The 72,089-nt window shown below is 34.0% G+C and overlaps 3 protein-coding genes across 3 annotated transcripts; 1 reads left to right on the top strand and 2 right to left on the bottom strand.

Moving 5' to 3' along the window:
• Positions 1–3,083: 3,083 nt before the first annotated feature.
• On the top strand, positions 3,084–3,617 carry LOC143589765 (agamous-like MADS-box protein AGL36). The gene has a single exon (XM_077070438.1). It carries the CDS (start codon positions 3,084–3,086, stop codon positions 3,615–3,617), a length of 534 nt encoding a protein of 177 aa, XP_076926553.1.
• Positions 3,618–44,231: 40,614 nt separating this feature from the next.
• Positions 44,232–44,996, bottom strand: LOC143589766 (agamous-like MADS-box protein AGL36). Its single transcript, XM_077070439.1, has one exon. It carries the CDS (start codon positions 44,994–44,996, stop codon positions 44,232–44,234), a length of 765 nt encoding a protein of 254 aa, XP_076926554.1.
• Positions 44,997–47,542: 2,546 nt separating this feature from the next.
• LOC143589770 (UPF0057 membrane protein At2g24040-like) lies at positions 47,543–47,906 on the bottom strand. The gene is made up of 2 exons (XM_077070442.1): positions 47,758–47,906; positions 47,543–47,686 (listed from the first exon to the last, which is right to left on the bottom strand). The coding sequence occupies exons 1-2, from the start codon at positions 47,845–47,847 to the stop codon at positions 47,561–47,563; spliced, it is 216 nt and encodes a 71-aa protein (XP_076926557.1). The 5' UTR covers positions 47,848–47,906; the 3' UTR covers positions 47,543–47,560.
• Positions 47,907–72,089: the final 24,183 nt, after the last annotated feature.

The raw sequence follows: 72,089 nt of genomic DNA on the forward strand, positions 1-72,089 counted from the left end.
GGCTCCTCGTTCAAATAAAAAATATTCGACTCCTCGTTCGACTCTTGAAATAGAGAGCCGCACCATGACATTTTTGTTCCTTTTACCGTGAAGTGGTACGTGAAAATGAGGGTTTTTTTTCCTAGTCGGGCCGTGTGTGTGTGAAAAGTGTGTGTGTGCATCGAGATTATATAAGGAGGGGGAGGGGAATGAGAGGGAGCCTTCCGGCTCAATAATTCAACTTTGGCTCAATATGCCACGGATAGCCCTATCCGTGGCGTATCGGGTACAACTTGACAATTGACTTGATACATGAAGGTTGTCGTATACTCTATCGGCCACAGATAGGGCTATACGTGACCTATGCGTGGCCTATAGGGTCAACGACAACCTGCGGGGGTCAAATCATTTGTCAACTCGTATCTTATACGCCACGGATAGGACTATCCATGACGTATTGAGTGGTGCCGGCTAATTTCAAGCCGGTGTCCCTAGAATGACCCATAAAAACATGCTCTTTAGTAAAAAATGACCTGTTTTTTAATAGTTTTAAATATAAGGTGCAGGCTATTTAAGTTTAATGACACATTGACACATGTGGACATCAGGACACCAGTATTACCATAAATCAAAGCAACACATGAGCACCTACTATTATAAATTAATTTGAACATAAGATGTTCCATTATTTATCTTTTCAACCACACAGCAACCCCTGTTACTCTTCTTTCATACCTATATTGTAGCTTGTTTGAACTACAAATTACAACAAATCAAAAGTTTTTCATATAAAACTGCAATCATCCTTATATGTATGCACTTAATCAAAGACCATGATGGTGAATTATAATGATTTCAACAAAACGAGATGGCCTTTTCTTCACATGGCTGCAACCCAAGAATTTCATAAAGAACCGAGCATTGAAGATGGAGGATCTAGAGTCATCAACAAAGTTTATACTTTTTTAAACCGGGCACTGACAATTATAGATAGTCATGTGTTTCATTTGGACTATATACTACTTTCATAATCGTATTTGTGTTTTGATAGACACAGATTGCTTTCTTACTCGCGTCTTGTGGCGGAGACATGGCACGAACTCAATTGGTATCGGTTCAATTCGTTAAGATATATACCATCGTTTAATATTTTGTGAACATAGATTAACCGAATTGTTAAATCAAAACTCAACCCAATCATAGATAGAAGTTACAAAAACAATCACATACAAACCCTACACATGAAGTGGTCACATGTGGTTTAGCCTTGCCTCTGCATCTCGGTTCTCTTGATTCTTGGTTGGGAGGATGAACTGATGGATGATTTAGTGATTCATGGGTTCTGATTTCTGTCCAAAGATAGCAGAGTCTAGCAAAGCTTATGGGTAGGGACTTCAGTAAGGTTTTGACAACTATGAGAGGGATGAGAGGGTATTTAGCTCTGGAATGGTTATCGGGTTGACCGTGACTACCAAAGCAGATTTTTTTAGTTACGGCATGATGCCGTTTGAGTTAGTTAATGGCAAGAGAAATTCCCAGGAATGTAAAGGTCGGACTTATGCATTCTTCTCATGTTTAGCTGCAAACGACACATACATTTGGGTTGGTCGGGCACATTTCAAAGACTTTGTTACATGTAAACCTTGTCGACCCAACGAGGTTATCGAACAGGGGTTTGAACATCTTCGTTTGCCTTATTATTTCATGTAGTGGATCTACAAAACTACTAAAACACTAAACCATTATCAACATAAACGCACAACTTACCTAGTAAACAGAAACCAAACTTACCATATGCACCTGAAAAAAACACTAAATTACCAAGAATAGCAATTGTACCTACCATCAATTAAAAAGCTTTTCTAATTGGAATTTCAAACACCCAACTTGAAGCATTGTTTCATCATTGGAGCATTCTTTCGTAGCTAAGTTTTACATCAATTGACTTTTATCATCCTTTCGATCAAAAGAACTAAAACATAGGTTTGAATTCGGAAATACTTAACGTCGTTAAGTTTTCTTTAACAAATGTCCAATAAGAGTTGATTTTTTAGATTTGATTCTCAATAGAGATTATTATCGGCAAATAACATTAAGTTGAGATTATTAAAATCCAATTTTCCGTTATTTAATCTTTTGTATTTATTAACAAATATTAAATTTTGAAATGTAAACTATCTCTAAAATTATTTTTAGAAAACAATATCCAAATAAGTTAAAACATTTATAAAAAATAGAAAAAAAAAACATTATTTTAAATAAGAAAAAGAAACGTTCTTTAATAACAAAAAATGTTTTTTAATCGAAAAAAACATTTTTAATAACTAAAAAAACGTGTTTGTTTATTTAAAAAAAGATAAAAATATTTTATAATAAGTTTAAAAGAAAAATAGTAAAAATTCTTTAACAAAATAGGCAATAAAAACTTTTTTGAAAAATAATAACGATAATAAAATATAGTATAATAAAGTAGGAAAAAAAATAAAAATGTCCTAATCCTTTTAATGAAAAAGTTGAGAGAAGGGGTACGTTTAATAAAAATGAAGGGGGATGGGGTACATTTAGCGACACCCATAAGCTAATAACCATCATATATTACTCATTAATGCAAACGACAAGTTTATTCCATTAACTATGTAAAATATGTTATGATGAGATTTTATTCAATTTTTCTGTCGACGAAAAGCTAAACAAATATCAAGTTATCATTCGCTTTTGACTAAATCTTTAAAATTAATTACCACAATGCAAGATCATTAAAAAAATATTCCATATTAATGAACTTTTTTCTTATAAGAACCGGTATCAAAATCATATTGGAATTCACACACAAACTTTCACAATTGTATTGCTTCTTTGGCATAACTCTTATCATGCCAAGAACCAAAGTAAAGCTTGCTTTCATAGAGAACATCAAGGCAAGAAAAAATTCCTTCATGAAAAGAAAGGAATCTTTGAAGAAGAAGTTGCGTGAACTATGTATATTATGCGACGTCGAGGCATGTATGATCTTGTATAGCTCGTATGAACCCGAACTCGAGTTATGGCCTGAGGATAAAACTATTATCCAATAGGTGTTGAATCAGTTCCTGAGCAAGAAACCTATGGAAAGGAGCAAGAATATGTTGAATCAGGTTAGCTACCTCAAGGGAAGGATCGAAAAGGCCAAGGAGCAGCTCAAGAAGCAGAAGATGGCGAACGAGGAGATTATGAAGGCCAATATGATGTCAGACTGCTTGAGTGGTAAAGTCTTAGTATCTGACTTGAATCAAACAGATTTAATTGAACTTGTGTCTTTCGTTGGTCTTAAGATCTCAGAAATTGATGAAAGGATTGAGCTTCTCAAAGGTGATGCCCTTGCCACAGCACGTGCACCAGAGTCACAGCAGCCACAACCGCAGGAAGTTGTGGGTGGTAGCAACACTGCTAACAATATAGCGGTTAAAGGAATGGATGTAGATCCTTATGTACCGGTGATGGAGAATCCTGGAACTTTAGATGATGCTGAAAATGCTGAATGGTACCTGCCTGACTGGCTTAGTGATCAACATGATGATAACTTAGATGACATGATGAAGTCATTTCTTAAAGATCCTAATTCTTCATGGTCTGACGCATTTTTCCCGAAAAAAGGTTGACATCTCTCCTTGTCTGAGGATCTTCATGATAGAAACTGGTTTCTTGGTCATGAAAGATTCGAATTGCTTGCTATCGTTTTTCGTTTCATTTTTCTTTTTCTTATTCATGTTGGTTATATTGGCCTTTTAATCTTTGTTTGTCATTTTGTTTACTAGATTATGTTATGGAAAATCTATTGTTGTTAACAATTTGATCCATCAGTTAATGGCTTTATGCTATGTTTTGTAACCATGAAATTCAATTTAAGTATTGTTCACTTTTTATGCATTGATGAATACTTATCATTCTAGAACTTTTACTTTAAGATACCAAACACTATTTAATGAATCTGAATGTAGATATAAATGTTTTTTATTTCTAATAAAAAATTGTACTTATAACTTGTAAAAATCAAGGTTATGGACTTAGTTCTATTATAAAATAATAATCATATCTTAGAATTCCAGCCATAGCCAAATAAGTGTTAACTATATATGTAGCATAATTAAATTTAAAAGCATAGAGGAAAAAATATATCAAGTATCAATATGGACTTCAAATTTCAAGATGTTCTGTATTGAATATGTCATAACCAAAAGAGATATTAATAATCCGAGGAAGCAAATGTCAAATACATAGTTCCTAGAATGAACCTTGAGGTTAATTATAACTGTAAACACTCGAATTGAACCACCGTTTGTCGTTTGGGGTACCATTTCAAGGTACTTTCGTATCATCATTCTGATTAAAATAACTAAAACATCGGTCTGAAACTTTGAAAATACATAATGGAGTTAAGTTTTTTTAACGGAGGTTCAATCATAACAATCAGTGTGAAAGGTAGGACTAGTGGCAGTTATTTTCAAATATGAGATTATTATCAGTCAATTGTAAAAAGATAAGTTTATTAAATTCCAATTTGCCTAAGAATATATATATATATATACAGGGGAAGTATAGAATGAAAACTCATTTTAGTTATGAAAACCCTATGTAACATCGTTTTTTTTTTGCACATGTAATATATGTTGTTACATTTAATACAAAACATCAAAAAATAAAAAATAAAAAATTTTGTTTTGCTATTTTTTAATATTTTTTTACTAATTTTTATGAATGTTTTCAGAAGAGAGAAAAATTATATTTATGTTTACATTTTTTATTAACTTTAATTGTGGATCACAAGATTCAAAAGTTAATTAAAAACGTGTGGTTGAGAATGAATTTCTAGAGTTTTCACAACTCAAGTGAGTTTTTATTTTAACCTAACCCTGTAATATATATATATATATATATATATATATATATATATATATATATATATATAGGGAAAGTATAGAATGAAAACTCATTTGAGTTGTGAAAACCCTATGTAACATTGGGTTTTTTTTTTGCAAATATAATATATGTTGTTACATTTAATACAAAACATCAAAAAATAAAAAAAATATTTTTTTTTTTACATTTTTTAACTAATTTTTATATATATTTTCAGGTAGGAGTGTTCATGGTTTGGTTCGAAACCGTGAAACCGTCCAAACCGGTCATCGGTTTGGTTTCAAGGTTGGTTTTTTTCATTAATTATCGATCGGTCGATTTCAAAAAATTCAACCGTAGCGAACGGTTTGGTTTACGGTTTACAACGAAAACCAACCGTATAAACCCGAACCGAACCGTGGGGATTAACTATTTTAAATTTATAAATATTTATATTTTATATGTATATATATGTTTAAATTTATTACTATACATAATTAATTTAAAGTATATAAGATATGTGTTGCTAAATTGAACAATAATGGTTAAGAAAAAGATGGGCTGAGCCCAAATCCATAGGTTTTCTAATTGACAGTTTATGGCTTCAACTCATGTTTTGCTTATTTCTTAATGACTTGTTTATGTTTGTTAAATTATACAAACATATGACAACATTACTGAACATATATTAAGCATTAATTTGGACATCTTGTATAAAAATCCAACAAGCCTAAACCGTGAAACCAAACCGGAACCAAACCGTTACTAGCGGTTTGGTTCAATTTGGTTTAGAAGTTCTACGGTTCGGTTTTGGTTTATAAAAATTATAAAAATCAAAAATCGTTACCAGCGGTTTGGTTCACGGTTTGACCCAAAAACCGCGAAAACCGGACAGTGAACACCCATATTTTCAGGAGAGAGAAAATGTAAATTTACTTTTACATTTTTTATTAACTTTAATTGTGGACTACAAGATTTAATCTTTAATTAAATACATGTGCTTGAGAATGAGTTTCTAGAGTTTTCACAACTCAAGTGGGTTTTTATTCTAACCTAACCCTATCATCTATTATCTATATATAAGTAAAGTTGATGGTTGGTGCCGCAAGTGTCACACCCCGACTTAGGGCATGGGTGCGATGCCCGTTAGTTGGTATCTGTTTTGAAAATATATATCAGAGTAGCGAGTTATTAGCGGAAGTCTTTAAAATATATTATTCATATAAAATAATGAGTTCAATTACCCATTTCAATATTTGACAAAATATGAGCGGAAGCCTTTTAATAAAATATTCATTTATAAAATGTCAGGTCAGAATACCCGTTTTGTTATTTCAACACCAGTTATTTCAAAATACGATTCTTTACAATATTTAAATAAATATCTGACCCATCAGATCACCTCTAAAGACTATGTCTCCAATCTTCTATCAGTTCCTGTCTTTCAGTTTTAATCTTTACAGTTTCCCTGAAATGTAGGGAAAAATACGTCAGCACACAGCCGGTGAATGACGCTGACTCAATAATACCAGTGTGTAAACAATAACAATACCTTTGTGACAATACTCATTAGGCACCCAACTCAATTGGGTTACAACTACCCTAAGTACATGTACAATTAATCATATACACAATATCATTTCTCTGATCAGTCCCGTAGACTACCAGAGGCGTGTTTGATGATATGCATGGCCTCGGGGAAATCCGAGTCACCATGTATGTATGGATCCAGACACATGTATACTCTTAATTTGAGTATGCTCGTTTCTTATTATTGCAACATAAAGTTTTAAGGATTCGTAAATCCTATGTAAACAGTTCAGACTCTAACAGAGTTGTAAAAGTTTATGGCGTATTCACCTTATATGATTGTAAATCAGTTTCTGACACTAATTCCTGTTTCTGTTTTCAGCTTTCAGATTGATTGATTGGCTGTTATCTCGGACCTATAGTACGAGTATAACATTTGTATAAATATCTAGATCTACGATCTAGCTTCAGACCCTGTAGTCTGTTTTGTATAGCTGTAACCTTGATAATTTATTTGTTTGTATAAAACGTGTGGACATTTAGTTCTTTTGTTTGTTTATCAGGTTTCTTCTTCAGGAAGAAACATTTATACCAGGTTTCTTCTTCAAGAAGAAACATTACTTTAACTATAACCTGTGTGAATGAATAGTATCTTTCTTAATCATTAAGAAATACTATTTAACTATAACTTTTGCATGAAAATGATTACGTTTCTTAATCGTGAAGAAACAATAATTTAACTATAACCCTTGCTTATGAAAAGTTATATTATGCTTATCAGTAATCAAGGTTTGGGCTATACCCCCGACTATGGTCTAAGCTATTATAATAATATAATAATATTAAATAGAACCCCTACCTCACACGGGTATTTGGAGTTATATGCCTATGACTGATCGAGCGGCACTTCTACTCTATATCACGTAACAGAGCTTACACAGTCAGAGCTTCGGAGTTTGGCACGCTTTTCGAGGTCGGCACGCCTTTTGAGGTTGGCAAGCTTTTCGAGGTCGGCACGCAAAACGATGCAAAAAATGAAGTGGTTGGTGTGAGTTCGAATGTGCCGAACATCCTTCTATTTATAGCTAAAATCGTGCATCTTCGCGTATCGTGAAAGTGCACTAGCTTCGCTGAGTCATTAGTAGGGTTGCCACGTGTCACCAGGTGCTGCCACGTGTCACGCATGCAGAAATGCCACTTCGCGTATCGCGAAGATGCCTTGATCCGCAACTTCGCATATCGCGAAGATGCCTTGATCCGCAACTTCGCGTATCGCGAAGATGCCTTGATCCGCAACTTCGCGTATCACGAAGATGCTCCAAAGTCGGTCCACTTTCGCGTATCGCGAAGATGTTGAGGCTTGATCCTTCGCGTATCGCGAAGAACGAAATTTTCATATTTTCATTTCCACTCCTTGTACTTGTCCAAAAATACTAAAGCGTCCCTTATGCGGCGATGCGAGCGTGCGAAGTGCCAAGTGCGCCATCAAAGCGCCACATTACGCCCGAGTCCGTGTCCGAGTCCGAGTCCGAGTCCGTGCGCGTCGGGTGTTTCGCACTCTCCGCTAGGACTATGGAGAGTGGTTAGCCACATTAAAACATTTCTATGGAAACCTGCTTCCTTATAAAGAGCTTCCATTTCTTTGTTTGTTTCCATGTGGGATGAAAGTATCTTTTCCTTATTTATACTCATGTGGAATGCTTCCACTTTCTTCCATCTTTCCATGTGGGATGGATTTTTTTTTCTTATTTCCTTAAGATAAGATGCTTTCTTTTTCTTATCTTATTTTTCCCATTACTTGTCTTTGTAATTATTTTTAAATCCTTCAACTTTCAAAGTTGACATATTTGGTCCAAAATAAATATGGGTTTTTCCTATATGTTACAGCAAGGCCCTAATGGGCCAAGTTGCACCACCTCAACGGTCCAATTTTTATTTTTTTTTAAATATTGGTTAAATGTTATTTCTTTTTTTTTCTAGATTTGTAACGAACGTGTTGTATTTTGTATTACCGAATTTGTGACGACTTACAGCCGCAACGTCCGGTACCAACAATTGGGTTTTACCTAACTTAGTTTTAGGTATGGTACCGTAACAAATGTAAACGAAATCGACAAAATCACGTTGACCCTTCGCCGAAAAGCTCAGATTTTACCAGAGTCCCAGTTTTACAGATTCACCACCAGAACACCGAATACGAGTAGACTCACCGTTGCAATGATCAGGTTTTACCAACGCCTGGGTCACCCGACCGAATAAACATTGTTTTAAATATGTTAACAAAAAAAATTATAATATGTTATGTGAGTGTCGTAGAGTCATTGCCTCAGCGTTTGGGACCGACCGAAGTCACCCCATTTACTCACCACAATTTTTATTTTTTATTTATTTCCAATAACATAACGAACGTTGCAAATACTGACTAAATTCGCGTTGGCACGCTACCGTCATCCGGGACCAATCGACGCCACCCCATTGGCCTATCTCAATTTTTATTTTTTTGTTTCCATTTGTTTTACTTCCAATGCCGTAATGAACGTAGCTATTGACTGAATTCACGTTGATTCGCTACTACAACACCGGGTTTTACCGACCGATTTTACCACGCAACGCGCGGGTAAATTACTAGTTATATATGAAATAGAAGTTTGCTGCCACTAGGCATCCCACTGGGCCAAGTGGCGGACCGGTATTGGGCCACAGTGGTTTGTTTTTTTGTTTTTTGCTTTTTATTTTTTTGTTATTTAGTTTCCTTATCGTAACGAACGCAATTGAAACCGATTGAATTCATGTCAACACACCGCCATAACACCCGAGACTGACAACACTCAAGTTTTACCAACTCACCACCTTAACGCCTAGATTTCACCAACTTTTTTGTTTAATTCCATTACCGTAACGAATATAACCTCCGACTGAATTCGCGTCGACTTATCACCGCAACGCCCGGGACCGACAATGCTCGAGTTTATTAACCCTTTTGTTTTAGTTACGGTACCAATAAGAAAGTAACCGAGACCAACCAAATTTGCGTCACCTTATCGCTTCAATGACCGGGACCGACAATGCCCAGGTTTTACCGATTTAATGCCCGAGACCGGGAACGTTCGGATTTTACCGACGTTTTTGTTTAGTACCGGTACCATAACGAACATGACTGAACCAACCAAATTCACGTTAACTCATCGCCGCGACACCCAGGATCAACAACGCTCGGGTTTTACAAACGCTTGGGTTTACGATCACCCGGGATTTACCGACTCACTGTCGCCACGCTTACGAATGAAAACACCCCGGTTTTACCAACATCTGGTTTACCGATCGAAAGATGTTTTAAATTTGTTTTTTATATGTTAATTTTAGGAATTTATTTATAGAGTTTTAATTCTTGGATATTACCAATTTCGTTAATATCATACCGTAAAGAACACGTCCGAAACTGTCCAAATTTGTGTTGACTCATCGCAGCAACGCCCGAGACCTATAATGCTCGGTTTCTACCAACAAATCGATTTTAACCGATCGAATAAATTCCATTTTGATATTTTATTTGTTCATGTGTTAGTCTTTTTACGGGAGAAGTTGACAAATTTACTTTAGTTTTTAACACCCGAGTTTTAGCAACGTTGTTTATAACGTAACGAACTACTGACCGAATTCACGCTAACTAGTTTTCGTAACTCTCGGTTTTACCCTCCAGGGCTTTACCAAAGTCCAGATTTCAGTGCCAAGGTTCTCAAGACCGAATAAATGTTGTTTTAAATATTTTATTTTTTTATATGTTACTATTTTTATTTCGAAAAATTTAGTTTCTGGGTTTAATTATGGTACTAACCAAACCCACATTAGTGCACTTCTGCAACCCGACAGGTACATGAATAGATCCGACATGCCCGGGGCAACGCGCCAGATAGAACACTAGTATATACATACATATATATATATATATATGTGAGATTTCAAATGAGAACCACTTTGAGTTTTAAGAACTCTAAAGAACTCAATATAACAATTTTTTTTTTGAATTTTTTTTACATATGCGTAATATATATAGGTTACATACACGTAAAAAAATTACATAATTTTTTACGTACCGAGTTGATTTTTTACACAGTGTAACGGACGTAAAAGTTAGTGTAATCACTTAAATTTTTATTCTCTCTCCTACTTTGACTTTTTAGTCATATTTAATCTCAACCACATATTCCAATCCATTTAATTAAACGTGTGGCCAAGAATTGAGTTCCTAAGTTCTTAAAACTCAACATGATTATCAAAATATCCCTCCCATATATATATATATATATATATATATATATATATATATATAGGGTTAGGTTAAAATAAAAACCCACTTGAGTTGTGATAACTATAGAAACTCATTCTCAACCACATGTTTTTAATTAAAGTTTGAATCTTGTGATTCACAATTAAAGTTAATAAAAATGTAAACATAAATATAATTTGTTCTCTCTCCTGACAACATATATAAAAATAAGTAATAAATGTTAAAAAATAGCAAAACAATTTTTTTTTATTTTTCGATGTTTTGTATTAAATGTAACAACATATATTACATGTGCAAAAAAAAATCGATGTTACATAAGGTTTTCACTGGTTTTCACAACTCAAATGGGTTTTCATTTCATACTTTCCCTATATATATATAGCAAGGTTAGAATAAGAATACTAGTTTTTGTAAGAAGTGTAGAAAAAAATATGGACCATCAGATTAATTATAACACACAAGGGTACTATGGTCCTTTTCCTTTTGTTTTAATCTTGATAATTTACAGTATAGTTAATAACATTCCTTGTTTCATGGATCTAACCACCAATGCTACTATCTCTACCAATACTTACAACCATATATCTTCACCACGCTGCCGTCACTTCCAAGCGTCAACCATCGTGCGCAAGAAATTGCATCATTGAAACCGACAGACCTTCTATGTGTTTTGTGGAGGGGGGGACATATTATGGTGGTGATAGGTGATGGTGGTTACCGACGATGATGTGCGAACCACTGCACCATTGAAGCCGACGAACCTTCGATGTGTTCTGTGGAGGACCGACATATTATGGTGGTGATCGTCGATGGTGTGCAAACCACTGTACCATTGAAACCAACGGACCTTCGATGTGTTGTGTGGAGGACTGACATATTATGGAGGTGACCGGCGATGGTGGTTGCCGGTGATGTTGTGCAAACTACTGCACCATTGAAACCGATGGACCTGCAGATCTATAAGTTTCTAGATTTTTAATTATCAGTCTAATCTGCCAATAAGATTCGATGATTCGATGGACATGAAACATAACAAACATGCATTAAAATCGACAGTGATGTTTGCCACACAAACATCATCCAATAGCGAAATTGGAATGTTAAGAGGAACTAATCTCATGGATAAGGTGATTGATTTTGAAATTAACCATATGCAAATAGTCGTCATTCTGGATGTGACTATAAAATCATGATAAGTTCATATTATTAATTTTTTTTGTTATTTTTGTCATGAAAAATTAATCATCTGCAAAGTATTTTTTTTTTATTTCACCGTGTTTCAGAACTAAAACACAGTTCGAAAGAGGTTACCCATGCATAGTGTGTTTGCGAAATTGAAATTGCGAAGAGTGGCGTCGAAGTGGCATCTTGGGCATGATGAGATCGGATTGGTGAAGAAGTTAATTATGCCGGCGGCTATGACTGGAGTGTTGGGTTTTGCGATTTGATTAAAACACACCTATTTTTTGGATCTTGATTTTAGAAGATATAGTGTTTCTGTAATTTTTTTTTAGCTGTAATTTGTAATCATCGTTGTGCATTTTATATATATAATTTTGTAATTCTAGTGTTTGTTAATAGGTGTAGTGTGTTACTTCATAGATCAGATGTTAATAGGTGGTGGAGTCGGAATCTTGTGTTGAGTTTTAAGTTTGGATTAAAAATGATAATTATAGATTGATAATGTTTCCATATATAATATAACACACTGGATGATTATGCCCCTGTAGTGTTATAAAACAAGTATTAAAATAAAATATACAATCTAAAAAACACACTTTCAATCTACACCATCAGATCACCAAATCTAACGCACCAGATTACTTCTTACACTTTTTAGACACATTCCACTTCTTATTATAACTCCATCCTATACACACACACACACACTAGGTTTTATGCCCGTATTACGTAGTTGCTTTACATATTTTGTTTTTTAATATTTATTTTTTGGATTTTAATTATTTTTATTATAAGAAAGTTAATAATATATTTAGGGTTTGATGATAAAAGAGTTTCACAAATAAATGAAATATGTTATAACCCGTTTAAAAGTTATCTGGATTTGGTGACCCATTACCCGCCAATTTTTTACTATAAAATTGTTTCTTAATTATAAATAATATTTTTTTTTAAAAAGCGGTATTAATTTTTAGTATATTCCTATTTTATAAGATTTTCATATCAAGATTAATTTTTAATTAAATGAGATGTTATAACCCGTTTAAGAGCTATCTGGATTTGGTGAGACCCATACCCGTGAATTCGAATCAAATGCATAAGAAGCCTCAATTTACAAATAAAACTGTCTGGTGTCTTGAGATAATTTAGGGAGCAACCAGAGAGCTTTTAAAGGTTACATTTTATATATAAACTAGATTTTATCCCCGTATTATAGGGTTGTTTTACATTATTCGTTTTTAATATTTATATATGTATATTTGGATTTTAATTAACTTATCAATTATCTCTCGATTTTCTTTGATTTCTTTCTATTTCTTTTATATGCTCTTTTATATTTAAATATCTGCATAAACCATGTGATGCATATGGTAAATTAAATATTTGTATCTTTGTTACTATTTAACAATAAAGACACAAAATTGCATGATATATTAGATTCATATAAGTGTAAATCAGCAAAATTAAACATAGCTTTTAAAACATTTGATTTGTATCTTTGTTACTATTTAACAATAACTAGACAATAGACCCGGGTTCGAACCCAGGTCGATGCATCTCTTCTTTGTTTTTTTTTCAAAACCATTTTACTTATTATTTAAAAAAATCAAATAAATTATTTAAAAATCATAATAAATTAAATAAAATTATTTTTAAACTAATAAATTTTTTGTAAATTATAATTAAATTATTTTCAACCAAAACCCAACTTCCACACTCGTTAAACTATCAAAACTAATTTATGTTTCCATTACTTTAAATTATTAGCTCGTAAACTTTAATCTGTTTAAACCGTTAATATTAGTTCGTTAACTTTAAACCAGTTAATATTAGTTCCCGTTAACTTAAATTCGTTAGCTTTTAAATCGTTAAACTTTAATTCGTTAGCTTTTAAATCGTTAAAGTTTAATTCGTTAACTATGAATTCCATCTTGTTAATCTTTATAATACACTAACAATATTGTTTTCGGACAAATTTTAACCGTTACAACCGACGTTCTATAAACGTTAAAATTCTCATATTAGTTGAAAATAATATTTAAATAATATAAACGTCAATATTATAATTCTTCTTCGTTAGCATAGTTCAAGATAAATTTTCCCATTTAAAATCTGTGTCTTGTATTTATTGTAACTTTCATATTCGTATTAAGTTATAATATTAAATAATAAACATCATTCAAATTTCGTTAAACTTAAATATAATATTACAATATTAAAAATGTCATAAAATGTTTTATCATAATAAAATAACATTAAAATAATGCAATATCCCGTTAACCAACTTATTTAACTCTTACGATCCCATTAGTTAGATTTTGTTTTTTGTTTTAATTATAGTTCGTGAAGTTCGGTTGTTTCGGTTTTGTTATTAGGCTTTCGGCCTTTATTACAAGTTTATCTTCGATTTCAATGTGAGTTTTTCATAACCCCTTTTTAACGCTTTTAATATTTTTGGGGTGTAGCATGTCACAAGTTTTTATTTCGTTAGTTATGCGCTTGTTTATAAACCGATTCACTCTTATCGTACATGTAAATATTATTCGTGCATATTGTTTATGATTATACATGAACTTGCTTGCAACGTGTTTATTGTTTTTATGGTAGAAGTTACGCAAACGCATACACATAGTGGGAGGGTCTGACGAGACGTACCTGCGCCGTCTAACGTTACGACTTCTGTTGTTTACGTAAGGAGGTTCTCATTTCCCCAACTTCTAAAGCTCCGTCTAAATGAAGGGAAGGACGACACTATTTGATTTCATTTACATTATGTTTGAATATATATTACATGACGATCATTGAATCGCGCATTTTTATATATATTTATATTCACAAAAACTTATGAAAACTCACCAGCATGTGTTGTTGACAAAATATATTATTTTAAACGTGTTGCAGGTTGATACGATGAAGTGCTAGGACAAGAAAACAAGTTATGCCTTAGGACTATTTCAATGAATAATATTTGTTTCATTTAGATTTAATGTTATTTGTCTGATTATCAAACTATTTGTGTACTTGGGAAATTATGGAATATAATAAATATAATGTCACTATTAATAGTGTTACGAGCTTATGAGTAATCTGTACGTTGCACCCGGGCGTATTCCGCTTAAAGCCGGGGTTTACAGATTGGTATCAGAGCCGTAACTATAAGATAGATTGTTAGACGTATCGGCCTAGTATAGTTATAGTTTATTTTAGGGCCCAAACTGCATGTATACTCTATGTACTATGTGCCCGCACTTATATTAAAAGTTCATTCGTATGCTTTTATTTATATAATATTTTATAACATCGCCTATACACATATTCATACACAAACTCCAAGGCCTATGCCTAAAACGAATATTTTCAAATCATTTTCAATCGATTTTATTTCGGTTTCCGATGTTTCGTCTTCATAAAGACGATTATACGTGGCGGGTATGTAGTTAACTGTAAGGGGGACGTGCTTGTTTTTCGAACTCTTGACACCAAGGTTATTGAAACCTAAGAATAAGCAATGCGTACAAATCCATTTAGACGCGGACCCGGTTGCTTACCTAGAGAGTTCGGAAAGGGCATGAAACCTATTAAGCCAAAGCATACCACACCAAACGCCATATGAATCACAACTTTATGCTTTCAAACGTGATCATGTTCTCTTTGTGAAAAAAATATGGTTACACTAATAAGGATGTCACACAAGTCATGGTGGTTCATGCGACGTGTGACTCTGACCCTCAATGTTTTACAATGTGTTTAACTAAAAGTCTGACAAGTTGTGGTGATACACAAATAACCAGCATTTGGTTCGATTTGATTTTGCATTTTGATTCATGCGTTTAACTAAAAGTCTGACAAGTCGTGGTGATACACGAATAACCAGCTTTTGGTTCGATTTGAGTACGAATTTTTTATTGGAACATACAAGATATGATAATTCATACAACGTGGTTCCAAACACTCAATTGTTTATATTGCGGTTTTGAAAAGTTATTGGATTATGTGAATAATCGAGTTTTAATTCGTCTTCTGTGTTTATATATCTTCATAGGAATTTCTAAAATTTGTGCTATTACACGAATTGTCAAGTTTCAACCCGTTTTCTTTATTTATAAATTCTATTATTATAATTTGAAAATTCGAAAGGTTATGGTGATACATGAATCGTCGAGTTTCAATTCGCTTTCTTTATATATATATTCAATTACTGTTTTGGATTTTGAACTAAAAATACTAAAAGTCATGGTGATACATGAATAGTCTATTTTTAATTTGTTTTCTTTATATAATTCGTTTATTATCATGGTTTTAATTGAACATTCGAAAAGTTATGAATACTCGATTTTCCATTCGATTTCACTACTTATATTAAGTTTACGTTAAATTCATATTTTTTTCAAAATTTGATATATGTTTCATATGGATTTATTAGAATGCAAAAACCCATGAGCCTTTCAATTTCGATTTCAAATTTTGCTTCATGCGATTTCATTTCTTATAATTTAAAAGATGGATTCCGATATTTAGGAATCTTTCATGTAAAGTTTCTGTTGATTGTTAATACGAATTTCATATTTATGTTCTGTGTCACGTGAATTCTTCACGCTTCGTAGCATGTCTTCTCGCTTTCCTCGACGTTGGCCTAGAAACGCAACCCACAAAACGACAACCTAAACCATCAAGCAATTGACCATCGCAATTCCCACCATGACAAACCAAGATTCATTACTAACCGCAACAATACATTCAAACCTCAAAAAATATGCCTAAGTCAATCCAAACCCAACATAACTCTTGGATACTCAAACCTAACCCAACAAAGATATTTACATGAGAAATTATCCTTATGTGTAACACGTACAAATCCACCACTTCGCTACCGCGATGTCGAAATACTTCAAGCTGTGATAATTTCGGCCACCTCATCAACTCTTGCCAAGAATCTATACACTACACATTTATTCCCACGACCGATTACCCAACCATTCATACAAAACCTTCTGCCTTACCTTATGCTCGTTCTTCAAACCTACTATTATTGTAGAAACTCGAGCACACACACAAGACCCTGCAAAACCTAACTTGCTTCCGCTATGCGATAACTTACCCTGCGTTCCTTGTCGTCTTAAAAATTTATTTGTTTTCGGCATTAATGTTTAATCTTTTCAAATTCATCAACCACGCTTAAATTTTAAATAACTGAATTTCCCACGTTTATTTCTCTTATAAACACCTTATACGTAAAATTTCAAATCCCGATTATTTTAAATAGTCAATTAACAAATATATATATTCATATATTCACAAATTATTTCGTTATACGAAGTATAACTAAGTTATATTTATCCAAAGAAATTTCATTTTAAATGGATTATTATCAATATTACTATCATTATTATCATTAGTATTATTAACAATATTATTATTACTATTACTTATTATTATTAGTATTATTATTATTACTATAATTGTTATGATTATTACTACTAATATTAATATTATTGTCATTTATACTACTATTATTCTTTTTAATATCTATTGATATTCTTATTAATATTATTGTTATTCCAAAGAGATCTTTAAAATAAAATAAATCAAGATCTTTCTATTTAAACAAGTTATTATTTTATTTGACGATCCTCAATAAAGTTTTCATAGGGCGCCGCCCAAGAGAAAAGAAAATTTTCTATATTAAAAGTTTTACAAAGTTTTCTAAGCTTTAGCGTTAGCTAAGGATATTTTTTTCATATGCAAATTATTATTATTGTAACTTTTCTTTGAGTTATAAAAACGCCACGTCTTTACAATCGATTTTTCACAAACTTGAACGAATCCCAACAATCATGTATTTTCCATCTTTGTCAAACGTAAATGAGCTTTGATTAAGAAATCATGACACCATCTCTATAACAACTTTCATACCGCAACCCATCTCCGAGAAGACAAGCGTCACAAGCTACCTTTTGTTTTCATTTTCTTTCTACTTCATGTATATATATATATATATATATATTGTATATATTATTCTGTTTATACATCATCGAAATAATTTCACTTCGAAGGTTATTGATAATCAAACTTGGTTATTTGTTAATTATTTTCATGCATTCTTCATAGTGGCATTATTGAATTGGCTTACTTTTGTCATCTTAATCTCGCGGTCTATAACCGATTTCCCATAAGCATAATCGTTTAGTGGAAATTGGGACCATGTACATGTTGAATTTATTATTTTTACACGAATCGTTTTAATTATTTGATTGGTTCTATTTCCGCTCAATGTTTTATTCGAGTTATTTTGTTATTCTCGATTTTAATATTTCATCAATTTGATCAATGTTTTATTTTGAGCTTGAAGTTTCAATTATTTATTCTTAATTTCAATGTTTCACTTTGATTATTTATTTTGTGATTCTTAATCTCGATGTGACCTTTATTCACATTGATATTTTCTTTATTGAAAAATTTTTTAACGAGTCATTATTGACTCCAAGAATTTTACTCTATTCGGATAATTTGATAATAAAGTTTCGTTATTTATTCTGATCACGAACCCAATGCTTTATCGGCTTACACGCTTATATTTTGTTGGCTCAATACCACATTTATTTATTTTGTTATTCTCAACTTCAATGTTTCATTTAATTATGCTGATGTTCATGACTTTAATATTTCCTCTCATTATTATTATTCTAGATTACTCTAGAATCTCGCTTATTTCATTAGAATTTCCATAACATTGTTATTTCATTAAACTTCAATGATTTCATCCATCTGGACATAATGTTTTTGCTTATCCTTGGCTTCAAGGACTTGTTTATAGATTTTTGTTACTTTAAATCCTTATAGTTTATTATTCTTAATTTAAAAGCTTTCATATAAGAATTTATTTTATCTTAACCCACATAATGGGACGAATTATGTGGACCATCCAATGACAAAGGTAATTATGGGTCAACACATAATTATCTAAATCCTCGCATGGAAGACATAATAAGTGTGTTGTGTGCAATAACTCAAAACCTGGAATGATTTTGAAAGACGGGACAAATGCAATATGTTAATGGCATGGTGGATATGCCGTTGATACGTCCTATATATAAGTGTCCTTGTCATATTCCCATTTGTGGTGTCTTTCGGGTCAAAAACAAACACGGGATAATAACACTAAACCAACATAAGTGTCCAAATAAATAATTTTGATATCATTTTCTTTTTAAATTGGATATTAAATTTTAGTATATCCCTATTTTATAGGATTTTTCTATCAAATAATTGGTAAGATTAATTTTTAATTTAATGAGATGTTATAACCCGTTTAAAGGCAAATTGATATTTAAGATCTTGACATCTTATATGAATGGACACTGAGAACGTATTGAGATGATGCCATTAAAGAAAAAAAATAACTAACAAAAACGCGCCGTATAAGCAATCACCTCTACAATTTAAATCTTAGTTCTTTGCGTGCTAGGTCACTAACATATCATCAGATTGCTTTATTTGTAAATGAAGGCTTCTCACGCATTTGACTCGAATTCACGGGTAAAGGTCTCACAAAACTCATATAGCTCTTAAACGGGTTATAACATCTCATTATATTAAAAATTAATCTCATCAATATTTGATATGAAAATCCTATAAAACAGGGATATACTAAAAATTAATTTCCTATTTTATTTAAAAAAAGATATTATTTATAATTAAGAAAACAATTTTATAATAAAGAAAATAAATGGGTAAGGTAACACCAAACCCAGATATATAGCTTTTAAACCTGATTATAACATATCATTTATTTGTGAACCCATTTCATCATCAAACCTCAAGTATATTAAATATTAAATTTCTTACAACAATAAAATTAAAATCCAAATATACATATATAAATATTGAAAACGAATATTGTAAAACAACCCCCGTAATACGAGGGATAAAATTTTTCAATATTTATATATGCATATTTGGATTTTAATTTTATTTATTGTAAGAAATTTAATAATTAATATACTTGAGGTTTGATGATGAAATGGTTTCACAAATAAATTATATGTTATGATCTGGTTTAAAAGCTATCTGGGTTTGGTGATACCCATTTATTTTCTTTATTATAAAATTGTTTCTTAATTATAAATAATATCTTTTTTAAATAAAATAGGATTTTAATTTTTAGTATATCCCTATTTTATAGGATTTTCATATCAAATATTTGATGAGATTAATTTTTAATATAATGAAATGTTATAACCCGTTTAAGAGTTATATGGACTTGGTAAGACCTTTACCCATGAATTCGAGTCAAATGCATGAGAAGCCTTCATTTACAAATAAAGCAATCTGATGGTTTGAGAGATTGTTTTACATTTTTCGTTTTTTAATATTTACTTTTTGGATTTTAATTTTCTTTATTATAAGAAAGTTAATAATATACTTAGGGTTTGATGATGAAAAGGTTTCATAAAAAAATGATATGTTATAAATTTTAGTATATCCCTATTTTATAGGATTTTTCTATCAAATAATTTGTAAGATTAATTTTTAATTTAATGATATGTTATAACCCTTTTAAGAGCTATCTGGTTTTGGTAAGACCCATACCCATGAATTTGGGTTAAATCATTGAGAGGCCTCCATTTAAAAATCAAGCAATCTGGTGGCTTCCATAAAAAGGGGGGAGCGATCACATCGCGACACGTAAGATTTTAGGGGTTTCGTTTATATATATTATAGATATATGGGGTGTGATCCGGTGAAAACTCCTGTTAAAAAAAACTTAAAAACTCCTAAAAAACTATTTTTAACTTTTTTTTAAAAAAAATTTTTGAGATTATTCTTATATGTTGTTATTGGTTCCAAAAATAAAAAATCCATCGTCGGTGTAGTGCACATGTGTAATGGTGTGCATTGCATATATGCAAAAGTGTTTGTAATGCATAGAATACAACACTATTGCACATATTTGATACACACTATTGTATATATGCAATATAAGACTAATAGGCACATCGAATACACATTGGTACGTATGTGTAATACAACATTAACGCACATGTGCACCATCAACTTTTATTTTATTATTATTTTTTTTCATATAATACATCACTATTACACATATACAATACACAAATATTGAATATATGCAATTAAACACCATTAAACTTAAAAATACATAGTAATACTCATGTGTAATACAACGATATCGCACGGTAATACATATGTGCATAACAGCGGGTTTTTTTATTTATTTTTTATTGTTTTGAGCAAAGGGTAAGGAAATATAAGAATAATAGCGAAAACAGAAATTTGAAAATATTTTTTTTATTTTTAATTAAAAATAATTATTTAAGAGTTTTTACGTTTTCTTTATAAAGATTAGTTTTCTCTTGATCATCTCCCTATATAACCTTCCCCATATATATATATATATATATATATATATATATACATATATATATATATATATATGTGGGGAAGGTTAACGTACAAATTAAATTAGCGTGCTAATTTTGAGAATCAAGTAGAGTAAATATATATATATATATATATATATACAAGTACAGTAATTATATAATTTCATCGTAGAGTAATTATATAATTTAGGCGTCTAGTCAGTAAAACAACCGTGGTGGCGGCTGCCCGAAGTGGAGTAAAGTCATACTGATTGTATAGACTTTGCGGGAGGATACTAATACTAGCTCCAAGATCTAGGAATGCCTGTATCATCTTAAAATCACCCATCTTAATGGATATAATGGGCTCCCCCGTATCTTGTAGCTTAGGTAGAAGAGCACCCGAAAGAGTTGCACTCACATTATCGGTTAAGTCAATCTGTTTAGGAATCTTATGATTCCTCTTCAGTGTGCACAAGTCTTTTAGGTACTTAGCATAGGCGGGAACTTGTTTTATGGCATCTAATAGGGGAATATTAATTTTGACCTGTTTAACGTTTCCCATTTCCTCCTATGATTGGCCCCTTTAGATGCCATCTTCACCTTTGATGGTGCTAACAAAGCATGAGGATAGGGACGGTTTTACCATTCCCCTTGTCCTTAGAGTTGTTGGTGCCCTCCTTCAGAACCAGTTCGTTATTCACTTTTATTATTTCAATTAAAATAACTGGTTCTGGTTCGTCATCATTGATGACAGTATCATCAATTTCTTCCACCATCCCCTCAACCAATGGTGGTGGAAGCCCAACTTTGTTATTGTATTTCTTACCGCTTTTTAAAATACATACCTGGTTAACGTGCTTCTTCGAGCTCGAACTGAAGTGCTGCGGGTTTACTGTGGTGTCACTCGTTAACCCGCACTTTTCTGCAACTTTGCCATGTCTGCTGCGAGCTGGCCAATCTGCTTTGACAACGCCTCTGAAAGATTTATCCTGTAACTCAAACTGTTTCTGATTGTCTTTCTGATTATCTGTCACAATCTTCAACAAAGCATCCAACTTCATGTGTACTGACTCGTCTAAATTACTCGAGAACCCTTTCTGCTGGTCTTGATTCTGGCCACCCGATGAACTATTACCCCGGTAACAGTCTCTGTTATAGCCTTGACCGCTTTTATGATTATAGGAACCCTACTGATAACCACCATGGTGGTAACTACCATGTTGTCGGTTCTAGCTAGACCCCTGAAAGTTGGGATTTAACTGACCCGAGGCATTACCATATTTGAAGTTCGGGTGATTCCTCAGGCTCGGGTGACATGTGTTTGAGTTAAAAACTTGACCTTTGGAATCCCCGTAAGCATAAGTAACCTCTTCCATGGGATCTTCCTCATCTTTATACCCAGGGCAATTTTCTATTTTATGCTCAAATTCACCACAATCCTCACAAACCATGAATTTTACTCCAACCTTACCAACCTCTTTCTTCTTGTCTCTTCTGTACACTGCTAATTCTTGTTCCAATTCTGCTATTCTCTCATAATCACTAGAAGCTGATTTAACTGATCTGGTATTCACTTGTTTCCTTCTTCTCTCGGCTAATGCTTCTGACTTAGAATCTTCACACATGAATTCCAAAAAAATCCCAATCGTCCTCTTCAGGCTGGTTTAACAGTTGACCATTACACGATCCTGATCATATTTTTTAAACGAGTGAAAGATTCATGAAATAACACACCTTGTAACTGTGAAAAATGACAAATCTCGATTCGGGCCTCATTTGTCTTCGACTGTGAACAATAATCGTTTAAAAAAACCTACTGTATCTCACCCCAATTCTAAATACTGTGTATCAGTAGCAAGTTGTACCATTGCTTTGCTTTATATTTTTAACGAAAACTGGAACAACCGCAATCGAATCTCATCATGGTCAAGCGTACCATCACTAATCGACCCGCAAATAGCTAAAAAATCTGATAAATGAGAATACGTGTCCTTAGATGTCATCCCGTGAAAATGTGGAACACTGCTGATATAAGATAGCCGTGACTTAAAATTTTGTTGTCCCGATATATGAACCTGTTGGACAATCGGGGACGCACCATCTGTGATGTCCGGTTTGAACCGACTATTAACACCTGAACCAGGGCCGCAAAATTCCTCCTTCGGCCCCCCTTATTTACCAAATCGTCCATGTTAACTTGAATCCCTTGTCTTCTTTCAGCACGATACCTCCCAATTCCATTTCTACCCCTGTTCTGATTTCTCAACACACCACCTCTCCAATTCATTGGCTCATCTACCTCATCATCCCAAACAACATTTTCTTCATTTCTTGGCTCATACCCGCCATTATGTCTGACTCGCCAATCATCCCCATCACTATCATCTTGCCCCTTATATGTTTCATTCCACTCCCCATCTTATTCATCCTCTGTGTGAATACTGACATAATCCTCGTCTCGGTTTATCCGAACTCTGCGGTTAGGGGTGTTATGTGGCTGATGGTCCGGGTCTGTCTATATTTCGGTTTCTAGAGTGTCAGGTTGAGTTATTTGGTTGTTGGTTGGTGTTGATAGGTGGGAATTGGTCATTTTCGGCTTGATCATGATTATTTTTATGGTTCAGTTGAAATATGTTGTCTTCGGGTAGTTAGTTTTGGTTTTGATTCTAGTTAGGGTTTTGGTTTTGATGATGATCTTCCATGGCTGATTCTCAAGACTGAGCTCGGTTCTGCCGGGCTACTCTTTCAATCTCTGGCTCGAAGATAAGGGTGATTGTCTTCCTGAATTGCAGGTGTGCATAAACCTATTACCCACACAAACAACATACCCCACGTAAAATGGGAAAATAAAAATTAAATACTAAAATTAAAAACTATAAATAAACTTAACAAAATTAAACAAAGAAATAAAAAAAACACAAAAACACTAAGCACACTAACTTCCTGGAAGCGACGCCATTTTGATGACCATCGTTTCAGTCATGCAAAAACCTAATTAACCTAAGTAACTAGGACAAGTCAGGTATCGTATCCACCAAGAATATGCGGTTAATGTAGCGTGCAATCAATTCCTAAAATTTTGAAGTAGCTAACAAATTGCTGATCACACTAGCAAAGAGTTGGTTTTAATAATAAGCAAGCAGATAAAGTAAAGTTCAATCAATAAACAAGACAAATCACACCTGGGTTTCAAGTATGTAACAAAACAGTAATCTCATGTTCATTTAACAGATTAATTGTTAAAGATCAAATCAGATTGATTAACGAGTTAAAACTTAGGCATCAAAAGTCGCTAAAACACGACACTGATTATCAAACATTCCCTGGCAGTGTGACTAAACTAAGGCCAATTGTATGCTTCATCATATTTAAACTACTCATATTTAAACTAAGGGCAATTGTATGCGTCATCATATTTAAACTAATCGCTAAAACACGACACTGGTTATCAAACAGTCCCTGTGGGGTTTCAAGTATGCTTCATCATATTTAAAATGAATGCACAGTCATGCCAAACATCAACACCCATAGATTAATCATAAACAATTACAAATCAATCGTTATGAGCACATGAGAAAAACTGTAAAATACAATACTCTACATTCCGGGTATGATTCGAGGAGATTAGCGGTCATCAAATGATCTTCAATTCTTTATTCGGGATGATGAAACATGGATTTTGTAGTGATTGGAGGTGTCCTGGAGCTCCCAAAATGGCCAAATTTCATCATAAAAACGGTTGGAATGAAGTCCTTGACGATCTAGGTTTTTTTGGCTTATATAGCAGTTGGTCCCATGCTTTAAAACCGAATTTCGCGACCCAGCGTAAGCTACTCTTACCCCTAGCGTAGCTTACTCTGGGTGGGAATCCCACCCTCACATTTGATTGCCTTCCTTTGAATCTGATTGTCTTACTCTAAGTTAACTTGGCATTCGGAGTAGGCTACTCTGATCTCACAGTAGCTTACTCTAGGAGCTGAATTTCAACCAATTTATTTTATTTTTGTTTCCAACACTTGTGTAATGGCTCCCATCTTCCCGAGACTTCAAGTCATGCTCATAAATGCCTCCAAATAGTATCTTTAACTCTCACCAACCTACAAATCAAAGGCATGCTTGAAGTACCGAAATTCTAAATAAAAATCAAGTAAAACTACAAAAATAAAACCTAAAAATACATGATTTACGCACAACCATCATCCCCAAAAGACATTTTTTTTCCTTTTATTTTATTTTCTTTGTTTTCTTTTGGTTTTTTATTTTATTTTTTATATTATTTATTTGTTTTATAAAAAAAAAATTTCTTATTGATTTTCTTTATCAACAATAACCCGATTCAAAATTTTAACGAAACAATATAAATAGGACGATATATATAAAAACACACACACAACCATTACAACGAGTTCGTACAAATAATAACAAAATGTAAAACTCTATCTAAAGGGCAGGGTCACTAGCGTCGTCGTCGTCAAGCCTACGCCCAACGCCCAATCCATCACCAACGTCTTCGTCATCCTCGCAGTTGCGCCTGATGCCCGATGTGCTCGCCTTATGGTCAAAATGTCGTGGCACTTTGTACACCTCACCATGCTGGTCGACGGCCAAAATATCAACAACCCAGGTCATCTACGTTGGAGCTGTGACATCCCCTCCTCTAATCTCCACAATCGGACGTTAGTGGCGGGATCTAAACGCACGGAAAAATAAGTACGCGGAAGGTGCTGTGGCACTGGTGGCTAATATTAACATGATAATTAAACGTTAATATTTAGATGAAACAAATAAATTTAAACGATAATAAAATGTACCTCAACTGGCTGGTCTGAATGATGTTCCTCTACATCCTCCCCTGTATATGAGTTGACGTGTGCTCATCGATATACCCCTCCGGTGCAGTCAATGGCGGAGGCTCGATGAGTGCCATCAGGATGTACGCGTCAGCCCCCAACCATGTCACGAGACGGTCGTATGACCCTTGGGGCGATTACAGTGCAGCGTGCGCATGGAAACTGAAGGGATTACTAGATTAGGTAGCCTCACACCCTGGCCCAAACTGGTCGCAATTTGTTTAACGAATGGCCCACTGAGCAACGATCCTCGTGCTTGCTTGTGTGTGTGAGTGGAAAAGTAGTCGGCGAAGGCGCGAGCAAGGTTGCAGTGCCTACTCGTCAGTAGGCATCACAAATAAAAAACAAGTCTCGGATGATGCAGTGGTCAGCACCCTGCCAACGACGCAGTTTTGACGAGGCTATCATCCTGTGCAGGTACATGTACAACACAATACAATACAATGCAATGCAATGCAATGCAATGCAATACAATACAATACAACACAATATAACAACAATGAACGAAAAGATAACGTAACAAAGGAGACTGGTGGAATTGACATTACAAACATACTTCAGCTAGACCATGCCCAGCAGCATACTGCATACCAGATTAATAAAAAATAATACAAACTTGTGTTAAATGCCATTTTTTACCTTCTCGTATTTTTATAACTTACATATAACAACAATGAACGAAAAGATAACGTAACAAAGGAGACTGGTGGAATTGACATTACAAGCATACTTCAGCCAGACCATGCCCAGCAGCATACTGCATACAGCAATGAGCTTCATTCAAATTCTATGATTATATAGCTTAAGAATCCAAGTAAAAAAAGGATAGTGTCATGATGTTATTTACCTTATAAGTTATAATCATCCCTTGTAAACCGCAGTAACAAACAATTAACATGGAAACCATTTTACAGCAATCCATAAGATCTTACACATTAATGATGAATTAAGTTAATAAAAAATAAATAAAGCATAGAGATAGCTAACGGTTTTTAAGATATTACATAATTAGTGATGATCTAAACCTGTTCGTCTTCTACAAGTGATAACAAAACACTGGATGTTATTCATGCAAAACACGTCCGAACAAGATCTGGCATGGTCGCTTTCTACAAGAATCCGACCAGCATCACTTATATAGCATGTATATGTAGAATTAAGGCTGTGCATCGAGTTAAACCCAGACTGAACCAGCCGGAAAACAAAAAAAACGAAGACCTGGCTAGTTGACCGAACCTGCCAGATTGCCCTTATGCATATAACCCGTTTAATTTTGACTAAATTCCCTTTGCACGAATCTACAATAACTCGACCAAATTAGCAATGAGAACTGCCAAACTAATTAAACGATGGAAGCACATATCAAGATATATATCAGGGGATTTCTTTAAGTTGCTTTTTACATGAGCCTAGCCTGTGATTCTGTGAACAATAAATATCATAAGTAGCTAGCTGCTGAATATATATATGTGAGTAGATGTTTGATCCTGTTTGGCACACTTTATAGAATCCATCATCTAGCTGGAGAAAAAAAAAAGGAGCTTAGACATTTTGATGGGAAGGTAATATCATTATTCTGTTAGAAAAATTGAATATAGAGTTTGCCTTACTAAGTAATGATACTGGAATAATAAGTCTGGCTATATAATGAAGTATGTGATTAAGGTAGGGGTTTTTTTTATAAACTAAAAGATCGATCATAACACACACTTACTTAGGGCTAAAATTAAACAATATGCCTCGTCCATTCAATTGCAAATCAATATGATACTGATGGTATTACCAAACAAACCTAACACAATGGTTCAATTCAAACTAAAAAGAGAAAAAATAAATAAAAAATCACACATCATTGATTAGTTTAGTTCAGCATAATTATTTTGGTTGAAGAAACGACTCTTTTCGATCAGCGGTAGTTTGGCATTCCCTAATTCGGTCACTGGAAATTAGGTTGACATTGTGGTTTGAGGGTAATTGAGAGAGAAAACCAAAACTTAATCATAAGTGCCCGCTAATATCTTAAAATTAAGAACCGCCAAATTCATAAAGATTTTGACCATAACCGTTCAAAGTTCAAACTAAAAAAAAAAAAGATAGGCCTGGTTATAGAACTTATAATTAACTAAGTGGATAATTATATGGTTATTTAAAGTTTATATTTTATTACTTATAATAATAATAATTTTCAATTGAGTTGTATTTTAGTATTGTGACAATATTTAGGTTAGTTTGGTACAGGGATAGACAAATTCGGTACTGGTAACGATTGGTACAAGAATCGAAATCGGTACTGAAGTTTTGAGTTTCGGTATCGGTACCGGTACCGAACCGAAGATTTCTGTAGCGGTATCGGTACAAAAAAATTGCGATTTTCGGGACCGGGATTTGCCAATCTCATCCGTAGTTTGGTATAATGTAACGGAATGGACAAGAAAATGGTTGAGAGAATAGAAGAGCAAGGTAATGGAATGATCATTTCCATTCCATTGATATGTTTGGTTACCGTGTAAAAATGAAATGAATTTTTAAATTCAGTTGTTTTGTAGGTATGATAAGACGAAATACAATAAAAACAGCGGTGGTGGTGGTGGTGTGGTGCGACAGGTAGGGGTGCGATGGCCTGGAGGGCGATGGTTGTTGCGATGGTGGTTGGTGGATGGAGGCCTTTGTAGTGGGTGGTGATGGGCGATGGTGGTTGTGGGGCTAGTTGTGGTGGTGGTCCGCGGATGGCGGTGTTGGTGGTGGGTGGTGATGGGCGGTGGTGGTGGTGGGCAACGGTGGTGTGCGGCGGGAAGTAATGGTGGTTGGTGGTGGTGGAAATGACCGGGAGCGATGGTTGGTAGCAGTGGGTGGTAGTGGCAGTGGTGGGCGGTTGGTGGTGGTGAAGGTGGCTGGCGGTGAGAGGCTAGCGGCGAAGGGTAAAGGTGGCAGTCGGGTGAAGGTGGCGGGCAATGGCGGGGAGTGATGGCTGGTAGTGAAGGTGGCGGGCGATGAGAGGCTTGCGGCGGCGAGTGTTGGTGGTGGGAGCGTGATGGAGGTGATAGAGGAATGAATTTGGGGTGTCTAGAGGAAATGAAATAGACAAGGCAATAGGTGATTCCATTCCAGTGTTCAACCAAATATGCTCCTTCATTACTTGATACTAAACGGAAACTTATTATTTAAATAAATCAATATGTACCTATACTTCATAAATAGTTAACTTGAACATAACTCGTTTCGAATTAGTGGGCATCTATAAAGACATAAAATCTTATACATGTAAACTATAAAACACATTTCAAATTCGATAAATGGAAAAAACCATACAATTCAGAATAAACACGTACAAGTATACGATAACTCAAAATCAAACACATCCATCAGGGTGATTGACGGTTGTTTAGGTTAATATTAGCGTCAACGATTCAATGGACAAGTATAGTTAACTTGGCAAATTATAAGCAATAATGGTCATTAAGGAGCTATTTGGCAACCTCTATAGCAGTAAGTGCTGAATCAATAAGATGTGTCTAAATGGTTAAGAGACTCTGAGCTAGTAAGTGTCGAGTCGGTACTAATACGCCAATGTAGTGGTGATTGGTGGTTGGCCGAGGAGGTGGTGCGTGAGTAACAGACTATGGATTATTAACACATTTGAAGTGAAACACGAGTAAACTTTCTATTCAGGATCATCTTGAAGCTTAATGGGTAAGAAGTTTGCTGACCGATTATTCATCTGTCTTTTACACCTACAAACACACACACACACACACACTTAACCGTTCTTGCTAGTTCCAACTCACGATCCGAGATCCGAGTATTCAAGTTGTATTTTGCTCTCATTGAACACAGATTGATCCGAACAACATTGTCTAGATCTATTCCAGGAACCTACAATAGTTGTTTTAAGGTAACTGATGGGCAATCCAGGTTAGTGACTGTCCATTAGGGTTATTAAGAATCAATTAAGGTGATTGATGGTTGTTTAGGACTAGGACTAACAGGAGGTGTCAATAGATAATTAAAGTTAACTTTAGTTGATCAGAATCAGTAAGGGTCATTGGTTGTTGTTTAGGGGTAATGATAACCAATCAAAGTAAGTGACTATCCATTATGGTTATTAACAACCATTTAAGGTGATAGATGGTTGTGCAGGGTTAATATATAGTAGTGTGATGGACCAATAGGAATACCTGGAAGCAATGGGTATAGAGATACCTGACGAATTTTTGGGCGGGTATGGGACAAAGCTTTTAGTTAATGAGCCAATTTATAGCATGAAACTAGATATTAGTTTACGGGTCAAGTTCAAACATGTAAATAGATATTAGTTGACGGGTCCATTTCAACCAAAACTTAAATTACCAAAGTGCCCCTGGTAACATTAAAAACTCTAAAAATATTAACAGATTCAAGCCAATAAATATGAAAATTAAATTTAAAATAAATTAGTCGATATTAGCTAACGGGACAAAACTGTCGTTGCTAGTTTACGGTCCGATTTCTAACATGTAAGTGCATATTAGTTAACATGTCGAATTCAAACAAAACAAAAATTACAGAATTGCCCCGGGTAACATTAGAACTACAAATGATGAGCAGCCTTAAACCGATAAATAGGTAAATTAACATAAAAACAAATGGGTTGATATTAGTTAGCGGGCTAAAGCTGTCAGTTTTAGTGTACGAGTCAACTTCTATCATGTAGGTAGATATTAGTTAACGGGTCGATTTCAAACAATTCTGAAACTTCCGAAACGCCCTTGGTAACATTAAGACTATAAATAATTAACAGATTCAAATGGATAAATGGATAAATTAACATGAAATTGAATGGATAGATATTAGTTAACGTGCCAAAGCGGTCATTTAAGTTCAAACATGTAAGTGGATACCAGTTAACAGATCGATTTCAAACAAAACTAAAGTTACATAATTGTCCCTGGTAACATTAAAACTGCAAATGATTAACAGATGGATTGATACTAATTAGCGTGCCAAAATTTTCATTTTTTAGTTTAGGGGTCAACTTATATCATGTAAGTAGCTATTAGTTAACGAGTCGATTTCAAACAAAACTGAAATTTCTGAAATGTCCCTGATAACATTAAACCTACAAATAATAAACAGATTCAAACTAATAAATAGGTGCAATAACATGAAAATAAGTGGGTCGATATTAGTTAACGGGTCAAAGTAGTTGTTTCTAGTTTACGGGTCAAGCTCTTTCATGTAAGTGGATATTAGTTAACGGGTCAATTTCAAACAAAACTAAAATCACAGAATTACCCATGGGCCATTGTAAAATTAAAACTCCAATTAATTAATAAATTCAAACCTATAAATAGGTAAATAAGTGGTTCAATATTAGATAACGGGCCAAAGCTTTCGTTTCTAGTTTTCAGGTTCTAATATGTAAGTGGATACTAGTTAACAGGAATGAAAAATTACAGAATTGCACCTGGTATCATTAAAACTACAACTGATTAACATATTCAAACCGATAAATAGGTAAATTAACATGAAAATAAATGGGTCAATATTAGTTAACGGGCCAAAATTGTTGTTATTAGTTTTACGAGTCAATTTATAACATTTATTAGTTATCTGATCAATTTAAACAAAAGAAATTACTGATGTGTCCCTAGTGTCTTCGTTGTCTTATCCAATTCGATAGTCTTGTTAAGTGCCTTAAATGCGAACATTTGTTTTTACGTTTTTGTTCGTTGTCATTACATTCATTAGTCATATAAGCCCATTTCAAATCTTAATACCAAGAATAAGCAAATAAAGCTTTAAACAGATTCTCTCTTTTGGTCCAAAATGACCATACACGTCCTTCAGTTCCTCAAATCAAATTTGATCATCAAAAAGTCAAAGTTGCTCAATAAGTCATAATTAACCAGAATAGTTCCTTATTCAGATTTTAAATAATACCAAAATTACCCTTCATAATATAAACCCTCCATTAATTGTCCCAGTACCGCAAGAAGATCTAATTTCCCATCTCAAGTTCTTCTATGTATCCCCATCCCCTCATTAATAATCATCCGTAAAGGCTACACAACAGTTAATCCGCCTGTTGTTTAAAAACGGATCATGGGTTCAAGACATTGGTGATCCTTTAATAATAGATATTGGTACAAGCACAAAATACCCTTGGCAGTTGAGCCCACTGTTATTTCAGCCACTAAACAGCTGCAGTGAACCAATTCATCTCGAACCCGCCAATATTGTCACCTTTACTAGAAACTCATAGAAAGTATAACAACGCTTAAACCCATAAATAGCTAAATTAACATGAATAAAATTGCAAATGACTAATAGTTTCAAACCCATAAATAATTAACAACCATCTATAAAAACAAAACTGAAATTGCTGTAAATTGTCAATCATAATCATACGCTTGTTAAATGAATGCAATTATCAACGAATAAACTCACAGTTAGACGTTTCAATGCAATTATCAATAAAAAATATTTTCAAAATTCTGTTTTAGCCATTATTCTTATATTTTCTTATATTTCACTCGAAAAATATAAAAAAAATAAAAATAAATAAAAAAAAACCCGCTGTAATGCACATACGTATTACTGTGTGATACCGTTGTATTACACATGTGTATTACTATGTATTTTTGAGTTTAATAGTGTTTTATTGCATATATTCAATATTTGTGTATTGTATATGTGTAGTAGTGTTGTATTATATGGAAAAAAAATAATAATAAAATAAAAGTCGATGTGGTGCACATGTGCGTTAATGTTGTATTACACATACGTACTAATGTGTATTCGATGTGTGTATTAGTCTTATATTGCATATATACAATAGTGTGTATCAAATATGTGCAATAGTGTTGTATTCTATGCAATACAAACACTTTTGCATATATGCAATGCACACTATTACACATACGCACTATACCAACGAGGTTACCGACAAGTTTTTTTTTTTTTTAACCAATAACAACATATAAGAATAATGGGAAAAAAAGAAACTTCAAAAAAAAAATTAAAAAAAAGTTAAAAATAGTTTTTTAGAAGTTTTTAGGAGTTCTTAAGTTTTCTCTTTAAGAGAAGTTTTCACTAGAACTCACCCCTATATATATATATATATATATATATATATATATATATATATATATATATATATATATATATATATATATATATATATATATATATATATATATAAATGAAGCATTTAGAAACTCTCTGGTTGCTCCCTAAATTCTCTAAAGACATCAGATTGGTTTATTTGTAAATAGAGGCTTCTCATGCATTTGACCCGAATTCATGGGTATGGGTCTCACCAAATCCAGATAGCTCTTATACGGGTTATAGCATCTCATTAAATTAAAAATTAATCTTGATATGAAAATCCTATAAAATAGGAATATACTAAAATTAATATCTGATTTTTAAAAAATATATATATTATTTATAATTAAGAAACAATTTTATAGTAAAAAAATAAGCGGGTCATGGGTCACCAAATCCAGATAGCTTTTAAACGGGTTATAACATATTTCATTTATTTGTGAAACTCTGTCATCATCAAACCCTAAATACATTATTAACTTTCTTACAATAAAGAAAATTAAAATTCAAAAAATAAATATTAAAAGACACAATATGTAAAGCAACCACGTAATACGGGGCATAAAACCCACTGTGTGTGTGTGTGTGCGCATATGGTGGAGTTATAATAAGAAGTGGAATGTGTCTAAAAAGTGTAAGAAGTAATCTGGTGCGTTAGATTTGGTGATCTGATAGTCTAGATTGAAAGTGTGTTTTGTAGGCTGTGTATTTTATTTTAATATTTGTTTTATAACACTCCATGGGCATAATCGTCCAGTGTGTTATATAATATATGGAAACATTATCAATCTATATTTTTAATTTTTTAATCCAAACTTAAAACTCAACACTAAGATTCCGACGCCACCACCTATTAACATCCGATCGTATGAAGTAACGCACTACACCTATTAACAAACACTAGAATTATAAAACTATATATAAAAACAGCATAACGATGATTACAAATTACAACTAAAGAAAAAAATTACAGAAACACTATATCTTCTAAAATCAAGATCCACAAAATAGGTGTGTTTTAATCAAATCGCAAATCCCAACACTCCAGTCATAGCCACCGGCATAATTAACTTCTTCACCAATCCGATCTCATCATGCCTTCAATGCCACTTCGACGCCACTCTTCGCAATTTCAATTTCGAAAACACACTATGCATGGATAACCTCTTTCGAACTGTGTTTTAGTTCTGAAACACAGTGAAATAAAAAAAAAATACTTTGCAGAACGATGACTTAATTTTTCATGACAAAAATAACAAAAAAAATTAATAATATGAACTTATCATGATTTTATAGTCACATCCAGAACGATGACTATTTGCATATGGTTAATTTCAAAATCAATCACCTTATCCATGAGATGAGTTCCTCTTAACATTCTGATTTCCCTATTGGATGATGTTTGTGTGGCAAACGTCACCGTCTATTTCAGTGGAGGTTTGTTATGTTTCACGTCCATCGAATCGTCGAAGCTTATTGACTTATTAGACTGATAATTAAAAATCTAGAAAACTTATAGATCTGCAGGTCCGTTGGTTTCAATGGTGCAGTTGTTTGCACAACATCGCCAGCAACCACCATCGCCGGTCACCTCCATAATATGTCAGTCCTCCACATAACACATCGAAGGTCCGTTGGTTTCAATGGTACAGTGGTTTGCACACCTTCGACGATCACCACCATAATATGTCGGTCCTCCACAGAACACATCGAAGGTTCGTCGGCTTCAATGGTGCAGTGGTTCGCACATCATCGTCGGTAACCACCATCACCTATCACCACCATAATATGTCCCCCCCTCCACAAAACACATAGAAGGTCTGTCGGTTTTAATGATGCAATTTCTTGCACACGATGTTTGACGCTTGGAAGTGACGGCAGCGAGGTGAAGATATATGGTTGTAAGTATTGGCAGAGATAGTAGCATTGGTGGTTATATCCATGAAACAAGGAAGGTTATTAACTATATTGTAAATTACCAAGATTAAAATAAAAGGAAAAGGACCATAGTACCCTTATGTGTTATAATTAATTCGATGGTCCAGATTTTTTCCTACACTTCTTACAAAAACTAGTCTTTTTATTCTAACCTTGCTACACACACACACTAGTGTTCTACCCGGTTCGTTACCCCGGGCATGTCGGATCTATTCATGTACATGTCGGGTTGCAATAGTGCACTAATGTGGGTTTGGTTAGTACCATAATTAAACCCATAAACTAAATTTGTCGAAATAAAAATAGTAACATATAAAAAAATAAAATATTTAAAACAACATTTATTCGGTTTTGAAAACCCTAGCATTGAAACCTGGACTTTGGTAAAGCCCTGGAGTGTAAAACAGAGAGTTACGACAGCGAGTCAGCATGAATTCGGCAGTAGTTCGTTACGTTATAAACAATGTTGCTAAAACTCGGGTGTTAAAAACTAAAGTAAATTTGTCAACTTCGCCCATAAAAAGACTAACACATGAACAAATAAAATATCAAAATGACATTAATTCGATCGGTTAAACTCGATTCGTTGTTAGAAACCGAGCATTATAGGTCTCGGGCGTTGCGGCGATGAGTCGACACGAATTTGGACAGTTTCAGACGTGTTCTTTATGGTATGATATTAACGACATTGGTTAAATCCAAGCATTAAAACTCAGAAAATAAATACCTAAAATTAACATATAAAAAACAAATTTAAAACGACATCTTTCGGTCGGTAAACCAGATGTTGGTAAAACCGGGGCATTTTCATTCGTAAGCATGGCGACAGTGAGTCGGTAAATCCTGGGCGTTCGTAAAACCTAAGCGTTCATAAAACCCAAGCGTTATTGGTCCCAGGTGTCGCAGCGATGAGTCAACATGAATTTGGTTGGTTCAGTCATGTTCGTTATGGTACTGGTACTAAACAAAAACGTCGGTAAAATCTGAACGTTCTCGGTCTCGGGCATTGAATCGGTAAAACCTGGGCGTTGCAGCGATGAGTTGACGCAAATTTGGTTGGTCTCGGTTACTTTCTTTATGGTATCGTAACTAAAACAAAAGGGTTAACAAACCCGAGCATTGTCGGTCTTGGGCGTTATGGTGGTAAGTTGACGCAAATTAAGTTGGAGGTTATATTCGTTACGGTAATGGAACTAAACAAAAAAGTTGGTAAAATCCAGGTGTTACGGCGGTGAGTTGGTAAAACCTGAGTGTTGTCCGTCTCGGGTGTTGTGGCGGTGTGTCGACTCGAATTCAATTAGTTTCAATTACGTTCGTTACGATAAGGAAACTAAATAACAAAAAAAAAGCAAAAAGCAAAACAAAAAAACACTGTGGCCCAATACGGATCCGCCACTTGCCCCCAATGGGATGCCTAGTGGCAGAAAACTTCTATTTTATATATAACTAGTAATTTACCTGCGCGTTGCGTGGCAAAATCAGTCGGTAAAATCCGGTGTTGCAGTGGCGAATCAACGCAAATTCAGTCAATAGCTACGTTCGTTACGATATTGGAAGTAAAACACAATGGAAACAAAAAAATAAAAATATAAATTGAGGTAGCCCAATGGGGTGGCGTCGATTGGTCCCGGATGACGGCAGCGTGTCAACGCGAATTTAGTTAGTATTAGCTACGTTCGTTATGATACTGGAACTAAAACAAAAAATAAAAATTAAGGTGAGTTAATGGGGTGACTTCGGTCGGTCCCAAACACTGAGGCAGTGACTCTACGACACTCACATAACATATTATAATTTTATTGTTAACATATTTAAAACAATGTTTATTCGGTCGGGTGACCCAGGCGTTGGTAAAACCCCGATCATTGCAACGGTAAGTTGACTCGTATCCGGTGTTCTGGTGGTGAAATCTGTAAAACTTGGGCGCTGGTAAAATCCGAGCTTTCCGGCGAAGGGTCAACTTGATTTTGTCGATTTCATTTACATTTGTTACGGTACTATAACTAAAATTAAGTTAGGTAAAACCCAATTGTCGGTACCGGACATTGCGTGGTGAGTCTGTAAATCTCGAGTATTGTCAGTCCCAAACGTTGTGGGAGTAAGTCGTCACAAATTCGGTAATACAAAAATACAACACGTTCGTTACAAATCTAGAAAAAAAAACAAAAAGAAATAACACTTAACCAATAACTTTTTTTAAAAAAAAAATTGAACCGTTGAGGTGGTGTCACTTGGCCCAATTAGGGCCTTGCGGCACCAACCATCAACTTTACTTATATATAGATAATAGGTGATATATATATATATAGGATCAGGATCATGTGAGAACTTTTTGGGAATTGAGAACTATGAGAACCATTTTTGACCACAAAAAACCCAAAAATAAAAAAATCATAAAACAAAAAAAAACACAAAAATAAAAAAAGTAAAAAAACCAAAGTGCTTATTTATCATCCCGGTTTCTAAAAAAATAAAAAAAAACGTAAAAAAAAATTCTCGGTTTAGCTAAATTATACAAATACATATATGTATAATATGTACATATATGTACACACATGTTTTTTTCCTATACACATATATATAATTTAAGGTAAATGATAATGTACATATGTGTACATTACATAACTAGAGATTAAATGAAGTATACATATGTGTATAGGTATAATACGAATTAAAAAGAAGAAAAAAATCGGCTTTTTTTATTATACATATATGTATAATATGTACACACATGTTTTTTCCTATACACATATGTATAATTTAAGGTAAATGATAATATACATATGTGTACATTACGTAACTAGAGATTAAATGAAAGTATACATATGTGTATAAGTATAATACGAGTTAAAAAAAATTTCGTTTTTTTTAATGAAACCGGAATGAAATATAAGAATTTTGGTTTTTTTACTTTTTTAAAATTTTCGGTTTTGTTTGTTTTATAATTTTTTTAATATTTTTTTAGAGAGTTTTTTTAGTGGTCCAAAATGGTTCTCAAAGTTCTCAATTTGCCAATGGTTCTTTTAGGATCCTTACCCTACATATATATATATATATATATATATGACAAGGTTCATTTCATAAGTTTTCTTATTGTTAAAAGTGCGAGAAGTCATTATAACCAATAATGTAATTTTCTTTTTATTTTATGTTTAATTAATTACTATGGCATATTAGTGAAATTTTCATGATTTGTTTTTGGTAACTAATAAATAAGTTAGGAGTTTCAAACATAATTTTCTTTTTATCATTTTTTATATTATATTGATTGTTAATTTTTTATTATTTCAAAATTCTTTTCACAAAATCAGTTTTTTATATTAAAACAACTCATTCATAATAATTATCCCTAAACATTAAAAATACACACTACACGTCAATGCTAATAGCATATCATATACACATAATACAACACATCCTAAACATTACACATCAATTTTAACAATATATCCTACACATCAAATAGCATATCCTACACATCATAAAGCATATCATATACATTAAGCAACACATCTTACACGTCATACAGCATGTCCTACACATAAACCTATTTACATCTTATTTACAGTTTATCAGCAAACAAATCTACATCTTTTTTATTTTATTTTTAATTTCAAGATTTGTATATGAATTATACATACACACTTCAAAATACCACATACACAATACATAAATGAACAAACACACAATAAAATAATTACACATACACAATTTAAAGTATCACCTGCACTGTATATATACGAACCTATACATTACTTAAATGAACCTACACGTGATAAAAGATACACATAAATACTTCAAAAATACAACATATAAAGTACATATATTAACTTACAAAGTAAATAAATGAGCCTACACACGATAAAAATTAGAACTACACTATTCGAAATACCACCTACACGGTACATATATGAACTTACATATTACATAAATGAACCTACAAGATAAAAATTATACTTAAACAATTCAAAATACCACAAATACAATATATGTATGAACCTATATAGACATAAATGAACCTATACACGAAAAAAAATATACATACACAATTTGAAATACCACATACACTAACAAAATAAATAATGCAACTTTTAACATAATCATTTTTAAATTATGAATTTAATTAGTAAATTAATTAATTGTGAACAAATTAATTCCTAAATAATATAACTTTAACATATTCTTGGTTAGCGTTTTTTTTATGAACATTGAAGAACGTGTTAGCTTGTATAAACTAGAAAACATATGGTGAAACTAACGAATTTATTTGATAATAAAAAGTTTTGGTAATATAGGTTATATGATTTTTTTTCTTTTTTTTGTAGGTTGTAATAACTTCTAGCGAGCTTAAATTATTATAATATTTTATTTGAGAGATGATGTAGTTAAAATTTAGGAATGTAATAATGAAATATAAGTTACAAATGTGGCTTCTAGAAAGCAAAATACCAACATACCCTTTTTGTTTGAAACTTCATTAATTTCCATTAAGATGTTGAAACTCATAATTACATTATTACCATTTTGATTGTAGACCATAGATCAATCATCATCAATGGTGATGATTAACTTCTCGCACTTCTCACTATAAAATCACTTCTCGCAAGATCCATCACCTATATATATACATATGATTGGGGGGTAGGGTGGAGTTATCATAAGAAGTGGAGTGTGTCTAAAAAGTGTAAGAAGTAATCTGGCGCGTTAGATTTGGTGATCTAGATGAAAAGTGTGTTATTTAGGCGGTGTGTTTTATTTTAATACTTGTTTTATAACACTCCAGGGGCATATTCGTCCAATGTGTTATATTATATATGGAAACACTATCAATCTATAATTATCATTTTTAATCCAAAATTAAAACACAACACCAAGAACATCACAAGACATATAACAGTGTGTTTTAAATCAAAATAATCAAAATTTAAAAAAACCCCAGATTTTAATCAAAATTTAAAACACAACATCAAGAACACCAAGAACTAAAACACACTAACTTTCACATCATAACCAATATTAATGAACAAGATATATTACATTGTGTTTTTAAATCAAATAATAATCAAAACTTAAAAACAACACCAAATTTTAATCCAAAATTAAAACACAACACCAAGAACACAAATAACTTAAAAACCACCGTCTTTTAGTTCTAGTACCAAAATTAAACTTTGAATGACTACGATAAACAAAAACACTATATATAGCTAAGAATTAAAAGCGAGCCATAACCAATATTCATTAACAAATACACTATATTCTTTATTATTTGAAAGAGTAACAAATAATCAGCATTCATGAACAAAAACACACTATATAGCAAAATATACACAACTAACATTCATGAACAAAAACATAGTTACAACAAATTCATAACCATGTTTTTCAAAAACTCTGATCAGCCATCACATTAAAATATATCCCCAAATTATCAATCATTGCTACTGCATATCAACAGGAGGATCTTCCATAACCAGATCCTCCACGGGTGAGTTTTCAATCTCTGTATCACTGTTATTATCATCCGAAGTAGCAACAGGTTCAGATCTACCTACACATCTCGTTTGCGGCGAAAAAACGGGAACCGGATCTGACACGAGAATAACAGTTGGGGCAATTTTTTACGTTAAATCGGTCGATGAAATGGCGACGTCAGCGAGGGTCATGCTTCCGGCGATCGGTCATGGCTAGGGCATCTGCGCCGGTGCCGGTGTTGACAAAGTCATAGGCAACAGACCAAAACTTGAGTACAGTAGGGTAGGTGGTCGGCGATCGGAATCGAATAGTTGACGTTGGTGGTCGGAGAGCCCGTTCATCGTGATTAAATAAGACAGTTGGTTGTTGAACAAAAATATTTTTGTTTCTTTTTCCATGTTTTGTGATTTAAAAGGAGATGCTGTATGTGTTTTATTAATCTAATAGTCTATATTTCTTCCTACACTTCTTAAAAAAAATTGACTTATTCTAACTTTGCTCATAATTAGGTTCATTTCAGAAGTGTTTTTAGCGTGAGAAGTGCGAGAAGAGATTCTGACCAATCAGAAGTTTTCTTTTTAATTTTTGGATTATTTAATTGTAGCAATATATTTATAAAATGTTTAGGAGTTTCTTTTAGTAATTAACTAGGTTATTGACCCGTGTACGACACGGGCGGAAATGTAGAAATCGTTCTAAACATATATATAATTTCAAACAAGTTATTTTTTAATATATTTTTGAGACAACAACATGATTTCTAATTGCAATTAATATTCATGCGCAAACAAAGTATTGAAATACATAAACTTACAAAGAATAACTTTAATTAGTAAAATGTTTACGAAGAAAATTTAAAAACTTCAAAGCATAAACTTCATAAACTTTAAAAAATATTAACAGAAAACAAACAAACCTCACTAACATTATTCTATAAAGCAAGCAAATCAGAAAATAAGCATCCATGAAAGATTCCTAATAAGCATCCAAGAATGATTCGGGTTACTTTTCTTTCTGGACCGGGAACACAGTTGATGACATAACATTCATGTACCAACCTAACAAACATAATGACCAACTGACTACGAAAATTGTTTTTACACTTCATGTGAAAAGTATTGCACCATAATAAATTGAAGCACGTCCAAAATGCATTTAAGAACATCACAAAATCGAAACCCTTTTAAAATGACATGTTTTGACCAGAATCAAATCGTTACGTTTTGAGAATGACCCATTTTAACCGAGCCAAATCGATATTTTCTAAAATTGACCCGTTATGATCCGAACCAAATCGATACAATTTTAAAAAGACCCGTTGAAACCCGAACGAAATCGATACCTTTTTATATTGACTCGTTATAACACACTTGAAAACTAAGAAAAAAAATGAAAGGTAACACATACAACGTTATTAGCGTTTTGAAATACTTTCTACCAAATGCCAATTTATTATTAATGGTTATAAAAACAACTTTATAAAAAAAACCGAACATAAACCAAAAGCCTAAATGAAACAAAAAAAAAATAACTACCATGAAACTTTGAAAAGAAAAACTCAAACTCATTAAGGAACGCATGCATTATTATTATTATTATTATATTAGATTAATATATGTTGAATATAATTTAGTTGAATGTAATTTAATATAATTTTGAATTATTTTATTAGAAAGAAATTATGAGAATGTATATTATTTATAGAAAGAGTTATTGTTTTAATAGTATAGTAGATACTAATTAATGTTAAGTTACAAATGATTATACACTTATTTTTATTTTTGTAATTTGATTTAATCTTTATACAATTCATAAAACAAAACCATCATGCTCATACTATAAAAAATATAAATATATTAACCATCATAAAAACAAATACCTACACAAATCATAATATTAACCTACACATACAAAAACTAGTTCATGTTATCACGTACACAGATCACAATATTATATACGTGCACATAACTAGTTCATGTTAACCTACACAAATCACAATAATAACCTAAATATACAAACTTACTTCATGTTATAGCCTACCCATTCATATTTACCTACACATATCAGAATATTAACCTACACAAACTAACCTTGTTCATGATATCACATACAATTAATAGTAATAACCTAAACTTGTAAAATATTCGCAATGTAGGAACACATCATATTTTTTTATAATTTTAATTATTTTATAATCTATCTTTTATATGTAGGCAAATACGAGTTATGTGTAGATGAATATTATTTATATGTAGGTGAAAACAAAATGAACTAGCAAGCTGTGTAGGTGAATACGATATATGTGTAGGTAAATATTAGTTATGTGTTGGTGAAAAATAAAAGAAACAAAATTAGTGTAGGAGAAAATAAGTTGTGTTGGTAAATACGAGTTACATTTTGATAAAAATAAAATAACTAACAATTTGTATAATTGAATATGAGCTATGTGTAGATTATTATGTTACTTGTGTAGGTGATCAATTTAATACAATTTACCTACGTATACATTTTTTTTATATGTAGGTAATAGATAATTCAAATTTGTAACTTTCTACTAGAATTAATGTGGAGAATATTTTAGGAGTAATTAAAGAAGTTAATGTATTGAATAAATTAGAGATAATCAATGGTTGAAATCGACTTCTCGTTATAATATCACTCCTCGCATGATCCATTCCAATATATATATATATATATATATATATATATATTCTTAGGCAAATTGAATTTTAATAAACTTATCTTTTTATAGTTGGCTGATAATAATCTCACATCCAAAAATAACTGCCACTAGTCCTACCTTTCACGCTAATTATTATCATTGAACCTCTGTTAAAAAAACTTAACTCCGTTATGTATTTTCAAAGTTTCAGACTGATGTTTTAGGTCTTTTAATCAGAATGATGATATGAGTCGGTTGATGGTTGATGTAAAAGTTACCTTCAAATGATACTCCAAACGACAAGACGGTGCTTCAATTCGAGTGTTTACACTTCTAATTAACCTCAAGGTTCATTCCCTAGGACTATGTATTTGACATTTGCTTCCTCAGATTATTAATATCTCTTTTGGTTATCATATTCAATACAGAACATCTTGAAATTTGAAATTCATATTGATACTTGATATATTTTTTTCTCTATGCTTTTAAATTTAATTATGCTACATATATAGTTAACACTTATTTGGCTATGGCTGGAATTCTAAGATATGATTATTATTTTATAATAGAACTAAGTCCATAACCTTGATTTTTACAAGTTAAAAGTACAATTTTTTTATTAGAAATATAAACATTTATATCTACATTTAGATTCATTAAATAGTGTTTGGTATCTTAAACTAAAAGTTCTAGAATGATAATTATTCATCAATGCATAAAAAGTGAACAATACTTAAATTGAATTCCATGGTTACAAAACATAGCATAAAGCCATTAACTGATGGATCAAATTGTTAACAACAATAGATTTCCCATAACATATAATCTAGTAAACAAAATGACAAAACAAAGATTAAAAGGCCAATATAACCAACATGAATAAGAAAAAGAAAAATGAAACGAAAAACGATAGCAAGCAATTCGAATCTTTCATGACCAAGAAACCAGTTTCTATCATGAAGATCCTCAGACAAGGAGAGATGTCAACCTTTTTTCGGGAAAAATGCGTCAGACCATGAAGAATTAGGATCTTTAAGAAATGACTTCATCATGTCATCTAAGTTATCATCATGTTGATCACTAAGCCAGTCAGGCAGGTACCATTCAGCATTTTCAGCATCATCTAAAGTTCCAGGATTCTCCATCACCGGTACATAAGGATCTACATCCATTCCTTCTGCCGCTATATTGTTAGCAGTGCTGCTACCACCCACAACTTCCTGCGGTTGTGGCTGCTGTGACTCTGGTACGCGTGCCGCGGAAAGGGCATCACCTTTGAGAAGCTCGATCCTTTCATCAATTTCCGAGATCTTAAGACCAACGAAAGACACAAGTTCAATCAAATCTGTTTGATTCAAGTCAGCTACTGAGACTTTACCACTCAAGCAGTCTGACATCATATTGGCCTTCATAATCTCCTCGTTCGCCATCTTCTGCTTCTTAAGCTGCTCCTTGGCCTTTTCGATCCTTCCCTTGAGGTAGCTAACTTGATTGAACATATTCTTGCTCCTTTCCATGGGTTTCTTGCCCATGAACTGATTCAACACATGTTGGATAACAGTTTTATCCTCAGGCCATAACTCGAGTTCAGGTTCATACGAGCTATACAAGATCATACACGCCTCGACGTCGCATAAGATACATAGTTCACGCAACTTCTTCTTTAAAGATTCCTTTCTTTTCATGAAGGAATTTTTTCTTGCCTTGATGTCCTCTATGAAAGCAAGCTTTACTTTGGTTCTTGGCATGATAAGAGTTATGCCAAAGAAGCAATGCAATTGTGAAAGTTTGTGTGTGAATTTCAATGATTTTGACACTGGTTCTTATAAGAAAAAAGTTAATTAATATGGAATATTTTTTTTAATGATCTTGCATTGTGGTAATTAATTTTAAAGATTTAGTAAAAAACGAATGATGACTTGATATTTGTTTAGCTTTTCGTGGACAAAAAACTTGAATAAAATCTCATCATAACATATTTTACATAGTTAATGGAATAAACTTGTCGTTAGTATTAATGAGTAAGATTTGAAGGTTATTAGCTTACGGGTGTCGCTAAATGTATCCTCCCCCTTCATTTTTACTAAACGTACCCCCTCTCTCAACTTTTTCATTAAAAGGATTCAAACATTTTTATTTTTTTTCCTACTCTGTTATGCTATATTTTAGGAAAAATTCCCAAAATAGCCCCTTTTAGAAAGAGAAAGCCCAAAATAGTCCTTTTTTCCTCAAATATTTTTAGAATTTGGACTTTCCAGACGCATTGAGAAAAGATAATAATATAGGGGGAGCATGCCAAAATAACTAAGGAAAGTTAGGGAGGAGACCAAATTTTGGAAAGTAATGAAGGGAAAGTCCAAATAATTTTGAAATCTTAGAGTAAAGGTTCAAATTTCTACTAAACTTTTTTTCTCAAAAAACCGTCTTGAGAGACTGTTTTTTTTTATGTTTCCTACCTTTTCCGTCCATATTTTCAAATTCTAGGAAAAAGAGATTTTCAAATCTCGTCTTGAGAGACGAGATTCTACCACCACCTACCGTTCGCTTTCTACCACCACCACTACCACCACCATCCACCACCACCACCCACCGTTCGCCACCACCACCATCCACCCCCACCGTCCGCCACTACCATCTATCACCACCCACCACCATCGTCTGCCACCACCATCCGTCACCCACCGTCCTCCACCACCACCGTCTTCTCCATCATCTTAATCTTCATCTTCATCTTCATCTTCATCTTCATCTTCATCTTCATCGTCGTCGTCATCATCATCATCTTCATCTTCATCTTCATCTTCTTCATCTTCATCTTCACCTTTTCACCTTCATTTTCATCTTTATCTTCATCTTTACCATCGGGTGGTAGATGGTGGTGGTGGAGGATGGTGGGTGGTGGGTGGTGATCGATGGTAGTGGCATAAGGTGGGTGGGTGGTGGGAGTGGATGGTGGTGGTGGCGAACGGTGGGTGGTGGTGGTGGTGGATGGTGGCGATAGTGGTGGTGGTAGAAGGTGAACGGTGGGTGGTGGTGGTAGAATCTCGTCTCTCAAGACGAGATTTGAAGATCTCTTTTTCTTTGAATTTGAAAATATGGACGGAAAATGTATGAAACATAAAAAAACAGTATCTCAAGACGGTTTTTGAGAAAAAAAGTTTAGTCGAAATTTGAACTTTTACTTCAAGATTTCAAAATTATTTGGACTTTTCCTTCATTATTTTTCCAAGTTTGAGTAGATAACTTCAAGAGCCATAAACCCCTTTAACGTTGTGCTTTAACTTTCATGCATCATGTTGTTATGCAACCGCATAATCCACTCTTTTTCTTTATCATAATATCCAGCGAACACCATATACAAATGCTTATGCGATTTTTATAATTCTATACATAAAACTAGTCATCTATAAAGTATTAAAAGACACAAAGATGCAATCTAAACATACTTTAGCCCAATTTAATTTAAGATGAGAATATTAATCAATTTGGACACCACATTAGATAACGGGCCCTAGCATGTTAAAACGTTTTATGAGCCATCCCACTTCCACACAAAAAAACCCGACTTGGACAAAACCGGTTTGGACCAAACCCAACCTGCAAATGCGTATGCTAGTGCGTAGTCGCATTCTCTAAAACCAGTTTTGAACCCGATCAGACCCAATTTTGAAAATCATGAAAAAAAAAATAAACCATTTTTTTTTGCTTTTAATTTAGCCTTAAACATGCTTATAACCGGAACCAAACCAAATCGATTTGGGGGGTGTTTGGGTAAGCTTTTAAAATTGTTTTTTTTGCTTTTTGAAAAGCAAAAGCGATTTTTGAAAAGTTCAAATTTGAAGCTTTTGAAGCAGCTTTGTCAAACACATTTTGCTTTTCAATAAACAAACAAGCAAATAAGTAAGTTTTAAAAGCTCACCCAAACACCCCCTTGATAGGTTTGAACATTTTTTCTGTTTAACCAGTTTATAACCCGAACCGTTATTTTAAAAACCAATTCTTATAACTTGTTGACCAACCCGATCCTGTTCATAACCCAACCTGAACCGCTTTCGTACACCTCTAACCCACAATATTTCATATGGGTGTTCCCGATCTTGAATCAATCTTCAGAACACTCATCATCAAGCTCAAACTTTTCAAGAAACAAAAACACCCAAATTACACAACACACTCAAACCCGAAAACTGATACAAAACATCATGTCCAACAACATCAAGATCAACATCAAACTATTCAAAACAACCACATCAAACATGAAACCTTAACCCAAACAATAACAGATCACACAGTTTCAAACACATATCAATTATTACGCAAGCGCCTCATATCGGTCAACGTCGCGATCTGGGTTGATGCAAATAATAGCATAAAGTGCGTAAATGATCCCAGGAAGATAACCCAGAATGGTCAACACCAAACATATAAAGAACTCAACCTGCAAAACTAAAAATACTGGTTCAGGCATTTGATCAAACAGTTGGTGTGCATAATCGAAAACCGGGTTACCGTGCAGCAGCCGTAGCGGAGACAGACGCCCAGCGGCGGTAGGAAGATGGAGAGGATGATCTCGCAGAGGAGAAGACACCCAGATGACATTTTTGGTGATAAATTTTGGGATTGAGTGTGGATTTGATGAGTTTTGGGGTTGAGGAAATTAAGTGGGAGTTTAAAAAATATAATTAAAGTCCTTCATGTTTTATATATGTTGTAAGTCTAGTCCTTGAAAACGTGTGGGTCACACAAAAGGTTTACATGAGTTCAAACGCTATGTGATCATGTGAATCTGAAAATCGCGATAGGTTATGCTGTATGGTTCATGTTTCCTCGGTCAAGTGTGCATGTTGCACATAGTAGGGGTACCCAAAATATCTGAATATGATGCCGCAAATGACCTCATTTGTCCACTTTGCGGCGCCTAATTGACTACTCTTTTTTGTTTTGTTTTAATTCAATTTTTTAAACGGTTATTCGTATCGACTCGCATCGTAACTCCTGGGACCGTCAACGCTCGGGTTTTATCGACTTTTTTGGTTTTAGTTCCGATACCGTATCGAACGTAACCGAATCCGACTTAATTCATATTGACTCAGTGCCGCAATGCCCAGGACCAACAACGCTCGGATTTTATCAACGTCAAGGTTTTACATCCATAACGAATGTAACGAAAGCCAGTCGAATGCCAATTTGTTTTTGTTTTGTTTTTCTTTGTTTTGTTTTAGTTCCAATAGCGTAACGAACGTGACGGAAACCGACAGAATTCGCGTAGACTTGGTGCATTTTGTTTTAGTACCGGTACTGTAATGAAAACCGACCGATTGTCGATTTTCTTTTTTTGTTTTAGTTTTAGTTCTGGTACCATAATGAACGTGACGAAAATCGACCGGATTTGTATAAGCTCACCAACTCAACGCCCGGGAACATCGGTTGGGTTTTACCAATTTTGAGTTTTACCGACCGAGGGCACCCTATTGGTGTACCTTAATTTTTATATATTTTTTGTTTTATTTTTTGTTTTAGTTCTAGTACAACAGCGCATATAACTAAAACCGACTTAACTCAAGTCGACTTACCGCCTCAAGCTTAGGACCGACAACGCTTGGCTATTACCAACACTTGAGTTCTACCGGCCTGCGCCGGCGCAACGCGTCAGGTAAAAGACTAGTTTACATATATTTGGATCGGTTTGGGTCGAACTGCTCTAACACATACAAACTCTAATTCTCAATACTTTGTAATCAATGAGTTTTCAGAAACTCAAAGTTTTTAATCATTTATATAAAATGGGCATTTACATATATCCTCTTCTCAAGTTCCTTTATTATATATTTACCTAACCATTATAAATCAATTACACATTTCTTCTCTCTTAACCACATATATTACATATCTTTCCATTTTATTAATATGAACTAATTAAATGTCTCTTTTACCCTTACTGAATTAATTAAATAACTATTTACAGATACCCTCTTCCTAAGTACATCAATTACATATCTCCCCAGTTTCAACCTAAACGAAATCGGTGTTAAGACGAATGTATCGAACGCTAATAAATCCAAATTTTTAATTGTCACACCCCGCCTTCGGGCCTAGGTGTGTGACTCACAGTTGGTACCACTTTTGTCAATTTATCAAAGTTTGCAGCGGAAAATGTTATTTTAAAATATTTACTTTCATAACATAGGGAATTAAATACCCTTGTTTGGTTTACAAAATTACTTGTTTAAAAACAAGTTTAATATATATATGCCTCAATACAAAATTTGCCGAGCCACCAGCTGTAAACTATGCCTAGTAATCTTCAATCTCCACTGGCATATCCATCACTATTCCTAACTCCTGGTTACCTGAAAACAGTCTCAAAATAGGTCAGCTATATGCTGGTGAATACGCTCTCTCAATAAAACATTTTCACAATTCGTAATAACACAACACCAATAGTGTTCAACAACTCAGTGGGTCTCAATCCCATCTCATCGGAACTAACATACGCACAAACCACATAATCGGACTTCACTCGCCCTAGAGACAGTCACTTGCCTCATAGTCAGTATGCCCGTAGTGTGCCCACTACAATTCATATATGTAAGGATCCAGACACATGTGTATTTTAGCCTGAGTGTTTAGTACTACCTTGTATCAAAACATTTTAGAGGATTTGAACCAATCCTCATGCAAGTATTTCCATAACTCTTTTACATATGGATAACAGTTCATAGTTTCAAAGAGTAAATATCTTTTCAAAATATACAGTACATAGACGTATTCACGTCATAAAACATTTCACGCTATAAAAAGGTTTGGACGTATTCTGTCACACCCCGTTAATCGAATTGCGGAAGCGTAAAACGGAAATGCAACATATACAACTGGTATCAAATGCATTGTTCATAAAGAAACATTACTAACTAATTTACAATATATTACATCGTTCTAACATCTTTTACAAACTAGGTGATACAATCAAACCGGTTCTTCAATTACTTTACTTCTAACTCAAATGCTCATGACATCAATCACCAATCAGACACGTAACGCACTGGAAATTACTTCTCATATCTGATTACCTGAAAAGCATGTTAAAACAGGTTAACTACGAATAGTTGGTGAGTTTCATAAGTTTAACGAAATCAGTTCTGCGTACCACACAGTCATAGTTTGTATGTACGCGCGTATGTAAAAATATGTATTTACGTTTGTATAAATATGTACAGCTATATCCTTGTGTGTGCATATGCACACATGTAAGTTTATAATATAAATTCGAAATTTCGGTAAAATCGTGATTGTTTGTTCGTACTACCTGTTTCCAATTTCCGTGTTTAACCAACCACTGTGGACCCCCTTCCTCCCACAACGGTTCCACATAAACTCAACCACTGTGGCCCCCCTTCCGCCCACAATGGTTCCGCGTTAACATCAACCACTGTGGTCCCCCTTCCACCCACAATGATTCCACGTAAACTCAAACATTATATAGTGTACACGCAAATAATTAGTATATTCTACACATAGTATTTCCTACGGCTAATCACATAGCATGTATATAGACACATATACACATATAGTATTTATCACGTATCACCAAATACTGTTGCTCCCCATCCGCCCACAATACGCACAATCACATTATTTTCTTAACATTCATGTCATAATCAAGTTAGTTCGTTTAATAAGTTGCAGCAGAACTTGGCTCATAGGCCATACTCAACTTTAGTTTAGTAAGTTGCAGCAGAACTTGACTCATAGGCCATACTCAACTTTAGTTTATAAGTTGCAGCAAAACTTGGCTCATAGGCCATACTCAACTGTAGTTTGTTACTATTGTGGCCCCCCTTCCGCCCACAATAGCCCCATAATCATCACAGACCACGTTATCCCCATGGCCATTACAGACCACGTTGTCTCCCAAATTAGTTATGTTTAACATTACATAACGTGTTTGTATAAACATGCTGTCACGTGTAATTTCATTATGTTTTGCAATTCGTATTATCTCCACTCAATATATCAATCAACGATAATAATCATCTTTCATCAGCACATAGTCAATCATTATGTTTGTAGGGACATTTCATATATAAATGTTCAGATATTTTATATCCTGATCCGTTTTCAGATAGATAACGTGTATAAACATGCTTTCCACCCCAAAAGTTCGTAAAATAGTTTAAAGAGTGGGGTCATGAAACTCACTGTTTTGTAGGCACTCAGTGCGAGGTCAGCTCGGGGTTCGTTTCACTTGCTATCACTTAGTCCCTATAGTCCAAATTATAATAATATTAATATTTTAATATTATTATAATCTCAGTATTAAACAGGGCTGTATAACTAATCTGGGTATAGCTGGAACGCCCAGAAAGTGGCAATAGGCTTAGGTTGTGATGTTGTTCAATGTCTAATACTTCAAAACCGAACTTGGCTCAGATTCCCGTTTTCCCAGCTGGGTCAAGTTGTTCGTTTACGCGTTCAGAAAACAGTTATGGTAAAATAAGCTTGGGTAAATGTATTGTTTAATAAAATGATTAAGTTATAAAGAAGGATCACATACTGGGGTCCCAGATTAGCCACGGGGCCCGTTTCCGTTTATTCAGTTTGATTTGAGAATAAACGCGCACAATCCACCCGGATTGTCCAGGTTTCTCATAGAAAAGTTCGTTTTTACTTAATTCCAATTCTTGGTGATTTAATATTCTCGCAGGTTCGCTAGTCGCGAACTTGCCGGTTTTTATAAAAACTGAATTTGTTTAATATTTAAATTAACATAATTAATTAACCATTAATCATTAAATTATGAAAATTTAACCACTTATCAATTAAAATATGTAGATTTTTATAAAAATATTTCTGGAATTAATTATTGATTTATTAATTTATAAAAGTTCATTTTGTCAGCTATATTTCGCCTGAAAATCGTGCGTTTACCCCAAACAATTTCCAAAATTTCCACAAATCGTGAATGCTCAAATCATGTCCCAAATCAACCTGTATCAATTCCAGAATGTAAAAAGCTCGTGCGATATTCTTTTCGACCCAAATTCGGCTATAAAAATTCACATGAACGCATATTCACAAAACACCTTTAGACTACTCCAAATGATCTCAAAATTCATATGTGATCAAAATACCTAAAATCTGAGTTCCCAAAAAAATTTCATAATTTTTGAAGTACTTAAGCTATTTTTCCCAAATAAATGTCCCAATTCGGTAATAAATTCGCCAAATATTCTCGGATGGTCGAAAAATTACCAAATTTAAACAGGGACTTGACATGGTCCCTGATGTTTCTGCAAAAGTTCAAGGCCTAAAAATATGCACATCACAACTTAACCAAAACAACCCGTAAACGAGTGTTTTGGCATTACCTTAGCTGGTTTGGCTCGTTTCCGACTTTCTAACCAAGTTTTCAGGTTCCTGTGCTTCTATGAAAGCTAGATACAAGTCCTATATCACAAACCAAGCAATTTTTCATCAACATAACAGCCCATAACTTAGGGTTTCGGCTAGTGCACAACAACGAACTTTTGAACCGTAAAAACGCCGTTTCAACCCTTTAATCCGTGTTTATGGCCAAAAAAACGATTATACCAGGTTCCTCACCATGTGTATGATCAAAACATGTTTATGGACCATTTTTAGGGTTTTTACATGGTTAGGAATGATTTTTGGCAATTAAGCTATTTTTATATGATATTAATCGAGTTTAAACGAGCCGAAAATCGATTATTTATCACATTTTTACCTAGTTTCTTGCTGGTTCTTGATGGAGAGCTGCTTGTGTCCAGAATTCTCATGAAAATGATTTCACAAAATATCTTAAACTTGTTTAATATTAAAAGGAAAACCAAGGGTAAAAAAGTCTTTTTTGGTGGTAGAAGGTGAACGGTGGGTGGTGGTGGTGGTGGATGGTGGCGGTGGATGGTGGTGGTGGCGAACGGTGGGTGGTGGTGGTGGTGGATGGTGGCGATAGTGGTGGTGGTAGAAGGTGAACGGTGGGTGGTGGTGGTAGAATCTCGTCTCTCAAGACGAGATTTGAAGATCTCTTTTTCTTTGAATTTGAAAATATGGACGGAAAATGTATGAAACATAAAAAAACAGTATCTCAAGACGGTTTTTGAGAAAAAAAGTTTAGTCGAAATTTGAACTTTTACTTCAAGATTTCAAAATTATTTGGACTTTTCCTTCATTATTTTTCCAAGTTTGAGTAGATAACTTCAAGAGCCATAAACCCCTTTAACGTTGTGCTTTAACTTTCATGCATCATGTTGTTATGCAACCGCATAATCCACTCTTTTTCTTTATCATAATATCCAGCGAACACCATATACAAATGCTTATGCGATTTTTATAATTCTATACATAAAACTAGTCATCTATAAAGTATTAAAAGACACAAAGATGCAATCTAAACATACTTTAGCCCAATTTAATTTAAGATGAGAATATTAATCAATTTGGACACCACATTAGATAACGGGCCCTAGCATGTTAAAACGTTTTATGAGCCATCCCACTTCCACACAAAAAAACCCGACTTGGACAAAACCGGTTTGGACCAAACCCAACCTGCAAATGCGTATGCTAGTGCGTAGTCGCATTCTCTAAAACCAGTTTTGAACCCGATCAGACCCAATTTTGAAAATCATGAAAAAAAAAATAAACCATTTTTTTTTTGCTTTTAATTTAGCCTTAAACATGCTTATAACCGGAACCAAACCAAATCGATTTGGGGGGTGTTTGGGTAAGCTTTTAAAATTGTTTTTTTTGCTTTTTGAAAAGCAAAAGCGATTTTTGAAAAGTTCAAATTTGAAGCTTTTGAAGCAGCTTTGTCAAACACATTTTGCTTTTCAATAAACAAACAAGCAAATAAGTAAGTTTTAAAAGCTCACCCAAACACCCCCTTGATAGGTTTGAACATTTTTTCTGTTTAACCAGTTTATAACCCGAACCGTTATTTTAAAAACCAATTCTTATAACTTGTTGACCAACCCGATCCTGTTCATAACCCAACCTGAACCGCTTTCGTACACCTCTAACCCACAATATTTCATATGGGTGTTCCCGATCTTGAATCAATCTTCAGAACACTCATCATCAAGCTCAAACTTTTCAAGAAACAAAAACACCCAAATTACACAACACACTCAAACCCGAAAACTGATACAAAACATCATGTCCAACAACATCAAGATCAACATCAAACTATTCAAAACAACCACATCAAACATGAAACCTTAACCCAAACAATAACAGATCACACAGTTTCAAACACATATCAATTATTACGCAAGCGCCTCATATCGGTCAACGTCGCGATCTGGGTTGATGCAAATAATAGCATAAAGTGCGTAAATGATCCCAGGAAGATAACCCAGAATGGTCAACACCAAACATATAAAGAACTCAACCTGCAAAACTAAAAATACTGGTTCAGGCATTTGATCAAACAGTTGGTGTGCATAATCGAAAACCGGGTTACCGTGCAGCAGCCGTAGCGGAGACAGACGCCCAGCGGCGGTAGGAAGATGGAGAGGATGATCTCGCAGAGGAGAAGACACCCAGATGACATTTTTGGTGATAAATTTTGGGATTGAGTGTGGATTTGATGAGTTTTGGGGTTGAGGAAATTAAGTGGGAGTTTATGGGTGGCCCACACATCTACATCATGAATAATGTGATGTTATTAAAAAATATAATTAAAGTCCTTCATGTTTTATATATGTTGTAAGTCTAGTCCTTGAAAACGTGTGGGTCACACAAAAGGTTTACATGAGTTCAAACGCTATGTGATCATGTGAATCTGAAAATCGCGATAGGTTATGCTGTATGGTTCATGTTTCCTCGGTCAAGTGTGCATGTTGCACATAGTAGGGGTACCCAAAATATCTGAATATGATGCCGCAAATGACCTCATTTGTCCACTTTGCGGCACCTAATTGACTACTCTTTTTTGTTTTGTTTTAATTCAATTTTTAAACGGTTATTCGTGTCGACTCGCATCGTAACTCCTGGGACCGTCAACGCTCGGGTTTTATCGATTTTTTTGGTTTTAGTTCCGATACCGTATCGAACGTAACCGAATCCGACTTAATTCATATTGACTCAGTGCCGCAATGCCCAGGACCAACAACGCTCGGATTTTATCAACGTCAAGGTTTTACATCCATAACGAATGTAACGAAAGCCAGTCGAATGCCGATTTGTTTTTGTTTTGTTTTTCTTTGTTTTGTTTTAGTTCCAATAGCGTAACGAACGTGACGGAAACCGACAGAATTCGCGTAGACTTGGTGCATTTTGTTTTAGTACCGGTACTGTAATGAAAACCGACCGATTGTCGATTTTCTTTTTTTGTTTTAGTTTTAGTTCTGGTACCATAATGAACGTGACGAAAATCGACCGGATTTGTATAAGCTCACCAACTCAACGCCCGGGAACATCGGTTGGGTTTTACCAATTTTGAGTTTTACCGACCGAGGGCACCCTATTGGTGTACCTTAATTTTTATATATTTTTTGTTTTATTTTTTGTTTTAGTTCTAGTACAACAGCGCATATAACTAAAACCGACTTAACTCAAGTCGACTTACCGCCTCAAGCTTAGGACCGACAACGCTTGGCTATTACCAACACTTGAGTTCTACCGGCCTGCGCCGGCGCAACGCGTCAGGTAAAAGACTAGTTTACATATATTTGGATCGGTTTGGGTCGAACTGCTCTAACACATACAAACTCTAATTCTCAATACTTTGTAATCAATAAGTTTTCAGAAACTCAAATTTTTTAATCATTTATATAAAATGGGCATTTACATATATCCTCTTCTCAAGTTCCTTTATTATATATTTACCTAACCATTATAAATCAATTACATATTTCTTCTCTCTTAACCACATATATTACATATCTTTCCATTTTATTAATATGAACTAATTAAATGTCTCTTTTACCCTTACTGAATTAATTAAATAACTATTTACAGATACCCTCTTCCTAAGTACATCAATTACATATCTCCCCAGTTTCAACCTAAACGAAATCGGTGTTAAGACGAATGTATCGAACGCTAATAAATCCAAATTTTTAATTGTCACACCCCGCCTTCGGGCCTAGGCGTGTGACTCACAGTTGGTACCACTTTTGTCAATTTATCAAAGTTTGCAGCGAAAAATGTTATTTTAAAATATTTACTTTAGGGAATTAAATACCCTTGTTTGGTTTACAAAATTACTTGTTTAAAAACAAGTTTAATATATATATGCCTCAATACAAAATTTGCTGAGCCACCAGCTGTAAACTATGCCTAGTAATCTTCAATCTCCACTGGTATATCCATCACTATTCCTTATTCCTGGTTACCTGAAAACAGTCTCAAAATACGTCAGCTATATGCTGGTGAATACGCTGCCTCAATAAAACATTTTCACAATTCGTAATGACACAACACCAATAGTGTTCAACAACTCAGTGGGTCTCAATCCCATCTCATCGGAACTAACATACGCACAAACCACATAATCGGACTTCACTCGCCCTAGAGACAGTCACTTGTCTCATAGTCAGTATGCCCGTAGTGTGCCCACTACAATACATATATGTAAGGATCCAGACACATGTGTATTTTAGCCTGAGTGTTTAGTACTACCTTGTATCAAAACATTTTAGAGGATTTGAACCAACCCTCATGCAAGTATTTCCATAACTCTTTTACATATGGATAACAGTTCATAGTTTCAAAGAGTAAATATCTTTTCAAAATATACAGTACATAGACGTATTCACGTCATAAAACATTTCACACTATAAAAAGGTTTGGACGTATTCTGTCACACCCCGTTAATCGAATTGCGGAAGCGTAAAACGGAAATGCAACATATACAACCGGTATCAAATGCATTGTTCATAAAGAAACATTACTAACTAATTTACAATATATTACATCGTTCTAACATGTTTTACAAACTAGGTGATACAATCAAACCGGTTCTTCAATTACTTTACTTCTAACTCAAATGCTCATGACATCAATCACCAATCAGACACGTAACGCACTGGAAATTACTTCTCATATCTGATTACCTGAAAAGCATGTTAAAACAGGTTAACTACGAATAGTTGGTGAGTTTCATAAGTTTAACGAAATCAGTTCTGCGTACCACACAGTCATAGTTTGTATGTACGCACGTATATAAAAATATGTATTTACGTTTGTATAAATATGTACAGCTATATCCTTGTGTGTGCATATGCACACATGTAAGTTTATAATATAAATTCGAAATTTCGGTAAAATCGTGATTGTTTGTTCATACTACCTGTTTCCAATTTCCGTGTTTAACCAACCACTGTGGACCCCCTTCCTCCCACAACGGTTCCACATAAACTCAACCACTGTGGCCCCCCTTCCGCCCACAACGGTTCCGCGTTAACATCAACCACTGTGGTCCCCCTTCCACCCACAATGATTCCACGTAAACTCAAACATTATATAGTGTACACGCAAATAATTAGTATATTCTACACATAGTATTTCCTACGGCTAATCACATAGCATGTATATAGACACATATACACATATAGTATTTATCAAGTATCACCAAATACTGTGGCTCCCCATCCGCCCACAATACGCACAATCACATTATTTTCTTAACATTCATGTCATAATCAAGTTAGTTCGTTTAATAAGTTGCAGCATAACTTGGCTCATAGGCCATACTCAACTTTAGTTTATAAGTTGCAGCAGAACTTGGCTCATAGGCCATACTCAACTTTAGTTTAGTAAGTTGCAGCAGAACTTGGCTCATAGGCCATACTCAACTTTAGTTTATAAGTTGCAGCAAAACTTGGCTCATAGGCCATACTCAACTTTTGTTACTATTGTGGCCCCCCTTCCGCCCACAATAGCCCCATAATCATCACAGACCACGTTATCCCCATGGCCATTACAGACCACGTTGTCTCCCAAATTAGTTATGTTTAACATTACATAACGTGTTTGTATAAACATGCTGTCACGTGTAATTTCATTATGTTTTGCAATTCGTATTATCTCCACTCAATATATCAATCAACGATAATAATCATCTTTCATCAGCACATAGTCAATCATTATGTTTGTAGGGACTTTTTATATATAAATGTTCAGATATTTTATATCCTAATCCGTTTTCAGATAGATAACGTGTATAAACATGCTTTCCACCCCAAAAGTTCGTAAAATAGTTTAAAGAGTGGGGTCATGAAACTCACTGTTTTGTAGGCACTCAGTGCGAGGTCAGCTCGGGGTTCGTTTCACTTGCTATCACTTAGTCCCTATAGTCCATATTATAATAATATTAATATTTTAATATTATTATAATCTCAGTATTAAACTGGGCTGTATAACTAATCTGGGTATAGCTGGAACGCCCAGAAAGTGGCAATAGGCTTAGGTTGTGATGTTGTTCAATGTCTAATACTTCAAAACCGAACTTGGCTCAGATTCCCGTTTTCCCAGCTGGGTCAAGTTATTCGTTTACGCGTTCAGAAAACAGTTATGGGAAAATAAGCTTGGGTAAATGTATTGGTTAATAAAATGATTAAGTTATAAAGAAGGATCACATACTGGGGTCCCAGATTAGCCACGGGGCCCGTTTCCGTTTATTCAGTTTGATTTGAGAATAAACGCGCACAATCCACCCGGATTGTCCAGGTTTCTCATAGAAAAGTTCGTTTTTACTTAATTCCAATTCTTGGTGTTTTAATATTCTCGCAGGTTCGCTAGTCGCGAACTTGCCGGTTTTTATAAAAACTGAATTTGTTTAATCTTTAAATTAACATAATTAATTCGCCGTTAATCATTAAATTATGAAAATTTAACCACTTATCAATTAAAATATGTAGATTTTTATAAAAATATTTCTGGAATTATTTATTGATTTATTAATTAATAAAAGTTTATTTTGTCAGCTATATTTCGCCTGAAAATCGTGCGTTTACCCCAAACAATTTCCAAAATTTCCACAAAAATTCGTGAATGCTCAAATCATGTCTCAAATCAACCTGTATCAATTCCAGAATGTAAAAAGCTCGTGCGATATTCTTTTCGACCCAAATTCGGCTATAAAAATTCACATGAACGCATATACACAAAACACCTTTAGACTACTCCAAATGATCCCAAAATTCATATGTGATCAAAATACCTAAAATCTGAGTTCCCAAAAAAATTTCATAATTTTTGAAGTACTTAAGCTATTTTTCCCAAATAAATGTCCCAATTCGGTAATAAATTCGCCAAATATTCTCGGATGGTCGAAAAATTACCAAATTTAAACAGGGACTTGACATGGTCCCTGATGTTTCTGCAAAAGTTCAAGGCCTAAAAATATGCACATCACAACTTAACCTAAACAGCCCGTAAGCGAGTGTTTCGGCATTACCTTAGCGGGTTTGGCTCGTTTCCGACTTTCTAACCAAGTTTTCAGGTTCCTGTGCTTCTATGAAAGCTAGATACAAGTCCTATATCACAAAACAAGCAATTTTTCATCAACATAACAGCCCTTAACTTAGGGTTTCGGCTAGTGCACAAAAACGAACTTTTGAACCGTAAAAAACGCCGTTTCAACCCTTTAATCCGTGTTTATGGCCAAAAAAACGATTATACCAGGTTCCTCACCATGTGTATAATCAAAACATGTTTATGGACCATTTTTAGGGTTTTTACATGGTTAGGAATGATTTTTGGCAATTAAGCTATGTTTATATGATATTAATCGAGTTTAAACGAGCCGAAAATCGATTATTTATCACATTTTTACCTAGTTTCTTGCTGGTTCTTAATGGAGAGCTGCTTGTGTCCAGAATTCTCATGAAAATGATTTCACAATATATCTTAAACTTGTTTAATATTTAAAGGAAAACCAAGGGTAAAAAAGTCTTTTTTGGTGGGCTGGGCTTGTTGGGCCCCCTTTTGGGCCCATTTGGCCAACTTTTCTCGATTTACGAGCCCAAACGTGAAATGCCGAGTCCAAATTTATTTCGGGTTCGGTTTTTGGCGACAAAAATATATCGGATGCGACAAACGGAGCGAAAACGAGCGTTTTTTCGGCTATTTTTGTGTAAATTTATAAAAACATACTATATGTTTGTAAAAATCAAAAATATTTTCACAGGTCGCTTAAAACATTTCAAATAAGTGTTTGGTAAGTCTTTTTCGGCTTAACGGATGATACAATGCTTGGTTTGTAACTATCTTTCGCGTTTAAATCTATAGCGGGTAGTTAAACGAGCATGTTTTCGTTTAACTTGTTTGCTATCGAACTAATGCCATATTACTAATATTTTAGCTTGCATAGATCGTATATCACTTATAGATGGCACCCCAGGATATCCGGACCATAACCAGACCCGTTTGGTTATTCGTTTGTTCGTTATGCAATAAGCGGTTAAACGCTTATTCGAGTTTGTAAGTACTAAGGTGTACTCGGTTTTGCCACGGATGTCACATATTCACCTTTTGTTGATTTCAAGATTTCTCACCAACAGATGTCTGATCTTTCTCTCGGACCTATAGTACGAGAATAACATTCTATAAATAACTAGATCTACAATCTAGCTATAGACCTTAAGTCTATTTGCATAACCTTTACCTTGATATTCATTTCATTTTACAAAACATTTATATGCTACGTTTCTTCATGATGAAGAAACGCATATATCAAGTTTCTTCTTTCATAAGTAATATCTTTATAAAAATAAAGAGCAACATTTCATCAATAATCTTATCTTATGAAAGCTTATATTTCACTTACTTACTTGATCAAGGTATAGACTATACCCTTAACTAGGGTCTATGCTATAATAATAATAAAATAATAACTTAAGCAAAATCCCTACCTTACGCGGGTATTTTGATTTGCCTAAGCCTTGTACAAATAGCACTTCCAGTTAAACCGTTAGAACCTTGTTTCAAACTCGCTTAACCACTCGACGGAGCGTCAGAACTTCAATTCATGCACGTTTTACGAGAAATCGGGACCACGAAACCTCATAATGGTTGGGAACGCCTCCCTAGGCTATGTGTGTGTAAAGAAATGTGTTTTTGGAATGAGAATACTTCAAACCCGTAGCCCCCTTTTATAGGCAAAGTTTTGACCACCATCGCGTAGCGCGATGGGGTTTTCCCTGGACATCGCGTAGCGCGACGCCGCAATCCACCAGAGGTTGCCACGTGTTGACACGTGGTTGCTCCGGTTACTTAACCGGGTCATTGCGTAACGCGATACCCCCTTCCTTCTGGACCATCGCGTAGCACGACGCCCCTTTTTCTAAACTCATGGGAAATACCCCTTCCTTCGGGTCCACTTTTTGATTTTTTTTCGAGTTGTTATTTTCTAGCTTAAATTGTAAAGCGATTTGAGTTGTTTCGAGCTCGAGCTTGGCTCCTTTCGAGCTCCTTTTCTAAAGCTCGAGCTTAGCTTGTGAATTGTTTTTTCAAGCTCGATTTTGGCTTGTTTATTATTTATTAATTAATTTATATACGTTTTTAGTTATTTTTATATATTTTGAGAAACCTTAAACAGGCTTAAGTTCGGCTTGAACTCGTGTAGCACTTTAAACGAGCTAGAGCTCAGCTATACAATATAAAATAACCATGAAAAGATTATGAATTAGCATTCACCAACAAGTAATAAAAACTCAATGCAGAACTTTTTAGGCTATTTTGGAATTTTAAAATAAAAGGGATTAATTTTGATTTCTATCTTTTAATTTGGGCCATTTTAAGAATTTTACTAATTATTTATTATTAATTATTAATGTACAGAAGTTCTAATAAAAGAAAAGAAAAATGTATTGAAAAGTGTGATATTTTGGACTTTTCTAAAAGTAAATATAATCTAAAATAAAATATGTTGATTGTTATAAACTAGTTAAATTGCATCATAGATTATTAATATATTATATTATTATACTAGGTTAGGTACCCATGTATTACACGAGTAGAACAATTTAAGATATATAAGTCATAATTTTATAACTAAAAACTGAATAATAAAGTCATGTATTATATTATATATACAAGAAAATATAGTTAAATTACATTTGTAAATTCACAAAGATATAAATGTGTTATTTCATTTTTGCATAAAGATCTAAATATTCATTTTTGCAACACTGGGAAATGGTTATTGAATAAAGAATGAAACAAAATTACGAAAGCTCTTCCAAAAGCACATAGCTAATATGTTGACAAAAATTACGAAAGCACTTCCAAAAGAACATAGCTAAAATTTTGGATTTACCTGTCAAAAGAAATATCGATACATTAGTAAATAATCTTTATTCATGAGAAATAATTGAACACATGATGACAAGAAATCAAATCAAATAACAGTCCAATGTTTTGTTAAAGAATTACAAGTGGGAGTAAATACCGAGTATGATTTAGGATATATTTGAATGGTTTCACATGCTTCATCCCGATCTAATTACTCTGCTCAACACACGAGCAATATAACTCAAAATGATTCACTTTTACATAAATGATTGAAATTTCCCCTGAGATTGAAGGGATATTTATATATTGCATAAATTTGTGTTATGGGCAATCCTTTGGTTAACATGGTCAAATTAAAAATTAGTATAATAGGAGCAAGACTTTTTACCTTTCTGAAGGTGGTGGATACCAGTATGTGCCATTATAAGGTTGAGTAGAGTCTACAGTGACATACTTTATCCAAGCTGAAAGAAGATCAACCAAAACTCCATTGTTGTGCTTGAATATGAACTCAACCCTTAAATTATTTGAAATTACTAAATTTACATTAGCATCAAGAATCTTGATAGCTCATACCCCAGTTTCTATCTTATGGTTCCATCCCATTCCTTACAATCCCCGATTAGTTGTGCTTCCCCGCTCATTTATAAAGCAAACCAATAATTTAGAATCTTGAACAAATAGTTTGTAGCTACAAGGTTGTAGGTGAACATTTAACTTTCTAGTCATAAATGAGAATTAAATAATCATATACATATATACAAGTTGAAAAAAAGAATATGCAAAATATCTATAGAGAAGAACATAATAACCAAACATTGTCTATATGGTACATCTCTAACTCATTATCAAAACAAACCAGATGTATTAAATAGAAGCACAAGTTAAAAAAAAACTAAAAAAACACACTTCGTATCCCTTCCGATGACCTGATCATTGGCGTGATCTTTAATAATCCAATCATATATAGTCCAGATTTATGCAAATCATTATAAGTAAAAAACTGAGCTCTATATTGTACCTTGTGATGCTTAACTTAATTTGATAGGATGTTCTTAACAAATTAGCAAGGAATTTGTTGTAAATTTCATCATGAACATACATGTTTGAATCATCATATGGATCCTCTACAATGCAAACCTGTTTCAACACTCAAATTAGCACATACAAACAATACATAAACTCATAAAGGATAATAAAAAGAATGTGCATACAATATCAAAATCACACGCCAATAATTAACCCGTATCATGCCCATTATGTGCACAAACTACAATAGTACCATCAGCGTTAATCATAATGTCTTCTAGCTCTTCAGAATCCTCATCCTAAATTACAAGAATTGTATAAATTAGGGCTAAAATTTTACCTTTTAACCTTAAAATAAAGAACCATGTAACTTACATTCTTATCTTTAAGACAATGGTCTAATTCATTGCTTCGATAGTATGTGTCCTAGAGCCCCAAACCAAATATGTCAATGGTTAACAACCACAACTAACATATTATGGAGCATTCTAGAAGTCACATTTAAAGCATAAGAATTGGAATAATGAAATACCATTATCTTCTTCATCATAATCATCCATGTTAAGTCTATCCAATCCATTTGCAATATCATAAATACTGGATCCACCTTTCTTCAGAGCATTAGCTGCATCCAATGCTTGCTCAATTTCATCAGGCTGCTTAGATACATCATCATCACTCATATCTTTTATGCCTTCATCATCTTCCTCATTTTCAGCTTCAACATTAAAACTGTAAACATCAAATTTAAGTAAACCCGCAAACCAATTACTTCAAACATCCTCACAATCATGACCCAATTCATTACAAAAAATTAATAATAATAATAAAACCCAAACCTTTTCAATTAGGGCTAGCTAATTGATGAATTAGGAAACATAAAATTGCAAGTTAAATAACATACCTTCCATATTGTGAATCCTTAGATGATGTGTGGTTGTTCTTCGATTGAATTGAATTGATACGGAGTCGATTATTCATTTATTCATGCATATGAATCCGGCTATTACAAATCAGTGGTCGATGAACCATTAAAAACTCTTCATTGAATATGAATCCGGAGCGATGGTGAACCCTAAGGCGCGTTCGTTTCACTAAATGGAATTGGAATTGGAATTTGCATAGGATTTGGAATTGGAAGGAATTGGATTTGGAATCTGAACATTCCAATAGGAATTGAAATTGGAATGAATTGAAATCCAATTCAATTCTTGATGTGTTCGTTTGACAAATGAACTGGAATCGGTTTTTTATTTATTTAGTTATTTATTTTTATATGAGGATGGCGGCGGAAACATTTTAGTTTTTTTAGATTTTTTGTTTTTATTTATATTTTGCGTTATGATTTTTTTAGAACTTTTTAAAGGGTTTTCTATTTAGATAAAAAAAACCTCTAAAAAATTATTCAAAAAACAATAATAATAAAAAATTCATAACTTAAAATATAAATCAATAACAAAAAAAGTTAAAAAACTAAATGTTTTATTCGTTGTCCTCGTTAAAAAAAATAATAATAAAATCTCGAGAAAAGATACCAATGAATTTCCTTGAAATCCTCCATATTTTGGAAGGATTTGAAATCCCTTTATTTAAAGGAATTTGAATGAATTGAATTATAATTTCAATTCCAATTGTTTGACAACCGAACATACCAAAATGGAATTAAGATTCCAATTCTATCGAAACGAGCACGTCATGTCATGGGATTTTAATTCCAATTTCTTTGAATTCCCATGAATTCTGTGAAACGAACGCGCCCTTAGTTTGAAAAAAGGTTTTGCTGGAATTGAAGAATGTTCGTTTATTATTAACCTGTGGAATACAACCAAAAAAAAATCCTGAATTAGGTATGGGTGGAAAAATACAAATCTGGGTGACTGTGGATGAGGTAGCTGTCTTCAGGGCCGGCTTCGAGAATTTAAATGCCTCGGCCGAGCCGAAATAAAAAGGCTCATATGCCCTATAAGAAATAACGAAGTATATAAAAAAAAGTTTGGGCCCAATATATTTAAGATGATTAAGATTCATACATAGTTTATAATTTTGTTTTTAAATATATATAATAAATTTGGCCTTGAAAATTACGGGCCTCTGCTAAACGGCTGGCTCGGACTACCCTAGGATCGGCCAAGTTGTTTACCATGTGACTAGAACTCCAAGATAACAATATGTATGCGAGTTAATAAAACTGAGAAATTTTTTGATGAGAAAAATATTGTTAACTAATAATTCAATTATATATTTTGATAAAAGTATAGATAATGGTTAAAATAGTATAAAAAATTTCTTAATTTTCTATTATGTTAGAAGGATAAAAATACGTTATAAAAATCAAATAGAATTTTTATTTTAAAATTTATTACAATCCTACTCATTTCCATTTTTAATTAAAATATTATGTTAATACGTAAAGAGTAGTAGCTTATAGCTTACAACCTTATAAGTGAGAGAATCATTTTCATTATTACTTCATCTTCATAATATACCTTATCCTTTTCACAATATGCCTTATCCTTGTCACGGTATAACCGGTTCAACCGGCCAGTACGTACCGGATTTTAAAACATTGCTCTTCGGTCACCGGAAAATTTTCCGACTTGTCTTTTTCATTTTTTTTTCCTCTTAGTTCTACTAATTTGTCAACAATAGATTGAAAGGTCAAACGACCATAACGCTGTCAACTCCCCGGTGGTTCCAACGTGCCCCAAAAAAGCCATACCCCCGCCGGGTGTCCGGCTTGCACCACTCTAGAGCCGGGCATGGCTGTCTTATTGTACGTTTCCTTTATTATAGAGTTTAGATGACTGAAAATTGGCACGTAAACATTGGAAAAATGGACTTACGAACACTTGTTCACATTTTAATTTCTTATATAAGGTCCAATTTTTTAAAACTTATTATTTCGTCATCAACTTTTAACTATTTTTTTATTATTTTTAACTATTTTTTTATTATTTTTTTATTCCAATATGTAAGGCGTAAAGGAATATATACTACACATGTTCAATTTTTGGAGAAAGATATGAAGAATTCCTATTTTTTAGTCTCTCTATATCTATACTAGTTTTAGAGCCCGTGTCACACACGGGATAATTCAAATTATAAAATTATAAGTAAAACAAATAATTACATAGCGTATATGAAAAAAATGTATTACATCTATACTTGTATCTATACAATGTATACATAAATTGATTTTATTTATATTACAAAATGAATTTTTTTAATGAACTTAATAAAAAAATGCCCGTGCAAAAACATTCCCGAGAATTCTTCTTTCTATTGAAAAATTCATTCTCGATGCCATATATGTATAATCGAAAGACTTTTGGTTATGACCAAATTTTGGAAATAAAGCTTCTCATATGATAGTAGTTTTAACCATTCAGCCTAAATACAAAAGTAGCGTTACCTTTATTGATATATTTATCAATTTACCACCAATCAAAGGAAAGTAAAACATTAAATTGTAACAATGGATGTTCTTCAAGAGCTACGTTTTTCTAAGCTACACCATGAAAAAGATTTTGATAAGTTTCAGAGAGCTTATTGACTTTGTCATAATAACAACATAAAAAATAACATGTTAACCCATTCAATTTTGTGAATATTTTGTTTCATTTGAGCATAGTTTTGCTTGGCATGCTTCCCATACAATGTTCTGATCACCATTAAAAGAAAAATTAATGTTGACATAAATATTTCAAATTTGATAAAAGTTAGAAGCATTGACAGGCATGTGGGTGGCATGTCGAAAGTGTTTGCAATCTTTTCTTATATTTTAATAGTTGAGAGAAAAATAGTCAGTTTGCCAAATCCTGAACCTTTTGATTATTTCAAAAAATGCCCTTAAAAATAAATTTGAAACCCGAATCATGTTTAAAATTCTAACTTTTATACTTTTGACATTTTAAAGTCAACACTTTAGACCCATAACAAATTTGACAATAAATTTATTTTGCATTCTCAAACTTTTATAAATACTCAAAATTTTCATTTTTGACCGTAACAAATTTTGACATAAATGCAGTTAACTTGTACCAAACAATCTATTTACCATCTTTTGACCCATAAAATCAAATTTAAATTCTAGAAAAATCCTGAAACAATTTTCGTTTGAGAAATATGATTTGTTGTTGATTTTTGAAATTCACCAAGTATTTTGAAATATATAGTAAAATATAATATGTTAATATTTATATTTATAAAAATATATAGATATTATATAAATATAGTGTAAAAGGAAAGTAAATCATTATTGATTTATTACATATATTATGGTATATTAGTTTTGGAGGGAAACAAACTGTGAAAATTAACCAAAATATGACAAGTGTCCATATTTATTTTACTTTATTAGAATAGGTAGATCTATATCTATATTTATGAGATATATAATGCATGAGTCAAGTATCTCTTAAATTTTAAGAAGCGCAAATCCTTATACTCAAAGTACCATCCTTATTGCATGTAATAAAAAAGCTAAGAGTTTATTAAGGTCTTTTGATCAATACCATTCCACGGCACATTCAATTGTCAAATTATAATTACACCTTTCATTCTTCAACTATAATAAAGTTTTTGCGTTCCAAAAAAAAAAAAAAAAAACTATAATAAAGTTTTGTAGTTTAAATAATAATTACCCTTCCACTCCCTTACTATATATTCCTTTATTTTATTTTTTCTTTATTTTTTTGTATATCTTTGAATATAATAAGTTTTAATAAATTTCGAGCACATCATCACGACGTACTTATTTTTGTCAACACTTCGATGCAAATTTTACTAAATATTGATGTACGGATTAAATGTACAAGTTATGGTTGCATCAACGTACGAGTCGTTAATACTAAAGGAAAACTTATATTTGGCTTTGTTTTAAAAAACAGTTTCAAGCGGTTAAGCCAACTGTGTCAATTTCATCTCTTCAAGTAAAGGAGCACACATGATAACTTTCTTAGCTCCCCGGTGATCTCATTTTGCTAACCATTTAGGATACTAATAATGAAATCCTGATAAATTAGTACATCTTGTATAGAGGTAGGGTAGTAAAGCTACCTGCGGATCCATAATTCGACCAGTGGATTGTCAATAAACATCCGTGAGAGGAACACGTGGACCAGAACAATTGCAGTCATAACAAGACCAGCAAAGTCTCCCGCGGTTCATAAGACGTGCTTCGCGGGCCTCCGTCGTAACCCGCAGATTACCAATGAGCATCCGCGGGAGGAGCTCGCAAGCAACACAAGGGACTCATCACACGTATGATCCTCACGTGATATGGAAGAGCAGTTGTAACAAACTATTTCTAGAAAATTCCCCCAATACCCCATGATAGCGACATCGACCAATGGAAAGATGACACCTTGATACGTAATGGCCATCCCACGACGTGCACAGATAATGGCGGTCCCATAAACGGGTCCAGGCTGTCACATCCAATAAAGGCTCGACACGTGTCCATTCAGGTGAAGGAGGAATATTACGATAGTGACAACTCCACCAATCACCTTTCCCCACCTTCAGCTATAAATACCAAGTTCAGCTACTTCAGGTATTCATTCACTCCCACACGCCTTACGCAGTTACTAGTATTCGTACTTATTTTCCGATCAGTACAGTACTTATTCTCATGCCGGACGGTGGTTACGGGAAGACCCCCCATTGTGTCCTTCCCGTGACCAGACTCACAGTGTTCTGTTTTGCATGCAAATAGCTTGGATCTGACTTCGTTGTTATTCAGTAGACTCACATCTGGGGTAAACGTAGGTTCGGACTATCCAGTTCGGCCTTGTGTTTCTTCATTGGCATGTTAGCCAGAACCGAATTAGTTTTAACTTGGTCAAAAACCAAACCAGGCTCGTTTGAACCTGGTCAAAACCTGAACCGTACAGGTTTTCACCCGGTCAAATTCCATCTTCAAAAACCGGTTTCAACCCTAACCGGTTTGGGCAAAAACCGGAGTTGTCTTCTTCTTCTTTTAAACAACTGGTTTCAGTACGAACTGATTTGGGCCTAGAACCCGATTTAAGCACAGGAATGGGCCAAATGGGTTGAAGTCACCTAAATTTTAGTTATAACTTTTAGAGCATATGCCATAAATTGGTTTACTAAAGTATTTAACTTCTCGTCATAATAATATTGTTTTTGGAGTCGTAATTCAAATATTGTATATTATAAGTTTATAACAAGTCATAAATAAAGTGTTTGTTGGTCAATCAAACTTGCTATGGCCTGGCCCGTTTCAACACTTACTCAAAATGTCCCGGTTTGACCCAAACCGTTTGACCAGCCATCATGCCACCTTGAGCTAGAAGCCTAGAACAATACTTATATGTATTTTGTATTATGTCATTTTAATCCATAAATTTGTAAAAAGTCTTGTATTTTACAATGAAGAGGTATGTACCCGCCTCAACACCGAGCGAGGCGGGTCAACCCACAAGATATAGACAAGAGTCTTGAAATCAAAGACATTACGAAGGCACAAAGCCAAAACCTACGCGCATGGCGCATATCACATATGCTCAGGCACCACACATGCTCAGGCACCACACATGCTCAGGCATCATATGCCCAGGCACCACAGATGCTCAGGCATCACATATGCTCACGCATATCACATATGCGCGTGGCGCATCCGCGCGTGGCGCATATCACATACATCTGCGCATGAAACATCTGCGCGTGAGAATAAAGAGAAGACCTCGCGCATCCTCAGGATAGGCGCGCATCACACATGCACATAATCAACCTCATCCTTATCCAAATCAGGATTAGGGCAACCTTGATTGTGCACGTCAGACAACCTTCCAGAAGGTATCTTTTTAAGGAATAAGAATATGCTGATGTTGACAGCTGCCAAATGAAAGGTGGACAACTCAGCATGACACATGTGCTACCACGTGATTGCAACCAATGAGAAAGCACCAGGTGTCCCAGAGGACACGTGGCGCAGAGCAATTGGAGGAGGCCAACAAGGCTGTGCCCAACCAGTGGAAACCCTAGCACTATAAATACAGCATCAACTCCACAAGGAAAGATCATCCAACAACACACCGTTACAGCCAGTAACATACATTCATTCACATTCAATCATATTCAATCACATTCACTCACAGACAGTTACAGTCAGTAACACAATCATACAGAGTATTCAGCTATTAAGCAATACTCTCCAGATTTCCTTACTCTCATAACATTATCTTCTCCTACAAATACTTATTCTCACACCGGAGGGTTACCCCAAAGAGGACCCCTCTGTCCCTTTCTGAGGGGTAAGTTGACGGTGCTGTTCATTTTGTAGGTGGAAGAACACAGATCCAAGAAAACCATCGGTGAAGAAACATAATCACACCCGAGGAGACGTGGATCGACTCACTGGTAGACGATCTACTTTCCTCGGGTGTGATTATGTTTCTTCACCGATGGTTTTCTTGGATCTGTGTTCTTCCACCTACAAAATGAACAGCACCGTCAACTTACCCCTCAGAAAGGGACAGAGGGGTCCTCTTTGGGGTAACCCTCCGGTGTGAGAATAAGTATTTGTAGGAGAAGATAATGTTATGAGAGTAAGGAAATCTGGAGAGTATTGCTTAATAGCTGAATACTCTGTATGATTGTGTTACTGACTGTAACTGTCTGTGAGTGAATGTGATTGAATATGATTGAATGTGAATGAATGTATGTTACTGGCTGTAACGGTGTGTTGTTGGATGATCTTTCCTTGTGGAGTTGATGCTGTATTTATAGTGCTAGGGTTTCCACTGGTTGGGCTCAGCCTTGTTGGCCTCCTCCAATTGCTCTGCGCCACGTGTCCTCTGGGACACCTGGTGCTTTCTCATTGGTTGCAATCACGTGGTAGCACATGTGTCATGTTGAGTTGTCCACCTTTCATTTGGCAGCTGTCAACATCAGCATATTCTTATTCCTTAAAAAGATACCTTCTGGAAGGTTGTCTGACGTGCACAATCAAGGTTGCCCTAATCCTGATTTGGATAAGGATGAGGTTGATTATGTGCATGTGTGATGCGCGCCTATCCTGAGGATGCGCGAGGTCTTCTCTTTATTCTCACGCGCAGATGTTTCATGCGCAGATGTATGTGATATGCGCCACGCGCGGATGCGCCACGCGCATATGTGATATGCGTGAGCATATGTGATGCCTGAGCATCTGTGGTGCCTGGGCATATGATGCCTGAGCATGTGTGGTGCCTGAGCATGTGTGGTGCCTGGGCATATGATGCCTGAGCATATGTGATATGCGCCATGCGCGTAGGTTTTGGCTTTGTGCCTTCGTAATGTCTTTGATTTCAAGACTCTTGTCTATATCTTGTGGGTTGACCCGCCTCGCTCGGTGTTGAGGCGGGTACATACCTCTTCAAGCCCCCCCAGTCTAATGTGTGTCTTGTCTCGCGCGAGCGAGGCAAGATAGATGATAGACTTAACAGTTTGCTCTTTTAGTAGGGGTTTTGTCTTTTTCTTCTTATTACTCGTCATTGCGCGAAGATCTATCCTTTTGGTTGAAAACGAAACGTCCCTGAACGTGGTTG

Source organism: Bidens hawaiensis, unplaced genomic scaffold (assembly GCF_021521415.1).
Source record: "Bidens hawaiensis isolate Kalapana, Puna unplaced genomic scaffold, B.hawaiensis_p1.1 tig00037792_1, whole genome shotgun sequence".
Lineage (NCBI taxonomy): Eukaryota > Viridiplantae > Streptophyta > Magnoliopsida > Asterales > Asteraceae > Bidens > Bidens hawaiensis.

Excerpts from the sequence above, each read along its gene's own strand:
- LOC143589765 (XM_077070438.1), top strand. The coding sequence starts at position 3,084 with ATGGAAAGGAGCAAGAATATGTTGAATCAGGTTAGCTACCTCAAGGGA.
- LOC143589766 (XM_077070439.1), bottom strand. The coding sequence starts at position 44,996 with ATGCCAAGAACCAAAGTAAAGCTTGCTTTCATAGAGGACATCAAGGCA.
- LOC143589770 (XM_077070442.1), bottom strand. The coding sequence starts at position 47,847 with ATGTCATCTGGGTGTCTTCTCCTCTGCGAGATCATCCTCTCCATCTTC. Across the intron at positions 47,687-47,757 it reads TCCGCTACGGCTGCTGCACG|GTTGAGTTCTTTATATGTTT; the intron begins GTAACCCGGTTT and ends TTAGTTTTGCAG.